At 49.2% G+C, this 71,856-nt stretch overlaps 2 protein-coding genes across 4 annotated transcripts; both read left to right on the top strand.

Moving 5' to 3' along the window:
- The first annotated feature begins 29,846 nt into the window (after positions 1-29,846).
- Positions 29,847-44,679, top strand: LOC109761836 (uncharacterized). 3 transcript variants are annotated; one of them, XR_012203159.1, is made up of 8 exons: positions 29,848-30,659; positions 30,752-30,844; positions 32,762-32,956; positions 33,678-33,761; positions 33,854-34,015; positions 42,407-42,696; positions 43,619-43,701; positions 44,253-44,679. XR_012203159.1 is itself a non-coding variant. In XM_045233209.2 (8 exons), exons 1-8 carry the CDS (start codon positions 29,889-29,891, stop codon positions 44,331-44,333), a joined length of 1,701 nt encoding a protein of 566 aa, XP_045089144.1. In that variant the 5' UTR covers positions 29,861-29,888; the 3' UTR covers positions 44,334-44,679. The 3 variants fall into 3 exon arrangements, 2 of the variants coding, with proteins under 2 accessions (XP_073364999.1, XP_045089144.1); XM_045233209.2 differs by having other exon boundaries at positions 29,861-30,659; positions 42,465-42,696; XM_073508898.1 differs by lacking the exons at positions 42,407-42,696; positions 43,619-43,701; positions 44,253-44,679 and adding an exon at positions 34,968-35,319 and having other exon boundaries at positions 29,847-30,659.
- A 2,176-nt stretch (positions 44,680-46,855) lies between these two features.
- On the top strand, positions 46,856-49,817 carry LOC141041159 (uncharacterized). The gene is made up of 4 exons (XM_073507274.1): positions 46,856-46,945; positions 47,036-47,986; positions 48,028-49,296; positions 49,458-49,817. Exons 1-4 carry the CDS (start codon positions 46,856-46,858, stop codon positions 49,815-49,817), a joined length of 2,670 nt encoding a protein of 889 aa, XP_073363375.1.
- The last annotated feature ends 22,039 nt before the right edge of the window (positions 49,818-71,856 follow it).

The following is a 71,856-nucleotide window of genomic DNA, read 5'->3' on the forward strand; positions in this document are numbered from 1 at the left end:
TTGGATTATAGAAACAACTAAGTAACTTAGAGCTCAATTGCAAAGGAATTATGATTTACAAAGCGAAGGATCAGAAACAGACACTCTGATCAAGGATGGATAAGTTCAATAGACATAGGGGCACAATCGACGACAATTTAATTGGCGAGAACCAGCTCACGTTTCAAATGACGTCTAAGCCGGAAGGATGAATTCTAGGATCTGATAGAGGATTGCGAGCATTCGCAACAAATTGAATCTACGGACTCAAAATGATAATGACAAGAGATGCCAATAAGATTACGAGACTTAAGATTAATCATAATGCAAGTAAGCAAGAATTTCAAGAGCAAAAAGGCTCCTGAGGATTTTCGAAAGATCGAATGGTATTTTGAACACTTTGTGAAATACTTGAATCAACTGGGGATGAGCGGATACTCGGTAAGTGGGAGAATTATCCGTAGGGGTATTCAGGTGACAAAGAACAGCAAGGCAGTAAGCTCAAGGATTCTCGGAACAACAGAGATAATTTCGGGGTATCTTGTAATAACAAGATCAACTGGGAAACATTGTATGAATGGCGAGTATACGCGGTTATCCATAGGAGTTTATCGATGAAAGGGAATTGCAAAAGCGATGAACACAAGTTCTCGGGTTATCAGCGGAGAGTATCTTCAGGGTCTTCACGTGCAGCAGACGATCATCAGTAATAAGGGGCTCTCCGGGTGAAAGTGATAACGAGATCCTAATGTTAGATTTAGCAAAATTCACTTAACCCGAATAGAAGAGAGATCAGAGTCCCAGAGTATAGACAAGGAGTAAAAGATCCTAATACCACCCAATGGCGACGTGGGCCCGTAAGACACACAGCCATGTTAGTAAAAGTTTTTGCAATGTCTAGACTCGACTTCGGCCAAGGAGTTGGAAAGGGGGATTCCTACAGGCAGTCGGCTCTGATACCAACTTGTGACGCCCCCGATTTGACCGTACACTAATCATGCACGCAAATGTGTACGATCAAGATCAGGGACTCACGGGAAGATATCACAACACAACTCTAAAACATAAATAAGTCATACAAGCATCATAATACAAGCCAGGGGCCTCGAGGGCTCGAATACAAGTGCTCGATCATAGACGAGTCAGCGGAAGCAACAATATCTGAGTACAGACATAAATTAAACAAGTTTGCCTTAAGAAGTCTAGCACAAAAGTAGCAACGATCGAAGAGGCCAGGCCACCTGCCTGGGACCTCCTAACTACTCCTCGAAGCCGAACTCCATGTAGAATCATCCTCGGGATCTCTAGCTCCTGGACTCCAGCATCTGGTTGCGACAACCAGGTATAGAAAGGGGAAAAGAGGGAGAAAAGCAACCGTGAGTACTCATCCAAAGTACTCGCAAGCAAGGAGCTACACTACATATGCATGGGTATATGTGTAAAGGACCATATCGGTGGACTGAACTGCAGAATGCCAGAATAAGGGGGGATAGCTAGTCCTGTCGAAGACTACGCTTCTGGCCACCTCCATCTTGCAGCATGTAGAAGAGAGTAAATGGTAAGTTCACCGAGTAGCATCGCATAGCATAATCCTACCCGGCGATCCCCTCCTCGTCGCCCTGTTAGAGAGCGATCACCGGGTTGTATCTGGCACTTGGAAGGGTGTGTTTTATCAAGTATCCAGTTCTAGTTGTCATAAGGTCAAGGTACAACTCCGGGTCGTCCTTTTACCGAGGAACACGGCTATTCGAATAGATAAACTTCCCTGCAGGGGTGCACCACATAACCCAACACGCTTGATCCCATTTGGCCGGACACACTTTTCTGAGTCATGCCCGGCCGCGGAAGATCAACACGTCGCAGCCCCACCTAGGCTCAACAGAGAGGTCAGCACGCCGATCTAAACCCTATGCCCGCAGGGGTCTGGGCCCATCGCCCATTGCACACCTGCACGTTGCGTACGCGGCCGAAAGCAGACCTAGCCCCCTTAATACAAGCGCGAGCTTACGGTCCAATGCGGCGCGCGCCACTCAGTCGCTGACGTTAAGAAGAGCTTCGGCTGATACCACGACGTCGAGTGCCCATAACTGTTCCCGCGTAGTTGGTTAGTGCGTATAGACCAAATGGCCAGACTCAAATCAAATACCAAGATCTCGTTAAGCGTGTTAAGTATCCGCGAACGCCGACCAAGGCCAGGCCCACCTCTCTCCTAGGTGGTCTCAACCTGCCTTGTCGCTCCGCCACAAAGTAACAGTCGGGGGCCGTCAGGAACCCAGGCCCACCTCTACCGGGATGGAGCCACCTGTCCTTTCAGCCCCCTCATCAGAATCACTTGCGGGTACTCAACGAGCCGACCCGACTTTAGTCACCACATGTGTCATGTATATAAAGTATATAGTATATACCCGTGATCACCTCCCGAAGTGATCACGGCCCAGTAGTATAGCATGGCAGACGGACAAGAGTGTAGGGCCACTGATGGAACACTAGCATCCTATAATAAGCAGTAGGATGGCAGGTAAGGGTAACAACTGTAGCAACAATGACAGACTATGCAGCAGAATAGGATTAACGAAAGCAGTAACATGCTACACTACTCTCATGCAAGCAGTAGAGAGAAGAATAGGCGATATCTGGTGATCAAGGGGGGGCTTGCCTGGTTGCTCTGGCAAGTAGGAGGGGTCGTCAACTCCGTAGTCGAACTGGGGGTCGTCGGTAGTCTCGGGGTCTACCGGAAAGAAGTAACGGAGGGGGAACACAATAAATAACAGAGCAATCAAAGCAACACAAAGCGTGACATGACAATACGTGGTGCTAGGTGTGCCCTAACGCGGTAGTAGGTGATACCGACGAAGGGGGGGGACAACCGGGAAAGTATTCCCGATGTTTCGCATTTTCGGACAGATGAAACGGAGGGGGAAAGTTGTGAGTTAGATATGTTAGGGATGTGTGGCGGACGAACGGGCTACGTATCCGGATTCGTCTCGTCGTTCTGAGCAACTTTCATGTAGAAAGTATTTTCATCCGAGATACGGATTATTTTATATGATTTTCTAAAGATTTAAACATTTTAGGATTTATTTAATCATTTTAAATCAACATTATCCAGAATAGTAAAAGATGACGTCAGCATGACATCATGCTGACGTCAGCAGTCAACTGTGCAGTTGACTGGGTCAACTACGTGTGGGTCCCGCATGTCATACACTGCTTAGTTTAATTAGGGTTTAGCTAATTAATTACTGTTTAATTAAATTAACTAATTAATTAGATTAATTTAAATAGGATTAATTAACTTAATTAATTGATTGATTATTTAAATTTATTTTTATTTTTTTTCTTTTTTTTCGTTCTGGGGTGGGGCCCCCTAGTCATTGGCGCCATAGCGAGCATGCGGGTGCGGGCGAAGCCGCAGCCCGCCTGGTAGCAAGGCGAGGCCGGAGCGGGGCATGCTCGGCGCCGGCCGGCGCGGGCGCGGCCGAGCCGTGGTCAGTGGCAGGAGGCAGGGGGAGGCCAGTGTGGGGGGGCGAGGCAACGGCGGGTCGGCGGCGCGAGGCGCGCTGCGGCGCCGGCAAATGGCGAGCGGCACGGCCGCTGCTCGAGGAGCCAGCGGGGCGGGGGCTGCGACGCGGCAGGGCTAGGCGGGGCAGCGCGGTGGAGCACACGCGCGGGACGAGCGGGCGGCAGAGGAGCAGCATCAGGGGGGCCGGGGCGCGACGGCGGGCGCGGGCGAGCGCGGCCTCGCGGGAAGGAGGCCGCGGCCGTGTGCGCGAGCGGGGGGGAGGAGGAGAGGGAGGCCGTGGCCTCACCGTGCGGAGCAGGGGCCGGGGCAATGGGCTTGGCGGAGGTCGGGGACGACGGCGACATTGGGGAGGAACTCCGGCGAGGCGGCGTTCCGGGCCGCGAGGGCGCGGTCGGTGGCGAAGCTGTGGCCAGCACGAGGCCATTGGAGGCAGCGGCGCGGGGCACGGATGGGGCGCCGAGGCCCAGGATGACGACGTCGAGGTGGCGGGGCGCCGGTTCGGTGTCGGGGGGGCGTCGGTCGTCGGCGAGCGTCGGGGCGGCGGCGGGATTTGCTGCCCCGATCCAGAAGGGGATCAGGGGAAGAGGAGGGGCGAGAGAGAGACGTGGGGAGTGGGGGGAGTGTGCGGTCGTGGGGGGGTTAGGGTTTCGGTCGCCCAGGGGTTATGGGGAGTGGGGGGCCGGCCTAGTGGCCTGGATGGCCAGTTGGGCCATTCGGCCCAGGGAGAGGGGGGGTCTTTTCTTCTTTCTTTTAATTTTGTTTTATTTTCTGTTTTGCCTTTATCCTTTTATTTATATTACCTTTTCTTGTTTTAGTTTTGTTTCCTACTAATTTTAGTTTTAGTAAAATATACTCGTAGCATCTAAATTAGTATTTCAACTTAGTCCATAGCCACAAATAGTCTAGTCCTCAAATAATTTAGTTTGACATTTTATTAATTACAAAAGGTATTTAATTAATTGTTTTTACTGCTATTTTATTCATCTTGTAGTATTTAAGAATTTTATAAAGGTGTGGTTTCTCCACCATAATTACCTATGCAATATTTGGTTCACTCCGAACATTTTAGTTTTAATATTTGAAAACTTTTATTGTTTGCTTTTATTTAAATTTTGAATTTGTTTCAGTTTTGAACTATCGAGAGTTTATCACAGTAACCATGGTGACATGGCATCATTAGCGGGGGATCACTGTAGCTTAATTATCCGGGCGTCACAATCGGCCAGGCAATTCTGGACCCGGTTCCTAACTAAGAAAAACCAAATTGTCGACTGTCGGGATGCAGAGGCCTTAGCGGCATTTAAGCATAACATCCGTGATGAGTGGCTCGCCCGACACCTCGGCCAGGAGAAGCCGAAGTATTTGGCAGCCCTCACGACATTCATGACCCGCTTTTGCGCGGGCGAAGACAGCTGGCTGGCTCGCAGCAACAACACATCAAGAATTCATGGCACTTGAGATACAAAGGATACTAACGGCAGACCGCGTCGTAACAGACACAAGCGCCGCAACAACGGCGACAACGCCGAGGACACGGCAGTCAATGTCGGATTCAGCGGCTCTAAATCCGGTCAGCGGAAGAAACCGTTCAAAAGAAGCAATCCGGGCATGTCTAGTTTGGACCGCATACTCGATCGCTCGTGTCAAATTCACGGCACCCCCGATAAGCCAGCCAATCACACCAACAAAGAATGCTGGGTGTTCAAGCAGGCCGGCAAGTTGAACGCCGAAAACAGGGACAAGGGGCTGCATAGCGACGCTAAGGAGGAGCCCCGGCCGCCGAACACGGGAGGACAGAAGAGGTTCCCTCCACAAGTGAAAACCGTGAACATGATATACACAACCCACATTCCCAAGAGGGAACGGAAACGTGCACTAAGGGACGTCTATGCGATGGAGCCAGTCGCCCCAAAGTTCAACCCATGGTCCTCTTGTCCGATCACCTTCGATCGCAGGGACCACCCCACTAGTATCCGTCATGGCGGATCTGCCGCATTGGTCCTTGACCCCATCAACGACGGATTTCACCTCACTCGAGTCCTTATGGATGGCGGCAGCAGCCTGAACCTGCTCTATCAGGATATAGTGCGCAAAATGGGCATAGACCCCTCGAGGATCAAACCCACTAAAACCACCTGTAAAGGTGTCATCCCAGGTGTAGAGGCCCATTGCACGGGCTCAATCACACTAGAAGTGGTCTTCGGATCTCCGGACAACTTCCGAAGCGAGGAGTTAATCTTCGATATCGTCCCGTTCCGCAGTGGCTATCACGCACTGCTCGGGCGAACCGCATTTGCCAGATTCAATGCGGTACCGCACTATGCACACCTCAAGCTCAAAATGCCAGGACCTCGTGGGGTTATAACAGTCAATGGAAACACAGAACGCTCGCTCCGAACGGAGGAGCACACTGCGGCCCTCGCAGCTGAGGCACAAAGCAGCCTTTTAAGGCAAACCGCCAATTCGGCAATAAAGCCCCCGGACACCTTCAAGCGAGTCCGGAGTAACCTGCAGCAGGATCGCCTAGCCCGTTCAGAGCTCGCCTAGCAATTCGGCCTCCGTCCTAGTCCCAGTCAAGCAACGAAACCCGTGTCGCACGTACATAATTACGCACTAAAAATACCATGGGCATCCCACAATGCGGTTCAACCGCCCTAGGGGCTGTATACCTTTATCATTTTCTCTCTTTCAGGACCTTACTCTCTGGAAGCCCTTTCCGGTAGTCTCACTGCTGGACGCATTACGGGAAGGAAACGCCAAGGAGGCAAGAAGCTAAGACGTACAAGGGAATCCCCGGGTGGTCTCTAATAACGATCGAAGTACCCGTTTTAAATACCCATACGCAACTTTCCCTTGGATAGGATATGTCAAATAGTCCTATTTTTTGCTTATTGCACTACTTGTATCAGTACGCTTTGACGTATTATTTCAATAACAATGCATAGCATTAGTCTATTATTGCATTACCCTTCTTTTTTCTTGTCTGTTTATTTACGACAACTTGCACCCGTACATTCTGGTACGACCAGTACGCCAGGGGCTTCAGTATACCCCATAATACGGCGTGAGAAGTCCGAACACTTTCGACAGTGCGGCACCTCGAACTTATAGCATTATATGCATCAGCTCCGAATCATGTCTTGGGTCAATAGTTGGGTTTGCCCGGCTCCCATGTTTTGGTACCTTACGTTCCGCAATATCGGCTAAGGTAGAGCTGGGAGAACTACTGCGATTGTGTCCCGGTTCTTCCGGATGAGCACCTCAGTAGAGAAAGCCGAAAACTGACTGTCATGATAAGGCGAGAGCTGGTCGCTGTTCGAGAGGTCTCAAGTCCTTAAAGACTTTTTCCGCTTCGGGCGAGGAGTCGGCCTTGCCCGACTTAGGCGTATATAGCGCCCCAAATTCGGCCTTCCGAATACTAGGGGATTCGCCAAAATTTAAAATTGTAGAATTCTATGGCTAAGTGAGAGTGATAAAGCCTTATAGTCCGATTGCCTGGTTCGTTGTGCTGAACACCTCCCTCGAAGGACCCAAAATTGGGATAAAGAGTGCTCAGGTCTATCCCGAACACCTCAGTACTAGTTACATGGGGATAGAAGCCGACGACTGGCCAACTCTCAGATTTTATAAACGGCCGCACAGAAGGTAATATTTTAAATTCACAAGCGTTGCATAGCACAAATGAACTCGTTTCATATTACAGGATCGCATGAGTACATTCATTCGAATATTACATCCTTAGTACATTCCTCCGCCACAAGGCGAGAACAGTTCAGGACACTGTTATAATACATCTCGGGGTGGCGATGCTCCTTGCATTCTGGCGGCCCCTCCTTCACCAGCTTCTCGGCGTCCAGTTTCGCCCAGTGCACCTTTACTCGGGCAAAAGCCCTGCGCGCGCCCTCGATGCAGACGGACCGCTTTATGACTTCAAGCCGTGGGCAGGCATTCACAAGCCGCCTCACCAGGCCGAAGTAGCTATCGGGCAGGGGATCGTGTAACACCCCGGATGTAACTTTCCATATTTGTAACTCCGACTCTTGCCATTTTCGGCTATGTGCTATGATTTTCCCTCCGTGGTCGGATTTTTGTTTTCGTTTTTCATTTTGTTCATGTCATGCATTTCATATCATGTCATCATGTGCATTGCATTTGCATACGTGTTCGTCTCATGCATCCGAGCATTTTCCCCGTTGTCCGTTTTGCAATCCGGCGCTCCTATCTCCTCCGGTGCACCCCTCTTGTTTTCTTTCGTGAGCGGGTGTCAAACGTTCTCGGAATGGACCGAGGCTTGTCAAGTGGCCTTGGTATACCACCCGGAGACCACCGGTCAAGTTTCGTTCCATTTGGAGGTCGTTTGGTACTCCAACGGTTAACCGGGCATCCGTAAAGTCCATCTGTGTGTTCCAGCAAAAAAACCCCCTCAAAACCAGCCCAAAACCCACCATACTCTCTTCCATGCTGTAGGTCATTCGATCACGATCGTGTGGGCGAAAACCGCACCTCATTTGGACTCTCCTAGCTCCCTCTACCTATTTATATGTGACCCTCCCGAAAACGAACGCAGATGAAACCCTAACCTCGTCCCCTCCGCGCCGCCGAACAAAATCGCCACCGACGGACACGTCCGACTTCCACCGCCGCCGCCACGTGTCACCGCCGCCTTCGCCGTCGCCGCCGGCCCGCCCGAGCCCGCAGTAGGCCCTCCCGGGCCCGAGCGCGCCCGCCACCCGTCCTCTCTCCTCCGCTGCGGCCCCGCCGCCGCGCCCGCGCCGGCCGGCCCCGCCGCCCGCGGCCGCCGCCTCCGCCTCCCGTCGCCGGCGCCGCCCCTCTTCCCCGCGCCGCCGTCCTCCTTCCTCCGGGCCCGCCGCCGTCGCCCTTCCTCTCCCAGCTCCGGCTGAGCCCGAGCCCGAGCAGCCCTCGATCCCGATCTGGTCAAGGCGCAGGTTGACTTTCCCGAGACCCCGATTTTCTCTGTCTTTGCAATTCTACAGCATGTGCACTTGTTCTTCATTGCATAACTCACTGTGCATAGCTCCGTTTCGCGCGTGTAATATGTCAAATTGTTCGCCTCGTGATGCTCTACATTTTGTTCAATTGCACCATGTTCATTAGAGGCCATATTGATGCCCAAATCTCTATTGCAAGAGTGCTAGTTGTTGTTATCTGCTGGTTCTTGTCAGAACTTGGAGATTTGTCATTTTTGTATCATTAAATCTGTGCATCTTATGGGCATGAGCTCTACATGTGTTTTGTTGTATGCCATGACATATTTCCATTGGTGTATGCCATGTATTTTTGTGATCTCTGTGGTGACTAGCATAAGCATGCAAACTAGGCCCCGTAATGTTTCTGATTTCAAGGACTCGGTGAATTCTCTAAGTCTGTCTGCTGTTATTTTGTTGCCATATAAACTTGATGCTACAGAGAGATCCATGCATATTTTGAAGATGTTCAGTAAGAATGTTTTGTAGATATTGTTGTAATTGATCCATTCCTGCCCTTGTTTGAAATTATGGAGTGCCATAGCATGACTCAATCATGCTGTATTTTTGCTATAAAATATTTCTGGCAGATTCTTAACATGATATTCATTTTTGCCAAGCTTGTTGTAGTTGATCAATACATGCTATGTATTTGTTCTTGCCATGGATAGCTTCATAAACGTGCCATCTTGCTGTAGGTATGCTTTTTTTTGTCATGCATTGCTTTGTGATGAGTGCATCAAGCTCACCAAGATGCCTTCATATTATTGTTTCTGCCATGCTCTGTTTTCTGCTGTCTGAAACCTGATAACAAAACTTGCTATGTTTACATGATTTCCATCATATCTTCTGATCCTTTTTGGCTTATGGTCAGTAAGGGACTTTTGTCATATGCATTTAGTAGAATACTGCCATGCCTTGTTTTGCCATGTTAAGTTCCTGTAGCATGTTGATTTCGCGCTCTGAACATTGCTACCTGATGCTGTTTATGCCATGTCCAGTAATTTCACTAAGTCTGTGATCCTGTTATCTTTTTCACTTTTGCCATGCTTGTTTGAGCTTGCTATGTTGTGAACTAGCCGTATCTCAGTGTTCATCTTTTGTCAAGCATCTCCTGTAGATTCTTTCATATGCTTTGTTTCTATATTGGAGTGCTGTAGCATTGTTACTTGTTGCATTCTAAGTGCTATCATGCTGTTTATCGCAAATTCGTGTCATTCTTGTTTTGCTTGCCATTTGCAAACCGTGCATCCGTTTCCGGTGATCTTTATATCGATTTTGACCGAAATCATCTCATCTTTCCAGTGGCATGCTTGGTTTGCCAAGTTACTGCCTTGTTCATCATTTTCCTCCCGGAGCACGCATATGCATCGCATATCATATCTTGCATATCATACATGTTTCGCATCATGTTGCTTATGCAATTCTCGTGTTTGATTGTGGTTCCGTTTGTTTGTGTTCTTGTCTTGGGTAGAACCGGGAGACGAGTTCGTGAATGAGGAACCTGTTGAGTACGCTTACGAGGATCAAGCTTTCGACAACTCTGAGAACCTTGCAGGCAAGATGACCACCCCTCGAAATCACTTCTATCTTTGCTTTGCTAGTTGTTCGCTCTATTGCCATGCTGCGCTACCTACCATTTGCTTTATCATGCCTCCCATATTGCCATGTCAGCCTCTAACCATCCTTTCCTAGCAACCGTTGTTTGGCTAAATTACCGCTTTTGCTCAGCCCTTCTTATAGCGTTGCTAGTTGCAGGTGAAGTTGAAGTTGGTTCCATGTTGGAACATGGATATGTTGGAATATCACAATATCTCTTATTTATATTAATGCACCTATATATATTTGGTAAAGGGTGGAAGGCTCGGCCTTATGCCTGGTGTTTTGTTCCACTCTTGCCGCCCTAGTTTCTGTCATACCGGTATTATGTTCCTTGAGTTTGCGTTCCTTACGCGGTTGGGTGATTTATGGGACCCCCTTGACAGTTCGCCTTGAATAAAACTCCTCCAGCAAGGCCCAACCTTGGTTTTACCATTTGCCGCCTAAGCCTTTTCCCCGGGGTTTTCGCGAGCCCAAGGGTCATCTTTATTTAAACCCCCGGGCCAGTGTTCCTCTGAGTGTTGGTCCAAACTAGAGCCACTTGCAGCGCCACCTTGGGGAAACTCGAGGATTGGTTTTAGCTGTACGTAGTGTTCATCCGGTGTGCCCTGAGAACGAGATATGTGCAGCTCCTATCGGGATTTGTCGGCACATTCGGGCGGCTTTGCTGGTCTTGTTTTACCATTGTCGAAATGTCTTGTAAACCGGGATTCCGAGACTGATCGGGTCTTTCCGGGAGAAGGTTTATCCTTCGTTGACCATGAGAGCTTATGATGGGCTAAGTTGGGACACCCCTGCAGGGTATTATCTTTCGAAAGCCGTGCCCACGGTTATGAGGCAGATGGGAATTTGTTAATGTCCGGTTGTAGAGAACTTGTCACTTGACCCAATTAAAATACATCAACTGTGTGTGTAGCCGTGATGGTCTCTTCTCGGCGGAGTCCGGGAAGTGAACATGGTTTGAGTTATGGATGACGTAAGTAGGAGTTCAGGATCACTTCTTGGTCATTACTAGATGACGACCGTTCCGTTGCTTCTCTTCTCGCTCTCATTCGCGCAAGTTAGCCACCATATATGCTTATTGCCTGCTGCAGCTCCACCTCATTACACCATCCTTTCCTATTAGCTTAAATAGTCTTGATCTCGCGGGTGTGAGATTGCTGAGTCCTCATGACTCACAATTCTACCGAACAGTTGCAGGTGCCGACGATGCCAGTGCAGATGATGGGATCGATCTCAAGTGGGAGTTCGATGAGGAACGTGGTCGTTACTATGTGTCTTTTCCTGATGATCAGTAGTGGAGCCCAGTTGGGACGATCGGGGATCTAGCATTTGGGGTTGTCTTATTTTTATTTGGATCTTGACCGTAGTCGGTCTATGTGTGTATTCTGGATGATGTATGAATTATATTTATGTATTGTGTGAAGTGGCGATTGTAAGCCAACTCTTTATCCCATTCTTGTTCATTACATGGGATTGTGTGAAGATGACCCCTCTTGCGACAAAACCACAATGCGGTTATGCATCTAAGTCGTGCCTCGACACGTGGGAGATATAGCCGCATCGTGGGCGTTACAGATCGCCAGGCCACATCCGGACTATAAGACCCTTCATGGCATGTTCGGCTGCCTTGTGGAGCTCGACCAGTTGCTTCCGCTGGTCGCTCAATGGCACGGGGTGTTCGGTCCCAGTATACTGAGACCAGAACAACTTCTCCGTCGAGCTCCCCTCCTCGGCCCGGTAGAACTCCGCGGCATCTGACACACTGTGGGGCAGATCTGCGAACGCTCCTGGAGAGCTCCGAACTCGGGTAAGTAAAAGGAAATTTTCTTTCACATGCTTGCTTTGCATAATGAATGCCTTACCCGCCGCTATCTTCTTAACTGCCTCAATTTTCCGGAAGGCCTTTTGGGCTTCGGCCTTGGCGTGTTGTGCGCTTTCGAGGGCCTTCGCAAGCTCGGACTCTCGCGTCTTAGAGTCAAGCTCCAAGGACTCGTGTTTTTTGACGAGAGCCTGGAGCTCTTGCTGCACCTCATCCACCCGGGCCTCTTGTTTTTCTCGCTCAATGTGCTCCTTGGCCGCCTTGTCCTCGGCCTCGGACAGCGCCTTCTTCAGGGTCGCCACTTCGGTCGTGGCCCCTAGCAAAATTCATGACGATCCTATGATCTAAGCAACCACCCTTGTTTTTTCTTATCAATGTACAGACGGGGTATAACTTACCTTTGTTCTCTTCAAGCTGCCTTTTGGCAAGGCCGAGCTCGTTCTTGGACCGCTCAAGGTCCCGCTTCAGTGCGGCGATCTCCGCAGTACGTGCGGCAGCGGCTAGCAGTGAAGCCTGCATATACACATAGACATATTTCGATTAGACTCCTGCGGTTATTATTTGATCCTCTATTCGGCCTTTCTCCGCAAATGCCAAACAGAGCATCAGGGGCTAGTGTCTATGCGGTAACATTCTCTTATAATCTGGTTACGTACCTCAAAGCCTGTTAGGAGGCTGGCACAGGCTTCAGTCAGTCCGCTCTTGGCGGATTGAACTTTCTTGACCACCGCACTCATGATAGTGCGGTGTTCTTCGTCGATGGAAGCGTTGCGAAGCGCTTCCAGCAAGTTGTCCGATGCCTCTGGATGGACAGAGGCCATCGGCACAGGCGGCTTGCCCCTCTTAGCGAGGGGTTGCCTAACAGAGTCCGGAACCACTGGAGGTTCCGGCGCAGTATTCGGCTGGGGGCCGAATTTGCTGCCCCCATCATTAGAGCCCATGGGAGTCTTGCTCCCCTTGCGCCCAGCATCCGGAAGGTCGCCGTGAGGCGCCTCCAGGACTACCTCCCCTCGGCTCGGTGCCCTTTGAGACAACACTTCGACGTTGTCCGTAGGGCGAGGGGAGGAGGCGGTCAGAAGTGAATCACTTTTCAGATCCGACGGGTCCAAAGAACCATCCGATGAAGATACGTCGATATGGGCTTGGGACGGACTGCATAATCACGTTCGGCATGATGAGAAGCAGTTCAATAAAACATACCAAGAATTATTATGATATCCGGATACTTACGACTTCGCCAGGGGCTTGTCCCTAGGCAACCACTCCTCTTCGCTGAAGGCGGCGGTGGTGGAGTTGTCCGGAAGAAGGTTCCTTCCCTTCTTGGACCATTCGGCCGCCCCGGACGGGGCGGCCTTCCTTTTCTTGCCTCCCCCGGCTGGGGGGAGGGGGACTTTCCTCTTCCTCCTCCTCGTTTTCGTGGGAGGAGTGCGCCTCGGTGCTCTCGGACGATGAGTCCGATATCACCCTGCGCCGGAGACCCTTCCTGGTCCCCGTGGCCTTCTTCTTAGCCTTCTTCTCCGGCACCTCATAAGGTGCCGAAACCAGCATCTCCGTTAGGAGAGCGTCTGCTGGATCTTCGGGCAGGGGGGCTGGACAATCGATCTCCTCCGCTGTCTCGACCCAGTCCTGGAAAATGGCGTGGGGGCTTAGATCCCGCGCATGGTCAAACTGGGGAAAATGAACATCTTATAAGATATAAAAGACTTATCGGATTCGCAGGGCGCTTTGCGCTGAGTCCGCGGTCCTCGGTAAGGGGAGGTGGTACCTCGGCGCCCTTGAACAGCACCTTCCAGACGTCCTTGTGCGTCGTGTCGAAGAGCTCTCGCAGCGTTTGGTGCTCGGCCGGGTCGAACTCCCACAAGGTGAACGCCCGTCTTTGACATGGGAGAATCCGGCGGAAGAGCATGACTTGGACCACATTGACGAGCTTGATTTTCTTGCTCATCATGTTTCTGATGCATGTATGGAGTCCGGTCAGCTCTACCGGGGAACCCCAGGACAGGCCCTTCTCTTTCCAGGAGGTGAGCCGCATGGGGATTCCGGATCGAAATTTGGGGGCCGCCACCCAGTTGGTGTCGCGCGGCTCGGTGATGTAGAACCACCCCAATTGCCACCCCTTTATGGTCTCCACATAGGAGCCTTCGAGCCAGGTGACGTTGGGCATTTTTCCCACCATGGCGCCTCCGCACTCCGCTTGCTGGCCGACCACCACCTTCGGTTTAACATTGAAGGTCTTCAGCCACAGGCCAAAATGTGGTTGGATGCGGAGGAAGGCCTCGCACACGACGATAAACGCCGAGATGTTGAGGATGAAATTTGGGGCCAGATCGTGAAAGTCCAGCCCGTAGTAGAACATGAGCCCGCGGACAAACGGGTGGAGGGGAAATCCCAGTCCGCGGACGAAGTGGGTAAGGAAAACCACCCTCTCATGGGGTTCTGGAGTAGGGATGATTTGCCCCGCATCTGGCAGCCGGTGCGCGATATCCGCGGCCAGGTATCCGGCTCCCCGCAACTTTGTGATGTTCACCTCCGTAACGGGGGAGACCATCTACTTGCCTCCCGCTCCGGACATGCTTGGAGTGGTTTGAGGAGAAGAACGCGAACTTGGGCGCTGGAGCTCGAGTGCGCAAGAACGGACGAGCTAGGAGGAAGAAGGCGTAGGTGAAAAGGGTGAATCCTTGTCCCTTTATAAGGGTGGAAGAGGCGATGCGCCTCCCCACTCACCTGGTAAAATCGCTTATTCCCCAAGCGACGTAATTGATGGCGCGGTTGGGTTACCCATACCCGTATTGATGAGAATCTCGTGATGAGGGGACACGGTCTCTGCTTCGACAAGACGTGCCAAGGAAAGCGCCTCGCGATATGTGCAGTGGCTAGTTGCGAAAAATGGTTCGAATAATGACCGGGCCATGGTGTGATGTCATGCTGCAAAATGCGTCAGCAGATTAGATTTGTGGAAATATTATTCTCTCTACGGTGGTATGTGGAATTTGTTTTGCAGAGCCGGACACTGTCCTTGTGTTCAAAATCTTCTATGGAGTATTCGGAGGAGGAACCTGCCTTGCAATGCCGAAGACAATCTGCGCGCCAGACTCATCGTCATTGAAGCCTGGTTCAGGGGCTACTGAGGGAGTCCTGGATTAGGGGGTGCTCGGACAGCCGGACTATATCCTTTGGCCGGACTGTTGAACTATGAAGATAAAAAATTGAAGACTCCGTCCCGTGTCCGGATGGGACTTTCCTTAGCGTGGAAGGCAAGCTTGGCAATACGGATATGTAGATCTCCTCCCTTGTAACCGACTCTGTGTAACCCTAGCCCCCTCCGGTGTCTATATAAACCGGAGGGTTTAGTCCGTAGGACAACAACAATCATACCATAGGCTAGCTTCTAGGGTTTAGCCTCTACGATCTCGTGGTAGATCAACTCTTGTAATACTCATATCATCAAGATCAATCAGCAGGAAGTAGGGTATTACCTCCATCGAGAGGGCCCGAACCTGGGTAAACATTGTGTCCCCCGGCTCCTGTTACCATCCTCCTTAGACGCACAGTTCGGGACCCCCTACCCGAGATCCGCCGGTTTTGACACCGACAGAGTCCATGAAGCCGTTGCCATTCTCATCCTTGCTAGGGGAGCCTTACCGGGGTAACTCCATCGGTGCCCTTCGACCGTCGCGATGGCCCGTGGTGGCGACACTACATGCCGTCTGGAGCGGTCCCGATCCCACCATCGGGCGCGGTGTGGGGCACCGGAGCCCCTGCGCTCACCGGCCGACTCCCTCATCTCGCCGAGCACCGGCTGCACCAGGGGAAGAGGCCCTCCCCCACCATTTGTCGTGAGGAAGGAGATGACGGCCAGGAAGAGAGAGGGAAGGCGCAGCAGGCCGCACCTGTAAGCCTCTAGGGGCTGACCAAGCGAGCCCGTTGACTTGTTAAGTGGAAACGTTTTTCCCTTTCTAGAGGCGTAATCTGCTGTAGTTTCGGCCAGGAACGCGCTTTCTCTTGCCAAAAGCGTATTTCCATGAAATGCACTTTCTGTTTACCCTGCCAGCCGAATCTGTTAAATAGCGGGCATTCATCTGTTACTAGCAATGTGCCCGTGTGTTGCAACGGATCCAAAGCAGAATAGTATTTGTTCACAAACTTGAAAGAAAACACTCTTGTTTTGATATACATATACCACTAAAAATATATTACGTTTCACTCAAAATATATTTCTCGGGCTGTTTTCATGAGGTGAGGGAGGGATGTGGTTGCTTTCAAGATAATAAGGGGTTTTCTGCAAATTGGAGCAGAGAAGTGGGCTATTGTTGCAAAAATGCCACAACTTACCTCACAGTCGTTAGATGCATATCTAATGGTCAGAAATGACGGATGGCGGAATGGGAGCACGAGGCCATGAATTCCGTGGTGTGGGTACAGTGTACTAACCTCTGTAGAGTGTATAATCTATCGATACCCGCGCCCTTGGATATGGGCCCAGTTCGTAGTAGGTCACACTATGGGTCAACAGCAATAATAATATGACTAATAAACAACCCCAATTCGATGAGGAAAGAAGTTGGTTGATCTTTATGTGGTCACGAGATGATCATGATGGTATTCCTGATGATGATGAGGTGATCTTGTGATGATCACTCTGGTATTCTTGATGATGGTTGATCATGAGGTGATCGCATGATGATCACGGCGGTAAGAAAGATTGGCATATATGGTGGTTACAAGATAACCTCCGAGAAGAGTAAGTTTGTCCAAGAGACCTTAAACATTGACCCCCTCTCATGCATCATCATCATGTTCATATCATAAGTAACATGTTCATGCCTTGCTCATCTCGTATTGTTCTAGTGGTATCATGCTCATATGTAATTAACATGTAAATGCCACGCTGTTGTTTGTCTTGATTGCTTTTGGTTGTTGTGAGCTTGCGAGTACATTCAAAGTACTCACCGGACGTGTCATGCCAGATTGTAGGTGATGCCGTGTTTGATTGCTTGTCGAGCATCCCGAGTTTGTGAGCTAGGATGCGTCCCAGCCAGAGTCCCTGCAGAGTGGAGTTCACCGTCGTTGTTGTTGTTCCACTACTAGAAGCTATTCCGCTGCTACGAGTTGTTCTGCTGCTAGCATAGAGCTACCTTGGCAGGCGTAGTGTCACCGTGCCGATGTAATCCTTCGAAACACCCGACCCTTGTACCCATATTATTTGTAGTAAGAGCTGATTTGTTCTATGCCAAGCAGTACCGTATTTCAGAAGACTTGATCTCTGGGCTAGAATACGGGGTGTTTCGGTTCCTCTAAGCCAGGGTGCCACACCATCTACCTCCAGTATGCCTGCAAAGCAATTACTCACACGTGATTGTGAGCATCATGAAATTGTTGATGGAGAAGGGTTGGTGACGACGACGACGATGATTCCCTCTCTCCATAGTCACAAACGGACTATTTATCAAAAACAACACCAAGGTAGTTCTGTTGAAAACATCGTTAGTCCGGGTTAGTTTCACTCAAATCATGCAAATTAGGGGCAAAACAAAAGCAAAAGTGTTTCGGAAATTAGATAGGATGGAGACATATCTTGGTGTTGGGGATGCTCTACTTCTTCTCTGTTGGTGTCATCTCATGGTGTGGTATGAATGTGCCTGAGTTTCCCTTATGCATTCACGGTGGTGGATGTGCTCAGCGAAGCGATCAAAGTGTGGACTCAGCTCCTTATGCGCTTCGACCGACAATGTCGTTGTTGTGTTGTAGCCTTTGTTGCGCGTGGCCCTTTAGCTGGGTCCGGACTTGGTGCTCGTTGCCCTTCGGCTGCATCGATAGCTTGGGTTTGGTCTCGACTGACTGGAGCTCTCCGTCTACTACGGTGACATTTCTCTTGCAGCCCCCCACAATGGAGGGAATGGAGAATGATGGTCCTTCATTTTATATTTCTTTTCGGCGCTAGCCCTATTGTTGCCTCAGCGCTATTTTCTCTTTTCTCTTTCATTTTGTTCTTCTCTACCTTGTACTCCCTTGTAATTTCCCGGCTTTGCTAGGTCCTCCTATTAATGAATGAAACGCATTAGGTTTCATAAAAAACATATTAGACATGGGCCTTTTGGATGGTCAAGCATGTTGAGAACAAGTTCTTTTTTGGCGATTCGCTTGCCCCCACCATTCTAATCAAACTACAAGCTGTTGGAAATATGAGCAAATTACCATATGATTTTATTAACGGAAATACTAGATAAAGCATGACTAAAATAGCGGAGATAAAGCAAGTCATGCAATCTGACAGAGAGAAGGTAAATAACATCTGCAAATATGAACTAGAACCGAACATATCTAGAGCAGACAGTAGAGCAAGTTGCATATATGAAGCAGAACTTAACATATCTAGGGCAAACACTAGAGGAAGGAACTGTGGCAGGACCTCTAACAGAAAGAGCAAGAACACGTACGGGACAGCAGCAGCAACAGTAGCACTGGACTTGGAGTCGGTGTCCTCGCCAGCCATGTCGTCGAGGAGGTGGTCGACGTCGGGGAAGTAGTCGTCGGAGTCCGGGGCGTCCGTGACGAAGAAGTCAGTACTCGCGTGAAGCGCTCCCCAAAAACCTTATCACCCTTCTCCCGTACAGGACTCAAAGAGGTGCGGTTTCGGAGGCCTACTGTCCCGACTTACGGTGCACGCCACAAGCCGGGATGAGGAAGACAACAGTAGCTCAGAGATTGGAACTGGTGGCGAGAGGAAGAAGAAGTTCTGGTGTGCATCTCTGGAGAGGAGCGACCTCCCTTTTATAGGCACATGAGAGAGAGGAGAGAGGGCAGCGTCGGAAGGTGAAACGAAAGGATGAAGATGAAGCAAACAGCCAGCAGCCGAAAAGTTGCACCGTTCGCATTCAGTCTCCACTATCGAAAAATCTTTTCAGCTTCCGTGTGACCTTTCGTATACCCGTCGTGCGTGGCAAAAATTTAGACATCGGCTCGGCTCATTCCCACAACCCCGCGGTGCGCCGTGACGAGGCATGGCATGGCGAGGCGGTCGGCGAAGGAGGAGCGCGCGTGAATGTCCCTCTTGTTCTCATGCTCATACATGTGGGAAAACATCCTCCCATATAAGGAGGTCCAACTCCCACCAAACTAGCAATATGGGACTAAACTTTAGTTCCACCTCTTGCCTTGCATGAATGGTCTACGTGGGCCTCTAGGATTTATTAGGAATTTCTAGAACTGCTATTGGGCTGGCCCAAAATAGACAAAATTCCAGCAATCCCCCACCAGATCCTAGAGACACACAAAATTTGGCTTTGGAGACTGTTTTATACACCAGTATTGCAGTGGAGACTGTTAAGTTGAACTTCCACCTAGAACTCTATGCTACACTAGTAAGCAACTTGAATAGTGGACTGGGTCTTGAACTTCAAGTTTTCTGCGAATCTAGCTTCACACAAAGCCTTGACCGATACTAGGCTACCATGGGTCTTCCCCGCGGTTGGAGCTTATGCGTCATACTCCGAGACCTTTCATGAGTTTACTAGAGAGCACCCTACTCTCATAGATTGCGACGTTTAACAATCAGACTGATATAGGTGTGTTCTTCAAAAGATGTTCTGCAGGGCAATATCTCTTCTTCAGTGAGCCACTTAGAACACATTAAGATATACATCAACCTGCCATGCAGATTAGGAGAGTATTGCATCTTCATGCAGTGGTATTGTTAATAGCAAGGATACTCTCCTCTCAGTTAACCAACAACTTGTCTCCACATCTAATTCACGGGATCTCCGATCACATAGACAAGGTTACCACTGTGAACAACTCATATTGTGGGTCTCATACCCATCTCCTTTGATGCATTATCTATCACATTACGTGATAGACCCTTAGTAAAAGGATCTGCCAGATTTTTAGACGTTTGGATATAATCCAATGCAATAACTCCAGAGTTTTTCATTTTTCTGATAGACTTCAACCTTCTCTGAACGTGTCTTGATGACTTCATGTTATCCTTTGAGCTGCTCACTTTCGTGATTACAGTTTGATTGTCGCAGTTCATAAGGATACCCGATATAGGTTTCTCAACTACCGGAAAGTCATTCAAGAGCCGACGAAGCCAATCTGCTTCGACCGTAGCTATATCTAGTGCTATGAGTTCTGCTTCCATTGTTGACCTTATTAAGATGGTCAGCTTGCAAGACTTCCAAGAAACAGCGCCACCTCCATGAGCGAATACATATCCGCTCGTGGCCTTTATCTCATCAGCATCTGAGATCTTGTTTTTGTTACTATACCCTTCCAGTACCTTTGGGTACCCAGTGTAGTGAATTCCATAACTCGCAGTGCCTTTCAAGTAACGCATAACTCTCTCTAGAGCTTTCCAATGCACATCTCCAGGTTTTGAAACAAACCGGCTCAGTTTGCTAACAGCAAAAGAGATGTCAGGTATTGTACCACTGTCTAAATACATAAGCGAGCCAATAATCTGAGAATACTTCAATTGATCTCTAGCAATTCTTCGATTCTTTCGAAGTAGCACGCTAGCATCGTATGGTGTTGGAGAGGGCTTGTAGTCACTGTAGCCAAAGCGACTCAAGATCTTTTCCACATAGTGAGATTGAAGCAATGTAATCCCGCCATCATCATCTCTCAATAACTTGATGTTTAGAATGACATCAGCCACTCCTAAATCCTTCATCTCAAAACAACGAGATAGGAAATCCTTGACCTCCTTAATAACATTCAGATTTGTTCCAAAAACCAGTATGTCATCAACGTACAAGCAAGGGATAACTCCCTCGCCCCACCATGGCGATAGTACACACATTTATCAGCTTCGTTTATAACAAAGCCTGCAGTTGTTAAAGTTCTTTCAAACTTCTCATGCCACTGTTTGGGTGCTTGCTTGAGTCCATACAAAGACTTCAGCAATTTGCACACTTTTCCTTCCTGACCATCTACTACAAACCCATCTGGTTGTTCCATATAAATTTCCTCTTCCAACTCTCCATTTAGAAAAGTAGTCTTAACATCCATTTGATGAACGAGAAGACCATGTGAGGCAGCTAATGAAAGTAGTACGCGGATAGTGGTCAGTCGAGCCACAGGTGAGTAAGTATCAAAGAAGTCTTGACCTTCCTTTTGGGTATAACCCTTGGCCACGAGCCGTGCCTTGTACTTCTCGATAGTACCATCAGGCCTAAGCTTCTTCTCGAATACCCATTTGCACCCTATAGGTTTGCACCCATAAGGACGATCTGTTATCTCCCAAGTTTCATTTGCCAAGATGGAATCCATCTCACTATGGACCGCTTTCTTCCAGTAGTCAGCATCTTCAGATGCATAGGCCTCTGAAATAGAACTGCGAGTGTCATCTATTAGATAGACAAGAAAATCATCACCAAAGGACTTTGTAGTCCTCTGTCTCTTGCTCCTAGTAGGAACTTCATTGCTCCTCTCCACGGGATTTTCAAAGTGTTCCATCAAAATGGCAGGTTCAGTAATTGTAACTGGTTCCTGATTTGATGAACTAGGCATCTCCTGATTAGATGAGGTAGCCATATCCTTCATGGGAAAGATATCTTCAAAGAAATTCGCATCATTCAGCTCCATGATTGTACCGACATGCATGTCAGGTACCTCAGATTTTACAACCAAGAATTTATAGCCAATGCTATGAAAGGCATATCGTAGGAAAACACAATCCACAGTTTTTGGTCCAAGTTTACGCTTCTTTGGAATTGGCACATTGACTTTTGCCAAACAACCCCAAGTTCGTAGGTAAGAGAGTTTTAACCTTTTCTTCTCCCATTCCTCGAATGGAGTCATCTCTTTGTTCTTTGTGGGAACTCGGTTTAGGACATATACAATAGGAACCCCCCTATAGCAACACATCGATGCGTTGTCGTATGTCCGTATATGCGTTGCTATGGTCTACACCAACGAATTATTATGTGTTGTCATAGGTGGCGTTGCTAAGGTCTACAACAACATATGTACATGCGTTGGTAAACGACACGTAGAAGTGTTGTAAGATAGCAACATAGAGTTAGAGACTAACAACACATCATATGCATTGCTGGCCACCCAACACAATGATAACATATCATGGCAACGACTAGAGGCTTGCCTACATAGCATGAATAATTGATGATATTTATATATTGCCTTCCAAAATTATTAGATCAATACATACAGTATAGGAGTCACAATATAATAAACAAGGTCCCATATATTAAAACAACCATGTTGCATTACAAAGAACATGATCCAAAGATTACAAGATGTGAAACTATCTAGTAGTAGCCAAATTCTCAACCTTGCAATAAACTTTGATGTATCAAACATTGTCCTGAAAAGACATTCTAATTATCTAGTAGCAGCCCCATTCTCATCATTGCAATCAGCGTCCGAGCCATGCATCATCCATTTTATCTTGGCAATCTAAAAAAATGAGACCAACCCAAGGGCTAACCCTCGTTGGCTATTCTTTATAGGAGAAACTCCGTGAGCACCGCGCGTCCGTGCCAGGACTCGAACTCGGGTGGGCTGGCAGCAACCTCAGCTGCCCAGCCAACGGGTCGATGCCCCGTCCTCATCTTGGCAATCTACAAAAACAAAGAAATAAGAAGAGTAACTTAGTGTAGAAAAAATCAGGTTAATGGAGCAGCAAAATGTAAAGGAGGAGCAACATACAAATGTTGAAGGTCATGATATTAGTAGCTTTGTATGCAGAAAAGTATAGTAATAGCCTACATCTGACAAACACTTTTGACCCTTGTTTTCTTACAAAAAATCTACTATATGCCAATTGAGTTAACGTAAACCTTTATAGATAACATACTATTTAAGAAATGGGGTACTTCCTTTAAAAAAACATGTGCTAACATACAACACATCCTTTGGTTTCAAAGAAAGAACTGCAGTTCTCCAGAAAATACAAATGGGCGCAAGGTTTCAACAATACAAAAATATTTTATGTTCAAAGAAAATGATTCACACCAGGCTAAATTTGGATGTTCCTAAATTAGGTATCGTCATACATGCTCACAAATGTGATTTAACAAGAGATATATTTATATACTAGGAAATTACCCTTGTGCTGCAATGGGGGCATAATTATTCTAGTGGGTCAACATTAAGTATGTCAAAAAAAATCTTTTTGGGGATTGACATGTACATCGGATGACATATTTTAATGAAACACAATCAACATTTTTGCACCACAAAATCATTCTGATTCACCACTATATTCGCCTCCTAAATCCAAGCAACTACTATGAAAACAAATGACTGGATTTTGATAAAGTGCCCTTTATCCAATAAAGGTACATAACTAAATTTCATCATATATAATTCAAACCATGCCAATTCTGTGAACAAGTTAAACATGTACACTCTACTACATACAGTTAGTACAACTGGATGTCATGTGTCTAGTGCAATTCTATAGTGAATCATGTACTGGTTATGATTTGTGAGTTATGTGAAGGTCACATCTTAAGTGGATTTTGAGTTGACTTCTCGTGAGCTCTCCTATCTCATTATTTTTGCTCCCTTGAATTCTACCTACCTACTCAATGGTTAAACTGTAGTACAGCAGTAGCAAGGCAAATTTTAGTGCAACAATGCAAAATTTAGTGACAAGATAATTTAGTAAAACAAGGTACATTTTCGTACAAAATTGATACAGTAAACTTTACCACAAGAAGTCTAACTATCTTGGCAAAATAGGATATTAGCCTCTAGGCTACAGGACCCTTAGCAACTCCATATTCAATTGTACAGATTAATTAATACAATATTTTGATCAACATAAAAGCTACAGGGATTCTAGAAGATATGCATTGCATCAAAATAGGATTAGTAGTAACGTAGAATGGGAAATTACAAACTTCTTTGCTCAGATATCATCAACACATGATCTTTTAGTACTCCCTCCATTTTTATATACAAGGCCACAAACTCATATTACAGGCACCAATGTAAAATTTAATGCCTGTTTTACAAGTCGGCTTTTCTTTTCGTTTACCGGGATTATTAATACATTGCATGCATGCAAGGAAACTGAGTGGAGGAAGAAGCTGACTGTCATTATGACTGCATGCATACAAGTATTAACTAGGTTGCTAGTACGAGAAAACATCATTAATTTTGTCTCGATTACTGTTGGTGGCCTTGTATAGATGCAAATTGTATATCCCATAGTGGCCTTGTATAAGTAAATGGAGGGAGTAGATATCTGACACATTTGTTGTTTCTACATAAGTGCGCGCGTACGAAGAAGTTAATATTTGTCTATTTGAGAGCGAGCTAGAAGAACTTACACATAGTTTTCAGCATCCCAGCTCCAAACATCTCACGACTATTCAGCTTTGCATCCACCTTTTCTTTTACAGATTGGGGAATCTCTTTGTAATCTGTAAACACCAAAGCAGGGTTGTGACATGTAGAACCACGAGTTCTCTGATTGATTAATTGGAGCAAGGTAAAATCTTACAGGGTTCTGACACAAGCACTGAAGTTCTCATTGAAACATGTCAACAGTCATAGTATACCATAGGTCCTACATCTAGTAACTTCACCATCATAGCTCGAGCATGCCGGCGTCTCCATAGCGTGTGGGCACGACAAAAAGAGCTGTGATGTTGTTCACCATCATTAATTAATTATGCGGTACTGTCACGACATCATTATGCAAGCACCGCAATGAAAACGTCAAACCAAAACTTCATGCTGAACTCAGCGGGCGGGTCAACAATTGAAACTGAGTCAGCGATTAGTTAATTAAGGGAGATAAAGCTTTGGTAACTCATGACCATTTTGCAGCCTCCTGTGGATTTTCATCGACACAGCAGATCGAACTACTACTAGGATGAGAATGCAATCCAACAAACACACACATGTTCACGGATGCACAGTCAGTTTCAGAACCTGTAAGTAAAGATGAAATTAAGGATTATATATACAATAAAGAGGAATATTATGACAGATGGACGCATGTGAGACCTGTTCCTACAGTATTACACAACATATGACAATGAAACCGGAAAGGATTCATCCACACACACAGCAACATGGACGAACTATTGAGATAAATAAAAAGGACGCAAGCATTCTTTCAGAAATAACACATATGGACTTAACCATACATGCAAACAGAAACAAACTAGAAACAACTGGCTTGCATGTCCAGAACTAGATAGCAGTCTGCAGTGCACATTGGAAGATGCAAGCACGAAACTAAAAATACCTAGCTAGAATGGTGAAGTGAATTTTGATCCTCAAGCAAGGTCACTGACCTTGATGGGGTGTCATCCAGCCGTGATTTACGACACCACGACAGCTGACACTAGGTAGTGTAGATCACATTTGCGATTTCTGGCAAAGAATCAACCATGGAACAAAGTTATGTCACCACAAAGAAATAGAGAGGGTACGAGCAGAGGAGAGAAGTGCCTTACTAAATCGTCGGTGTTGGAGGCAAGGTAGCCGATGCGAGCAGCATCGTCGAGCCCGATCTAGCACCGGCGCATACGGAGATGAGGGGTAGAGGGCCAACGCGGGAGTCTCACCGGCGGCCCGTGGCCGCTAGGGTTGCTGCAGGGGCATCTGGATCAGTGCGGAGGAAGTCACGGCAGTGGAGGATCAGAGGAGAGGAGTGCGGGGCAGCCCGGCTGGTGAGCGACGTCGTGGGAGAGCGCGTGAGCTAGCAGAAATTGGTGGCGGCGGGCAGCATCGTGGCCATGGAGCTCCGGTGAGAGGGGAATCGTGGGGGAGGGGAGATGGCGGATAGGAAAAAATGGCTGGGTGTGGGTACGACCGTATATGGAGGTTAGACTTTTCTAAGGAGAGGAGGTTAGCGCTAAGTAGGGGTGGGTGGGATAAGTTGGGGAGGTGGGAGCTTAAAACAAACAACACATGTTATCATTTCGTTGGTAGATATGTGTTGGAATAGGTGGGGTTTTGTTGTAGTGACATGCAGTCAATATCGCCTCCCCCCACCATGTCTTGGAGAGACCCAATGTGTCTAACATGGCGTTAACCAAATCAGTTAGAGTACGGTTCTTTCCTTCGGCCACCCCATTTGACTGAGGTGAATAGGGAGGCGTCCTCTCATGGATTATACCATGTTCCGCACAAAAGGAATCAAATTCATTTGAGAAATACTCTCCACCACGATCGGACCTAAGCCTCTTGATCTTTCGATCAAGTTGGTTTTCCGCTTCAGCTTTATAGATCTTAAAATAGCTCAAAGCCTCATCCTTAGATTTCAGAAGATACACATGGAAGTATCTAGTGGAGTCATCAATTAACGTCATAAAATACTTCTTTCCACCTTTTGTCAACACACCATTCTTTCACAAAAATCTGAATGTATGAGCTCTAGTGGTGCAAGATTTCTTGTTTCCGCAGTCATATGAGACTTATGAGGTTGCTTAGCTTGCACACACACTTGACACTTAGATCCCTTTACAGTGGTGAAACTAGGGATTAAGTTCAACTTCGCTAGTCGCGCTATGCAACCAAAGTTAACATGACAGAGACGTGAATGCCACACATTTGATTCACTATTGTTGCAAACATGATTACCAACTTTATTGCAAATGTCTGACAAGGATAAATGAAACATGCCTCCTGACTCGCAGCCTTTACCAACAAAGGTTCCATACTTGGATATTACAAATTTATTAGACTCAAAAGACAAGCATGTAGCCATTCCTATACAGAAGAGATCCGCTAACAAGATTTTTATTGACGGAGGGACATAATGCATGTTCTTCAGCCGCACGATCTTCCCCGAAGTAAACTTCAGATCGACTATGCCAACACCACGAACAGAAGCACTTGAACCATTGCCCATCAGCACGGTGGAAGTCCTTGCGGTCTGATAAGACGAAAACATGGAAATATCACCGCATACATGCACATTAGCACCGGTGTTAATCAACCAATCAGGAGAATGACATACTGAAAGAATAGTGGGAAACATACCATACCCAACATCCTTCATGTCAGTCTCTCCAATGACAACATTAGCGGTCTTGCCGCCTTTCCAAGATGACACTTGTCATAGCGATTAGGGCAACTAGGAGCCAGTGATCAGGATCTCCGCACACATGACAAACACCTTTCTTCTTATCATTCTTCTTCTTGAAGTTGGTGTGCTGTACAGCCTTGTTCTTCCCATCAAACTTTGCTTTACCATCAAACTTGCCCTTGTTCTTGAACTTGTGGGGCTGGAAGTTTTTCTTCTGTACCAGATTGGCACTAGATCCTCCCTCAATACCTCGAGCACGTGTGTCCTTTCTCTCTCCTTTTCTTCCATATCAAGAGTACCAATGAAATCCGGAACTGAAAACTCCTACCTCTTATGCTTCAGTAAGGTAGCAAAGTTCCTCCACGAAGGAGGAAGCTTGGTGATGATGCCTCCGGCAACAAACTTGTCTGGTAGCATACAATTGAAGTGTTCAAGTTCTCTAGCAAATGACTGTATCTCGTGAGCTTACTCAACCATGGAGCGCTCTTCAGTCATCCTGCAGTCATAGAATTGTTCCATGATGTACAGCTCAGTGCCGGCATCCGAGACCCCAAACTTGGCCTCGAGTGCGTCCCACATATCTTTTTCATTGTCAATTGATGCATAAGCATCAACTATGTTCTCACCAAGAACACTCAAGAGAGCAGCCTTAAATAGAGTATCCATTTTCTGAAAAGCTTGTTCCTGTTGGGCATCATACTCCCCTTCAAGTTTGCCAAGAGTGGCGTCATAGCAACTCATGGTCTGAAACCATAAGACTGCTCTCACGCGCCACCTCTTATAGTGGATACCCTCAAACATAGGAGGTCTCATGGAAGAAGCAAAACCACTTGATGTAAATTGCCTATAATAAGGTTTTTGAATTGTTGGAAATATGAGCAATTTACCATATGATTTTATTAACGGAAATACTAGATAAAGCATGACTAAAATAGCAGAGGTAATGCAAGTCATGCAATCTGACAGAGAGAAGGTAAATAACATCTGCAAATATGAGCTAGAACCGAACATATCTAGAGCAGACAGTAGAGAAAGTTGCATATATGAAGTAGAACTTAACATATCTAGGCAAACACTAGAAGAAGGAACTATGGCAGGACCTCTAACAGAAAGAGTAAGAACACGTACGGGATAGTAGCAGCAGCAGCACTGGAATTGGGGTCAGTGTCCTCGCCAACCATTTCATCGAGGAGGTTGTCGACGTCGGGGAAGAAGTCGTCGTCGGGGAAGTAGTCATCGGAGTCCGGGGCGTCCGTGACGAAGAAGTCAGTAGTCGCGTGAAGCGCTCCCCAAAAACCTTATCACCATTCTCCCGTACAGGACTCAAAGAGGTGCGGTTTCGGAGGCCTACTGTCCCGACTCGCGGTGCACGCCGCAAGCCGGGATGAGGAAGACAACAGTAGCTCAAAGATTGGAACCGGTGGCGAGAGGAGGAAGAAGTTCTGGCGTGCATCTCTAGAGAGGAGCGACCTCCCTTTTATAGGCACAGGAGAGAGAGGCGAGAGGCCAGCGTCGGAAGGTGAAACGAAAGACGAAGATGAAGCAAACAGCCGAAAAGTTGCACCGTTCGCATTCAGTCTTCCCTATCGAAAAATCTTTTTAGCTTTCGTGTGACCTTTCGTATACCAGTCGTGCGTGGCAAAAATTTAGACATCGGCTCGGCTCATTCCCGCAACCCGCAGCGTGGCGAGGCGGGCGGCGAAGGAGGAGCGTGCGTGAATGTCCCTCTTGTTCTCATGCTCATACATGTGGGAAAACATCCTCCCTTATAAGGAGGTCCAACTCCCACCAAACTAGCAATATGGGACTAAACTTTAGTTCACCTCTTGCCTTGAACGAATAGGTTGCGTGGGCCTTTAGGATTTATTAGGAATTTCTGAAACTGCTATTGGGCTGGCCTAAAATAGACAAAATTTCAGCACAAACATGATTTGTTGTCGCTTCACACGGTTTCATTCCATACTCTGTGGCCTTTTCTTTCTATTTTTGATTCAAAGTTTTGTCGTCCTACACAATCATGTATACTTGTTTAATGGGTCTAGATCTTGACCCTTTTGACTCATTCAAAATAACTTTCTCAAGGTCAAAACCTGTGTATTTTTCTAGGACATTTTCAAACAGTAAATTTTAGGAATCCATTTTAGCAAGAGTTCATGAGAATCTTAAGCGTCTTTTCTTGCACTATTATGTTCGGAACAATCTTTTTTTTCTTTGCAGGACATTTTGAACAAATCTAAAGGAAATGGTTGTGGGGTTGATGGAAATACTATGATTTCTAGCTAAAGATGGGCTGGCACCGGAAGATCTCCAGCTAAGAATTCTAAGTTATTTGGTTTACGCTAGTAGATTAGCACACCTGTGATTTACAGCTAAAATGGGCTGACAGCGGATGTTTTCTAGCTAAGAATTCTACCTTTTTTGTTTTTGTTTTTGTAGCATATATTTGTTTTTATTCAATGCATTTATTTCGAAATAACTAAGGCACCTATAATTTCCAGCTAAAAATGGGCTAGCATTGAATGCATTTCCAGCTAAGAATCCTAAGTTATTTGGGTTTACACCAGTAGATTACTAATTTTTATTTGCTGCATTTATTTCAAAATGATTCCACAGTTATATCACGAGTCTTTTACTGGATACACTGCCAGTGTTAGCCTTCCATCAAAACCAATTGTAATTTAAGAATTAAAAGTGCTAAATATGTGCAAATAAATTGGGTGGGGCCCCTTCATTAAATCTAGTACTTTTCCATTGCTAAAACCACATCGTCACCAAGCGATCAGGCGCCGTTGGATAGTTTCCCGAAGTGGAACCTTTCCATCCTGACCGTCCACTCAAGCACCCCTTCTGGCGTCTCGCAGAATACTCGGCAGTCAAAAGTGAGGCGTTCAACAGAAAACTCCTGATCTAGACGAGGCGCCTCTTCGTTCGTTTCCATTCGCTACCAACCCACACAAAGCCCCAACCATGCCACCACGGCCACGCGCTCCAAGCTCCGGCGCCAACTCCATCGCCGCTGAGATGGGCGCCCAGGGAATCCCTGCCCGGGGCGGCTCCCCTTCCCCTCCCGTCACCACCAAGCACGATGCGTCTGGCGCCGGCGAAGCCCAAAGCTGCCCCGTCCGCTCCCCGGCCCCGGAAGGAAGCGACCGCCCGGTGGAGGAGAAGAACTCCCCCGAGGAAATCCCTTGGTACGATAAATTGGAGGACATAGATGAGGAGTACCGCAAGTACTTGAGTTGCGTGCGCTTTGTGAATGGCCACCAGATAGTGGTCGTGCCGGAAGGCGGGCTGGATGCGGTGCCGGCTCGAGTTCGTAACAAGTCTAATGGGTCAGGGAAGAAGGATGGGGAGGAAGCGGCTGCTCATGCTGCTTCGGGGGAGAAGGGCAGCAGTGTTGGGAGCAAGGGCAAGCGGAAGGGGAAGGGGAAGTTGGCGTCGATCACCACGGGTGGGAAGTCTCGTGTGCGCGATCCCGACCCTGCGCATCGGCAAAAGGTGTTGGTGATGAACCGCAAGGTTACACAATACGGGGAGGACGAGGTGCCGGTTCCAGTTGGTGACAAGTCTGATGGGGCAGGGAAGACGGATGGGGTGGAAGCGGCTTCCCGTGCTACTTCAAAGAAGGACGGCTGCGGCGTTGGGAAGAAGAAGGGAAAGGGGAAGGTGGCGGCTATCACCACGGGTGGGCCTGCGCTGAAGTCTCGTGTGGGCGATTCCATTGTGCATCCGCAAAAGGTAAAATCGTTTCTGTTTCCCCTGTCTAGTTAAATATGTTGCTGCGTGCCTAAAGCAGAGTAAACACATGTTATATATGCATGTCTGAACAGGGTCAGAAAGAGAAGAATAATGAACGGAAAAATGGTGCTAAGAAGATGAAGGTGGCGGCGGAACTGCATCTGGAAACACTCAACAATGCTTCGGTAAGGATTTCCTATGCCTTTTAAATTTTTTTCCGGACTGCACCGTGTCTTAGTACTACTAGAGCTGTGGTTTGTGGTTTATCTTTGTGGTTATGGGTAGATATGCCATATAAGAGTATGGAAGAAGGGATATGGCTCATTCTGACAAATAAATGGCTAGATCGGTAGGTGACGAGGGCATTAAATGCAGCCAGCGCGAGCTCCCAATATTCCAGTATTCCCCCATCATGGTGCCTGTACCATCGTACTCAACGGCCGCGTGGGACATTGATGGACCGGCGGTACAGTACAAAGATGTGCATCGAACTTGGACCATGGTCCAGAATATTTTTTTCCTGAATGACCCCATACCGCCGTGCGCACGCGGGATCCCTGCATCTGCGAGAGCGCTGTGCCGCTGGGTTTGGGTGGGTCGAGTGTGACAGAGAGGCCAAAATGGAGGTGGAAACCGAGAGGGCGACGGCGGCAATGCCGATTTTCCTGTCGTTCCGGTGTTCAGGTGAGGCCTTGGATCCCCCTATCTTTCTTTACCGCGACCGGTCTGCGGTCACCGTGTGTGCTAGCCAGCGGCGTGTTCTCTTTCTCGTCTGATCCCGTGATTTCTTGGCGCGGGTTGCCAATATTCCCGGAGGAGGTAGGGGCGGCGGCCTGTGATGTAAACGAGAGAAGCGAGATTGGAAGCAGGGGAGCGACGGGCCTGCGACGCCGCCAGTAGGGACAGCGGCCGGGCGGAGTCCGGGGGATCTGCAGTGAAACCAGATTCGCGAGTGCCCGGCTGGATTAAGAAGCACTGGTTGTGTTTTAGCTGACACTAGGCTTCAATTTGACAAGTGGTAGAAAACTGAAAAGGTGTTATTGCTAGATTTGCCTACTGATGCTGCTGCGCAAGGTGTCATCACATGGCTGCCACTGGCATTTTTGGGTGCCAAAAAAAAATCCTAGAGTGCATTGCAAGTGAAGGGGTACTTTTTTCTTTGGAAAATTCACCCTTACAAATTCTGAACTGAATCACTGTGATGGCGCCAGAAAAGAATTCTGAACTTAAGGTAAATGATGTTACCCTGAAAATTCTGAACTGAATCCATGTTGTGGTTGTGGTTTTAGCTGTTTTCGGTGTGCTGTCAAAAGTCTGCTGCTAGAATGTGAGGTCAAGGGGAATTTGCACCTACTAGAACTCTCTGCGGGAACAGAGATAAATAATGAGCATCCATTTTTGTAGAAAACAATCTCAGTCTGCACAACATAAATATCATAGTCTGCTAGGTAGTATCAAGAGCTGGCTAAGCAAGGGCTGCCGCAAAGCCAACGGACAACCACAACATTTCTTCTGACTGTAAAAAACCGGCACCAATTCCCCCTTGACCTCACAGTTCTAGCAGCAGACGGAAAACAGGCAAAAAGCATAGGATCAGTTGAGCGTGGACTCCGGTCCAGGAAAAATGCAGGGCAACAAGACCGTACAAGACCATTCCCGGTCCCTGCATTCATGGACACCGGACAAGCAACAGTGCCAGTGTTCAATATTGTTGCCACCAAAAGCAATACAACGGTCAATACGGCTGCGGGCATATACCCCCAGGGGCACCAATGGCTCAGATAATGATACCGTATGATAGTACGACCCACATTGAATTTTTGGTAATATAGTATGTCTTGTACCAATGTGCCTAACTGATGTTGATGCTTTGTACAACATGTCTGAAACTACAAGTATTTAGGAGCATGGCATGTATTCATCAGCAATTCATCTGGTGGTTACTGGTATCAATATTTATAAGTACAAACACCTATGGAGTACTTAACATACCTTGTCTCAGTAAGTAGCCGAGTCAGGATTTAAGACTACTAAAGAAAACATGCATTTCAAACTAAAACAAAAAGATTTTTTTGGCTAAAAAGAATTATTTTTTGGAGAAGGGGAAGGGGAAGGTGGCGGCGATCACCATAGGTAGACCTGCGCTGATGCCTGGTGTGCGCGATTCCACTATGCATCACTCAGTGGTGGAGGAAGAAGGGAAGCCGTCGAAGGAGCTGCCTGTGGAAACACTGAATACTGTGAAGAGGAAAAGGCAATCAACTTATGTCCAAAATGCCGAGTCTCGCACTACTTCGGTGAGAATTTCCTATGCCTTTATGTTTTCCCCGGCCTGCACTATTTTTTAGTAGAGTTCTGCTTTTTAACTTTATATATGTGTTTGTCGGTAGATGTATCTTGTACCACATAAGAGTCTATCAATATGCTAGAACAGTAGTGTATATCTTGTACCAATGTGTCTAGCTTATATTGATGCTTCCTGCAACATGTCCAAAGACTACAATATCGCATTTTAAATCACGTTAGTTCTGAATAAATGAAAGTTGCTGTATATTTGTTAAATATAGAGGGGCATTCATGTCAAAGTTGAATTTTGGATCGCGGGCGGACCTTGTTCATTGGAACAAAGAAAGTACTAAAGAAGAGAGATGCATTTCAAACTAAAACTAAAGCACATTTTTGGCTAAATAGAGCTATTTTTTTTCTACGTTGTATTTTTTTCTCTTACATAATATCTTCATATTACAACCCTTTCCTATATTTTGAAACTGTAAAGAAATGTTAGCATCAAGGATGTGAAAACTAAAAGTATTTAGGAGCATGGCGTATATTTATCAGCAATTAATCTGGGGGTCACTGGTATCAATATTTAAAAGTACAGACACTTATGGAGTATTTAACATACCTTGTCTCAGTAAGTAGCCCATTTAGGATTTAAGAATGTACAAAAGAGGAGATGCATTTCAAACTAAAACAAAAAGATTTTTTGCTAAATATAATATATTTTTTTTGGAGAAGGGGAAGGAGAAGGTGGTGGCGATCACCACGTGTGAGCCTGCGCTGAAATCTCGTGTGCGCGATTCCACTACGCATCCGCAAAAGGTAAAATCATTTCGGTTTCCCCTCTCTAGTTAAATATGATGTTGTGTGCCTAAAGCAGAGTAAGCACATGTTACATACACATGTGCAAACAGGTTCAGAAGGAGAAGAATGGACGCAAAAATGGTTCTAAGAAGATGAAGTTGGTGGAGGAAGAAGGGAAGCCGTCGAAGGAGCTGCCTGTGGAAACACTGAATATTGTGAAGAGGAAAAGGAAATCAAGTAATGTACAAAATGCCGAGTCTCGTACTGCTTCGGTAAGAATTTCCTATGCATTTTTTTTTCAGCCTGCACTATTTGTTAGTAGATGTAGATATGTGGTTTATAAATTTATATATGTGGTTGTCGGTAGATGTATCTTGTACCACATAAGAGTCGATCAATATGTATATCTTGTACCAATGTGCTAGCTGATATTGATGCTTCCTACAACATGTCTGAAAACTACAATACTGCATTTTAAATCACGTAAATATGGAGCATCATTCATGGTCAAAGTTGCATTTTGGATTGCGTGTGGGCCTTATTCATTGGAACGAAGAGAGATGCATTTCAAACTAAAACTAAAAGACAAAATTATTTGGCTAAATATAATTCATTTGACTATTTTTTTTCTACTTTGTATTTTTCTCCTCTTATACATAATATCAACACATGACAACTCTTTAAAGCAATAAAGAAATGTTAGCATCAAGGATCTGTTTAATGATGTTTTCACTTGCTGCCTTTGGTGCAAGCGTGGATCGTTGTTATATATACCTCAAGAAAGTGATCTATGGAGGGAGGCCTGGCATGAGCCATGTCATGCTTTGAGCTGCCTCAAATAAATATCATGCAACTATATTTGTGCTGATCTGGATGGAGCAAAATAGCGTCCAGCCAGGCGCAACGAAGCCTGCACGCTCACTTTCATCACAGTTTGTTGTTTAGTGATCCAACAGATGATCTCTCTAGTATCCTAGTAAACATATTAAACTCATGGTGCTTTGCATCTTTCGGCACACTTTGACTAGGCAAGTAGGGCAAGTAGAATTTTTTTAGACGAATCAAAAACTAGAGTTGTGTTTCTGATGGAATTCTAAAACATATTACATGTCTGCTTCTAACCAATCTGCATTTTTATGACATAGTCGTGTGGTTTCCTTTTTCTTCTCTCAAAGTTTCAAGTAATGAATTAATATGTGATCCTGATTTTTGTCGCACTTCCAGACTGACAACAGAAAGCCACAACTTCGGAGATCTGCTCGACTTATGCTCAGTCCACCTGAAAATGATCATAAGTAGACTTTAGAGTAACGTCTATTTTGGGAGAATCAAAATAGATTGCTTTATTCAAAATACTTTCCTTTATCTCGTTGTTTGGAATTCTTTGGATACATTCCATGGATATGTTGGTTCTTGAATTTTACAAGCGCCTAGTCAAACTATCTAGTAGTCTATTGGATATGGTAGTTTTTTCGAGTAATTGGCAATAGCGTCGCCTTTCAATTACAAGAACATGGTTGTTTTACAACTGCTTTTACAAGCGACTATTTTGGGAAGTATAGTTGAGGCATGTGGACTACTTGTGAAGGAGGTAACTACAAGAATTTTGCATGGATATCTGCTAGGGTTAGGTGCGCCACCACCTGATAAATCATTCTCTGTCCATTGAAAACCTGGCGATTCCTCTTTTTCCAGGCATTCCATAGTGTGTAGATCAAATTCCTGTTTTGCACCTTCAAACTTTGCTCCCAAGGGATAGCCAGGTATTCCTCCCACAAATTGTTGACAGATTGATTAGGGTTTTTCATCATCATTTGGGACACATGGCAGTCCTGGCATTCACCACCTTCCATACCTCCTTTGAGAAGGGACAATAGTCGCTAAGCATAAGTGAAACCGGGCTATGGGGCAAATCCTATTTGCCAGATTCGCCGTCATCAGGATTCTACAATGCAGCACGAGCCAAGCAGTAAGCTTGCATTTGGGAGTGGTTGTTTCCTTCCAAACCTTCCCCGTACGAAAAGGCTGTACATGGCCAAGGGTATCTTATACACATATTTGGTTAAGAATTCATCTAAGGCCATGCACACGCAGTTGCATCAGGGTGTTAAGGCCTACGACTGTTGTTATCCACTTATCCCCCTGGAGACCTGGTTCGTCGTCCTTATCTTCCTAGTTGCAATCTTGAAAAGCTCTGGGGCACGATGCAAAGTGCGGAATACCCAACACAGTAATCTTTTCAGAAACTTGTCTACACGCCATCGCCAACGGTGATTGTGGTAGAGGCACTAAAGGGATCCATGTCCGAGTCACTGCGAGGCAGGTCCAAACCCACCCAAGGGCGCTCCGGGTTGTTCCATTGGAACCAAGGCTAGCGCAGGCGCAAGGCTTCGCCGAAGCGGTCAAGGTCGGCATAACATGGGTTGTTGGCATGCATACATGGATGTGTCTGTTGGTGATAATCATGCTTACATAATTGTACGAAACTACATACAATGCAGTGAAAATGAACCTTCATGTCCTAGTGATAAACCCTAGCTTTACTATTTGATTTGTTAGAGTTATAATATAAGTCATGTATACCCCTTTGTATTTATCCCGTAGTATAAGGGGTTTCCTGCATATGTACCACACCTGTACATGTATATATATCGGCCTATGGCCTCATGGGAATACAAGTTGCTTATTCCTAACATGGTATTAGAGCTAGGTCAACTTTTTTTGCACGTAGCAACTCGTGCTGTTGATCCACCTCGCGCCGTTCCCCTCGTCCGTGGTCGCCGCTGGCTCTCCGTGCCTGCTCATCTCCCTCTGCAGGTCAACGCCACGACGGCGTGATCCCTCGCCCCGCCCGATCGAGCTGGTTCTCGTCCCGCCTGTTCCCCGTCCCGCCCGTTCCCCGTCCGATCGAGCTGGTTCTCGTCCTGCTGGATCCAAGTCGCCGCCCTCCCGAGCGTTCCCTGCTGGATCGACAGGACCAGGCTGTCCCAGTTGCCGCCCTCGCCCGATCGAGCTGCGGCCGCACTCGCGTCCTCCCGGATCCAAGTCGCCGCCCTCGCCGGTTCTAGTCCGCCGCCCGCTCGATCTGTTCTCCAGCCGGATCAAGCTCTTTCGTCCGACTCTGTAAAAAAAAATGTCTGCTGCATCGGGCTATGTTGCTGTCCCTCGCTGTCCGGTGATCTTCGATGGTACTAACTACACCGAGTTCGCTGGCTTCATGCGCATTCACATGCGTGGCATCCGTCTCTGGGGTGTTCTTTCTGGCGAGGTCTGCTGTTCGCCACGTCCGGTTCCTCCGGTGGCCCCTACTCCGCCGACTCCACTGGTTCTTCCTCCGGATGCTAATCAGGCCGCCAAGGATGCGGCTAAGGTTGCTGATGAGGCTGCTGATCGTGCCTATGATGAGAGGGCTTTGGCTTATGAGGAGGCTCTTCAGACGTATCATGGTGCTTTGTCTGTTTACACCCAGTGGCTTGATGATGATGCTCGTGCTGCAGCTGTTCTCACTGCTAGTGTTCTGCCTCAGTTTGCTTCTGAGTTTCTGGGTCTTCCTACTGTCTTCCAGATGTGGACCTGTCTTCGTCAGCGCTATGAGCCCTCTGGTGATGCCTTATACCTTTCTTTGGTTCGTCAGGAGCATGCTCTTCAGCAGGGTGACTCTACTGTTGATGACTTTTATGCACAGAGTTCTGCTATCTGGCGCCAGCTTGGTTCTCTCCGCGGTGCTGGTTGTCGTACTTGCCCCTGCTGCCAGGCTGTCCAGGCCGATTTGGAGTTTCATCGCGTCTACGAGTTCCTGTCTCGGCTCCGTAAGGAGTTTGAGCCCCGGCGTGCTCAGTTGCTTGCTCGTGGCCGTATTTCTCTCATGGAGGCGCTTTCAGAGATTCGTGCTGAGGAGACTCGCCTACGTGGTGCTGGTTTGCTGGAGGTTCCCTCTGTGCTCGCTACTCGGGTTTCTTCCACTCCACCTGCTGCACCGCCCCATTCTCGCTCGGGTGCTCCGCCGCTCTTGCCCACTCCTTCTGGAGGCTCAGGTCGGCCCCGTTCACATTGTGACTACTGCAACAATGATGGTCATATTGAGTCCCAGTGCTACACAAAGCGGAAACACCTGCGCAAGGCGCGATCATCCTCCTCAGGGACTTCGTCATCTCCCTCGCCAGCTTCAGCCATTGCTTTGACCGAGCAGGATATTCTGAGACTTAAGCGTCTGCTCGCGGCTTCAGGTTCTTCCTCGACGGGTACTGCTGGTTCTGTGACTGATGCTTCCCGCACTGAGCACCCGCCCTCTACACAGTCAGGTACATCCCCATGGGTTCTGGATTCTGGAGCTTCATGTCTTCTCATTCTTCCGCTTTGTCTTCTCTTCGCTCGCTGGATTCTCCTGTTCATGTCTTCACTGCTGATGGTACTCCACTGTCCGTTGCTAGTAGAGGCCATCTTTCTACTCCTTATTCTGTTCCTGATGTTGCTCATGTTCCTCGCCTTACCATGAATCTGTTTTCTGCCGGTCAACTTACTGATTCTGGTCTATGTTGATGATATGGTCATCACTGGGGATGACCCCGAGTATATTGCCTTTGTAAAGGCCCGTCTTAGTGAGCAGTTTCTTATGTCTGATCTTGGACCTCTTCGCTATTTTCTTGGGATTGAAGTCTCTTCTACCTCTGATGGCTTTTTTATATCCCAGGAAAAGTATATCCAGGATCTTCTTGCTCGTGCTGCTCTTTCTGACGAGCGCACTGTTGAGACTCCTATGGAGCTCAATGTTCACCTTCGTGCTACTGATGGTGATCCTCTCCCTGACCCGACGCGTTATCGTCATCTCGTTGGCAGTCTTGTCTATCTAGCTGTCACTCGTCCGGACATCTCTTATCCGGTTCATATTCTGAGTCAGTTTGTTTCTGCTCCCACATCGGTTCATTATAGTCATCTCCTTCGTGTTCTCCGATATCTTCGGGGCACGATCTCTCACCGTCTCTTCTTTCCTAGCTCCAGTTCTTTACAGCTTCAGGCCTATGCGGATGCTACGTGGGCTAGTGATCCTTCTGATCGCCGTTCGCTTTCTGCTTACTGTGTTTTTCTTGGCGGTTCTCTCATTGCCTGGAAGACGAAGAAACAGATCGCAGTTTCCCGTTCGAGTGCTGAGGCTGAGTTGCGAGCTATGGCTCTTTTGACGGCAGAGGTGACTTGGTTACGGTGGTTACTTCAGGACTTTGGTGTTTCTGTCACTACACCGACTATGCTCTTATCTGACAGTACAGGTGCTATTAGCATTGCGCGCGATCCTGTGAAGCATGAGCTCACCAAGCATATTGGTGTTGATGCTTTCTATGTGCGCGCTGCTGTGCAGGATCAGGTCGTTGCTCTTCAGTATGTGCCTTCCGAGTTACAGTTGGCGGATTTCCTGACGAAGGCCCAGACTAGAGCACAACATGGCTTTTATCTCTCCAAACTCAGTGTTGTTCCTCCACCATGAGTTTGAGGGGGGGGGGGTGTTAGAGTTATAATATAAGTCATGTATACCCCTTTGTATTTATCCCGTAGTATAATGGGTTTCCTGCATATGTACCACACCTGTACATGTATATATATCGGCCTATGGCCTCATGGGAATACAAGTTGCTTATTCCTAACATGATTAACCTATCAACACACATACATGAACTTATCATAGTCGCTTGCTTCTTATGCAAGCTAAAGCCGTCATGGATACAAAGGATGGCTTATACTCGTGCTTATGTGCTCATTAACTCCAACGTGGGTAGGATATGATACGTAAACATTGTCATGGGGCCATCATGAGCGGAGGTTATGTGCGGTCCTCTAGGTAGGGCTAAGTTAAGTAGTTCAAAAGCTCCTTGGTCTATTCTTTCGAGGGGACCCTTCTCCAAATAAAGGTGTTGTTTAGTTTGAAGCCAAAGATTGTTTAGTTATGGCCTCATTTAGCAGAACTAGCTAGTATTTTACATATACCATGTTTTTGTATGATTGTGCTAGCGATCTCATACACTTCATTGTTCATACCTTTTTTGGGGTAAAATGATGCTTCGCAACTCTCACGTCCATATTATGATTGTACCAATGTTGGCATTAATATGCATCGCCAAATCGGAACAACTTGAGAGTGGCTCCTTGACTATTGCTACTTCCACAGATTAGGGGGCTAAAGCTACAATGTTGATAGAAACACACCCTAAGTCCATACCATAATGCACCATAGACAAAGGAACATATTAATTTTAAGCATATGAAATAAGTAATCTCCCAATCCTCCATGTACTTTGATATAATTCCAGTACACTCTATGCTCGCTCTCGAATTCCCTCCGAAAACTTTGGTGGCACTGAACAGCATTTGTTGAAGCTTCTTCTGGTGTGGGAAGAAGGATGCGAGTGGTGGTAGTTGTGCATTGTCCTGGGAGACAGTCTGCGCCCTGAGGTGTGTTAGTGGTCTGGGCATGCCCAACTGAGATGGCTTAGCATTGCCATGCAATCTCGATGGCCTTGGCCACCATGTGGATCAAGGCAGACCTTGGGAAGATTTTAAAATCGCCATACCGGATGAATCCCTAGCAATACTCAGAGCAACCACTCTGGCCACTACCAGTGATGGGAGCACCACCTTTTCTAGGAAGAACAATGGCTCGACGGGATGAGAATGAAAGATATGGCACCCCGCCTATACGCCAAGGTTCCTCAGAGGTTAAAATCTACTCGAATGGTCAGGGCTGCCTTATTGGACGCAACATGGGCATGAGATGTGGGCCCCAACCTGGACTTGGCCATGTTGTTGGAGTACTTGGCAGTATGGCCAAGAGTAGCAGCGGTGTAGTTAGTTCCTGACACTCTGGACACCATCTCTTAGTCCTGGGAGAAGAATGGAGACTTTGAGATAAGCTTATGCCACTAAGTTTGCAGGGGGACGTCGTACTCATAGCGGAATTCACTTGGAAATCCAATGCGCCTTTGCAACGTCGCCTCTTCACGTGGATAGCCCTGAGGACCAGAAGTTAGACATCCAATAGACTTGCCAGGAGAGGACTACCGCATCAAGATACATGCCTGTTTTGTGCTCAACAAGATGGACAATCATGGACTGTGTTTTCGCGAGAACTGTCTAGTGGGAAATCTGTAGAGCCCTAGGCATGCCAAGGTGGGCACCGTCGACAAACAACATACTTGACAAATGGTGCGTCAGCGTGGTCGGTGTTGGGCACAAATCAAGAGACATATGAGCCATTCTCACCTTGACCATGTGGGAAATATGGAAGCACATAAATGCAATTGTGTTTGATGGAGCAACACTCTCGATACAACATGTGATAAGTAGGATGATTACTGAGGGTCAAGTGTGGAGGCAGGCCGGTATATTAAACGGAGAACTATACCCCTTCTTTGGGGCGTTGACTAGGTGGGTTCAGAGCGAGTAGTCCACTTTCATGCTAAGGGTAGATGTGGAGTGCAAAGCATTGTAAGCATAATATAGCGATACCGTGGACATGGATGGGCCATCTTGCCTTTCTTCTTTAATATGTGATACACATGCTTGTGCATATTCGAGAAAAAAATCCCGTTAAATCTACCCATACAATTGCACTAACGTAAGATGTCACTCTAAGGTACAAGAAAGTTACTGCACAACCCAAGTGTCGTAAACCCTAGCCCCGGAGATACATAGTCACTATTCATCTTGTGCCGCTCAAATTATGCCAATATGTGTAATGCTCACTAAAAGTAATCCTAAACATGTACTATATGACTTTAAAACCTTCATCATTCCTTCCTAAATCCCTTGTCTAGAAGGCCTAACTAGTAGTCAACTATCCGGCAGGGTGGAGATTTGACTCGACTTCGAAACAATTGCAGTCACCCAAGTTTGAGTCTTTGGAGTTTGGACCTCGCTGGGTACGCATCTTCTTAATTACCGAGTACTAGAGCTCTGACCCAATTGTCAACATATAAAGTTATAATGTCACTCTTGGAAATTCCTCATGGTAGATTAGCTTTTGATCCATTCCCTATTTGGTCTCATAGGGTTCCTACCATGGCCTCTGCTGCCAAGTTATCACTTGCCTATACCGTTATATGTTTGCTTAGTTATTTCCCATGCTCCATGGAGAATTTAAGGCCACGACACCAATCATTTGGGGTGTGACAACAAATAGGTAGTTTTTGATGGAATTGAGACGACTTTGGATAAATTATGACAAATGTTTGACGATGCACTATTTATGAGTAAATATACACATAAATGGTAAGAGAGTTGTCCGTTGAATACGGAAATCTGGACATATACTCCCACCAGATACCTGCAACATTACACTCACGTTAGGACTCAGCGCGGGTTTGCGAAGCCTAGCCCTTAGCCTATGTGAATTCAGGAATGGCAAAAAGGAAACAAGTTTCTCCAATGGTAAAGACGAGCACTAACATTAACATTGACAAAATAATGGAAAATTATCCATACATAGTACATACCATATTATGCATAGCATATTTGCTGAAAAGGTGTATATGATTCAGTTAACAATATTTGGGTTTAAATGATCCTTCAAATATTTCATTATATTGCTGGTTTTAGTTATTATTATGAGAGATTTTTAAATAATAATTCTCATATTCAACATACTCATGAATCGTGGTAAATTCATTGTTTCACAGGAATTACATGGTGTGTTTTTCTTGGAATAGTTTGAATTGCTTACCACATGTGTCACAGGAATTACATGGTGTTGTATGGCCAACCCATATCATGGAGAGGCCAGATTCTGAATTCAAGGAAAAGTTGATGCGTCTTCTCCGCAAACCATTTAGCCAGGGAGAATGTGATACGCTGCTTGACAAGGCTACGACTCGCCCTCCGGCAACAATGAAAAGGCAAACACGCGGTGGCGTGAAGTACTACAACTCTGAACATGAAAGGCAACCATCATATTTTGATGGTCACCCAGGTATGCTTGCTTTCATACTATGTACATACTTTTTTTGTTCATTGGACTTCTGTTATGTACTATTCCCCTTATTATTTTTATGTTGAAACATCTTTGGAATTATTGCGACCTCATGGCTAAAGTAACATTTATGCATAATGATTATAGGATCAGAATCATTTTCCATGGCTAATGAACACTCTGCCTTGTTATTTAAGAAACAATTTGTGGTTGTCTTTGCTCGCAATTGTCATTTCCTTTTGAACCTTGAAACTTGCAAGCCAACATTGTGTTTTTTCGGTGATATATTGGTTTACAAGCTTGTTAAATCTATGTCCAAAATATCTTGCTGACGGATTGCTTGAATCTATGGTGAACACGCTGTACGCTTAGGTAATTAGCAGGACTTCGGAACAACAAGTATTGTGGCATTTTCATAATTGTGTTGCGCAAATTTTCATGTGATTCTTATTTTCTTCTTTGATAAAATACAAAGCTTGCATCTCAATAAATTGATAGAAGAAAAGTGGTTGTGGAGCAATTACACAACACAACATGTTGGCGCAGAAGTCCAGCTTTCCTGTGAGAGGATTTTGGAGCAATTTTGCCAAATACCTGAAATAGAAATAGTTTGTTGTGGAGAACTATACTGATGACGAATGCGCTGTGTTGAATTAAAACTGAGTAACTTAGCTTTCAGCGCATGTCCAAAGGTCATCAACATGATGGGAGTGCAAAATCAAATTCCTGGCAGGTTTATTTTATTTGCCATAATAAATGACTATGTTTTGCTTGAGAAGTTATCTTTCCAAATAAGACGAGAAAGTAGCAGCAAATCATATTGGTATCTGGTTTGAAGTAATCTGTTATGCGGTTGTTCAAGAAACACTGATTCTTACATGTCGTACTATTTATCAACACGTTTTATTGTATTTAACTCCAGATCTTGCGAAACAAGTACGTGTAGAAAGCGCCAGCAAACCCAACCAGTTAGCTCTGTTGCGTGGATTTTTCTTCTGGATGGAGGTAACCTCATTCATAGCATTTCTTTGTTTTTTCGTTAATAACCAATAATGGCTCCACCTGTTGTTAAAGAACGGAGGAATACATTTTTTTATCTGTTCCCAGTTAGAGCAAATCTATTTCTTTTTGTTTAGATTATTTTTTGTTAATGGAGGCAGCCCGATATTGACCTGTTAAAGATCACGCTGGTACGGTACCAATCATAGTTAATGAATTTATTTGCAGCAAAGTACTAACAGCTACGGTGCATCAGTGTGAGTTTTTCTTGTTGCTAATTTTGAAAAATCATGGCATAAACCTAGTTCGCTTTTCGCAAAGGATAAAACTAGTTCACAACGGAGTAACTACCATGTGATTTCTTCATATTGCTTGATTGTTAATAGCATGTGCCAGCTTCTTATATAGATGGATTTCCCTCCCCGCAAAATAAAAGAGATGGATTTCCCTAACAAATGGCCAATTCTGTAGCAATATTACATTTTCCCTTATTTGGTTAGTTAGGTCAACTGAATTTACTGACCTGTGTGCCTAACAATCTACTCCCTTGCTTGTAGAATATTGCGCATCACGACCAATTCAGGCCATGGAGAGATGATTTCAAACAGTACAAAGTTACTATGGTAGAAATAGAATGAGATCACAAACAGAATTACAGAAGAGTTTTGTGCTTTCTCGATTGAGGTGGCAAAGCCCCAGTTTCTCCTTGTTTTACTAGTTTGGTCTCCAGTGTGCATCTTACACTGGTTGCTATTGTTATTTTGTCTCCAAAAACGTAGAGCTGATGCTACCAGAAACTAGTAGTATATCACTCCCCAAAATCAATTATCTTCAGACAGGGGTATACCATAGTTTGCTCAGCTTTTTCTTTCAAACAGAAGGTTTATGCGGTCATAACGTTGGAGAGCAAGTGTGTACAAATCAGCCTTTGGATGGGAAAACAACTCTCTAGCGGAGTTATATACATCATTTTCTTTGAGTGAAGTATACGTCTGTTTACATCTGGGATCTAGCTGCTGTTGAATTTGATGTGGGGTTTGCCCATGCTGAAATTGAGCACTCTAGATCTCATGATGTACCTTTTCTTTTTTGACGGAACCTCGGCGTGCTCCTGAAGAAGAATATATATATAGTTGGCTCGATTTATACAGAAAACTAGCACGAAAAAGCATACAAGGGATGATTGATTAAGGGCCAAGCATGCAAAAACCCTGATAACGAAAAGAAACAAGAAAGATGAGTCAAATACATCACAGGTACCTTAACTTGTCTGTTGCGGTCAGTTTAGTGCCCAAACTTGTAAAGTACATAAAAGTGGTGTTATAACTTGCCCAAACTTGTAAAGTACATAAAAGTGGTGTTATAACTTGTCACACGGTGCATATACGGTGCCCCGCTCGTATGCAGCCGTATGCGCTGTCCACGTGGCATGACAGCTGGCTGCTGGCCCAAATGTGGGTGAATGTTCTTTTTGGATAAAACCCCTAAGGTTTAATGAAATGTCATGAATAAGCCCTTGCTCTGTATGCCAATAACAGGAAAAAAACTGCTCCAGTGAATGTGTTTCGACCTTGGGACCTCCAACTTTAATGGCACGCACGCTAACAATCTAGACTAACAGTACTTTGCATAAAACTGTAAGCTGGAAACCTATATAGTCTACCTCTCGCTCTGCAATTTCTTGTAATTTTTTTCAAGTTACTGTTTGGTTTTTATGATATGTAAATTTTCCTATATAAAAATGATAATTATTAATATGCAATTATGGTCTATTTAAATCTTTATTCTATTTCTATTATTGTGTAGTTTGAAGAGGTGAACATGAACTTTTTCTAAATATTTCAACGATTTAAACAGTTCAATGTATATTTTAAAATATTGTGTAATTTTTTTTGTATTTTCATTCAGGACCATAAGAATGCATAATTTTGAGTTTCTTCATTGTATTTTTAGATACATAATTATTAAAAATCAACAATGTTGTGTTTGCAAAGCTGTTCAATGTATATTAAAAATCATTGTGTAAACACAATAAATTCTTTAAATGTGTGTAAACATGCTTGTAGAAAAGTAAGAATAATTTTACACAATATTTTTTTAAACATGTTGAACATTTTATGAATTTTTTTATATAATTTTTTGAATGCATGGCGAACATTCTTCAAAACACGTTTAAATTTTCTTAATAAACGTTGGAATTTTCAAAAAACATGTTGATTTTTTTTCAAATGCACCAACACTTTCTTAAGTTTATTATGCTAGGTAATATGTTGAACAGTTCTCTTTTTTCGCGAGAATTTCTTAATATATTTTTCAATTTCCCGCGAGTCAACTTTTCCTTTTTTAAAAATTTATCTTTATTATTCTGCCCGGTATTCTTATTATAAATAGATGTTTATCTCGGTACTAAATAGACAACCATTGGTGGCGTGTTTGGCACATGAGCGCATGTTGTGCGCCCAGTAATTGCGTTCGGATCCCGCCAACTCGCCCTATTATTCTTATTACTACTATTTCATCCCACATCCTGGCATCCAGGACCCAGATCTGATAATTGGAATGAATGCAGTTCGGGGTATTTAAATAAAATGTGAGGGGTTTTGCGAAATTTATTTAAACTACAGAGAGTTTCTGTAAAACAACCATCACACTTCTCTCACAGCCATTGACATGTGGGCCACTGCCATGTTGGCATGCCATGCGGACAGTGCATACTCCCTAATACGGGTGGAGGCACCGTATTTGAACGCTCAGACAAGTTACGGCACTAGTTTCATGTATTTTACAAGTTTAGGCACCAAAGTGTCCGTGCCGGACAAGTTGAGGCACCCGTGGTATATTTAACTCAAGAAAGATCACAGGGCAAACTTGACCTCCACCGCAAACATGGATTTATTCAGGGCATCGACCACCATCACCATCGGCAGTGGAGCGAAGTTGCTACTCTGGCATGACAACCGGAGCAGTAAGGACCCCCTCAAGGCCTACGCTCCCGAGCAGCATGACAACCGGAGTAGATCTCTGTCCTTGTCTGTCTTCTGTTAGCTAAACCCTGACCCATCTCGTAGCTGGACCGGCTTCCCCGGCCCGGGTTTTTTTTTCCTGCATGCATAAGACGCCGAGCGCGCGATCCGTGCGCGCCGAGCGTGACTAGGTGTAGATGGTGGCCGCGGTGAGCACGCCCACTCCGCGAACATGGGATGGCACGTTCAACACGAACGGGGCAGCGGCGTGCGCATCGGCCGGGCTGGTTAGGACGAACTGAATAAGAGGAGAAGAAAAACAGAAAAGCAACATCAGTTGTGCGCTGCGCAAAAACCACTGTCTCTTGCGAGTTCAGAGAGAGAGAATGAATGAGCGTGGCGGCCGCCTGGCAATTGGCATCAGAGCCACCGTTGACGAGGGACCATGGTGGGCAGCAGAGAGGCCGGCGCTGACGAGGCACCAGCCGCGCCTGCCCAGGGACACGGCGGGGAAGCAACGCCTCAGGAGCGCACGGAGACGCGGGCGCAGCCGCATCAGGAGGAACGCGGGCGAGGTGGTCGTCCCCGAGCGCGTGATCCGGGAGGCCGCCAGGCACGGCGGCACGATCGTCTACCCCACCCTGACCTCCACAAACTACATCGAGTGGGCGTTGGTCATGCAGATCAATCTGCGTGCGCAGGGCCTCTGGGAGGCCATGCTTGGCGAGGGCATGGTCACCGACTGCAAGGACATGGCGGCGCTCGCCGCGCTGATCCGGGCTGTGCCCCCGGAGATGCACGACGTCCTCGGCGTCAAGAACTCCGCGTACGAGGCCTGGGAGGCCGTGCGCACGATGCGGATGGTCGTGACCCGCATCCGGGAGGCCACGGCGCAGCGTCTCCGGTCTGATTTTGAGCAGATCACGTTCAGGGACGGAGAAGCCCTAGACGGCTTCGCCATGCGCATCACCACCCTCGTCAACAACCTGCGGTCGTTGGGCGACAACGTGGAGGAGGTGCGCGTGGTGCAGAAGTTCCTGCGCGTCGTGCCGGCCCGGTACACGCAGATCGCCTGCGCCATCGAGACCCTCCTCGATCTCAGGAACCTGACGGTGGAGGAGCTCGTCGGCCGCCTCCGCTCCGCCGAGGAACGCTACGGCGTCGACGCGAAAGGCCACGACGGGCAGCTCCTGCTCACTGAACAGGAGTGGTACGCACGCAAGGGCCAGCAGGGGCAAGGCTCAGGCTCATCTGGCGGTGGCGGTCAGCGTCAAGGCAAGCCGCAGGGCGGCGGCGGCGGACAGCGCCGGGGGCGCGACATGACAAAGGTGAAGTGCTAAAATTGTAACAAGCTCAGGCATTTCTCCAGGGACTGCAAGGAACCACGACGAGAGCGAAAGGGCCAGGGCCAGCCGGCGCCGGCACAACCACCGGCGGCCCAACCGTAGCTCCAACCGAGGGCGAACCTTGCCAGGATCGACGACGACAACGCGAGCCTTCTGCTGGCGAGGGCCTGCACCCTTCACGAACGGGGACCTGCACTACTGATGTCCACGGTGCAGCCGCCGGACGCGGTTCAGGCGGCGCACGGCGATGCCCCGGCGAACGGGCGAGCTACGGGTGCGCCCACGAGCGTGACGCTGGTCGAGGATCAGGTCTTCCTCTCCAGGAGGCCCACGCCGACGACGTCTGGTTCCTCGACACAGGAGCCAGCAACCACATGACTGGCATCAAGAGCGTGTTCTCCGAGCTCGACACCGGCATCGCAGGCACGGTCAAGTTCGGGGACGGATCCATCGTGGAGATCCAAGGACGCGGCACGATCATCTTCGGATGCCGCAATGGTGAGCATCGAGCCCTGACTGATGTGTATTACATTCCCCGCCTGCGCAGCAACATCATCAGTCTCGGCCAGCTCGGCGAAAACGGCTCCCAGGTCCTCATCGAGCATGGCGTTCTGCGCCTGCGCGACCAGCAGCAGCGGATCCTCATCCGGGTAGAGCGCATGCGGAACCGTCTGTACGTGGTCACCCTCGACGCCACTCAGCCGGTCTGCCTCGCCGTGCGCGCCGGGGAGCAAGCCTGGAGGTGGCACGAACGCTACGGGCACCTCAACTTTGACGCGCTCTGCAGGCTCTCGCGGCACGACATGGTGCGGGGCCTGCAGGTGATCGAGCACGCTCAGCAGCTCTGCGACAGCTTTTTGGCGGGGAAGCAAAGGAGGGCTTCGTTCCCGCAGGCGGCGAAGGGGCGAGCAAATGGCCTGCTGGACCTCGTCCACGGCGACCTGTGCGGCCCGATAGCGCCGGCCACAGCCGGGGGCAAACGCTACTTCCTCCTCCTCGTCGACGACCTGAGCCGCTACATGTGGCTCACGCTCCTCACCACAAAGGACGAAGCCGCGACGGCGATCAAGCACTTCAAGGCCGAAGTGGAGGTGGAAACTGGGCGGAAACTGCGCCTGCTCCGCACGGACCGAGGAGGAGAGTTCACGTCCGCCACGTTCACCACGTTCTGCGCTGAGGAGGGCATGGGGCGCCAGCTGACGGCGCCCTACTCACCACAGCAGAGCAGGGTGGTGGAGCGGCGCAATCAGATGATCGTCGCCGCCGCGAGGAGCCTGATGAAGGCGAAGGGGGTACCGGCACGCTTCTGGGGGAGGCGGTCACCACCGCCGTTTATATCCTCAACAGATCGCCGACGAAGAGCGTCGACGGCAGAACGCCCTACGAGGTATGGCATGGTCACAAGCCTGATGTGAGCCACTTACGCGTGTTCGGCTGTGTCGCTCATGTCAAGGTGGTGAAACCACATGCGGCGAAGTTGGACGACCGGAGCACTCTGATGATCTTCCTCGGGTATGAGCCGGGGACGGCGGCGTACCGCGTCTACAACCCAGCCCGCAACCGTGTGCACGTCTCTCGCGACGTGGTCTTCGACGAGAGCGCACGGTGGGACTGGGAGGCGAACGAGGCGGCGCTAGCGGGCGTGGAGTTCACCGTTGACACCTTCTCCTACACGGTGACACGAACGACGACGTGTCCACCGGCGAGCACAGATCCGGACGCAACGGCAACGCCACTAAAGGAGAATGCCGCGACAGGATCTCCGGCGCCACAGGAGGGGAGCACACGCAGCGCGGGCTCTCCCAGCCCGTAGCGCGCCACCCCAACAAATCCAACTGCCGCGGCCGAGCTTGCCGGCGACGCTGAAGAGCGCTACGACGAGCCACAGCACCAGCAGCACCGCATGACGACCCGCGCCCACGACGGGATTGTGCAGCCGAACCGGCAGTACGAGGACTACGTCATGCTGGCTCACGAGGACGAGCTCTACCTTTGCGAGATCGACGAACCCAAGACCTTTGCGGAAGCAGAGGAGGAGGGAGCGTGGCGCCGCGCCATGGACGAGGAGATGGCATCGATCATCGCCAACAAGACCTGCCGGCTCACAGAGCTGCCTGCGGGTCACAAGGCCATCGGGCTCAAGTGGGTGTACAAGCTCAAGCGCAATGCCAGCGGCAATGTTCAGAAGCACAAGGCGCGCTTGGTGGCCAAGGGGTTCGTCCAGAAGCAGGGCGTCGGCTTTGAGGAGGTGTTCGCTCCCGTGGCGCGCCTCGAGTCCGTTCGCCTGCTGGTCGCTCTCGCCGCGCACGAGGGCTGGCGTGTCCACCACATGGACGTGAAGAGCACCTTCCTCAACAGCGATCTGAAGGAGGAGGTATACGTGACAGCCACCGGGCTACGCCATCGACGGGGAAGAACACAAGGTGCTCCATCTGGACAAAGCTCTGTATGGACTGCGACAAGCTCCACGGGCGTGGAACGCCAAGCTGGACCGCTGCCTCCTTGGACTTGGCTTCACCAGGAGCCCGTCGGAGCACGCAGTCTATGGACGCGGAAACGGGACTGCACGCCTGCTCATCGGCGTGTACGTGGACGACCTCATCATCACGGGGAAGAATGACGGCGAGATCAACAGGTTCAAGGAGGTGCAGAAGCAATTTCGCATGAGCGATTTGGGCTTGTTAAGCTTCTACCTTGGCATCGATGTGAAGCAGACGGCGAACGGCATCTCCCTCAACCAGGCGGCGTACGCCGGCAAGATCATCGAGAAGGCCGGCCTGGTGGGGTGCAATCCAACCCATACCCCCATGGAACCACGCTTCAAGCTCAGCAGGGTGAGCTCTGCACCAGCCACGGACGAAACGGTGTACCGAAGCGTCGTTGGTGCACTGCGCTATCTGGTGCACACGCGCCCAGACATAGCATATTCTTTCGGCTACGTGAGCCGGTTCATGGAGGCCCCGATGACGGAACACCTCGCCGCCGTCAAACAAATCATCAGGTACGTTGCTGGGACGCAGCACTACGGCTGCTTCTATGCCAGGGGGGCCGCCGAGGCAACTCTGGTGGGCTTCAGCGACAGCGACATGGCGGGTGACGTCGACACCCGCAAGAGCACGACCGGCGTCCTCTTCTTCCTTGGCCGGAGTCTGATCAGCTGGCAATCACACAAGCAGCGAGTGGTGGCCTTGTCCACCTGCGAAGCAGAGTACATCGCCGCCGCAACGGCGGCCTGCCAGGGCGTGTGGCTCGCGCGGCTACTTGGCGACATGAAGAACGCAGAGGTCGAGCAAGTCAGACTGAAGATCAACAACAAAGCAGCGATCTCCCTTAGCAAGAACCCCGTCTTCCACGACCGCAGCAAACACATTGACACAAGGTTCCATTTCTTGCGCGAGTGCGTCGAAGATGAGCGTGTTGAGGTCGAGTTCATCAGCACCAATGGGCAGCTCGCTGATATTCTGACAAAGGCGCTAGGCCGCGCCAAGTTCCAGGAGCTTCGAGAAGAAATTGGTGTCATTTTAATTCAGTAGGGGTTTAGGGTTTAGGGAGGCATTTGTTAGTTAAACCCTGACCCATCTCGTAGCTGGACCGGCTTCCCCGGCCCGGGTTTTGTTTCCTGCATGCATAAGACGCCGAGCGCGCGATCTGTGCACGCCGAGTGTGACTAGGTGTAGATGGTGGCCGCGGTGAGCATGCCCACTCCGCGAACGTGGGATGGCACGTTCAACATGAACGGGGCAGCGGTGTGCGCATCGGCTGGGCTGGTTAGGACGAACTGAATAAGATGAGAAGAAAAACATAAAAGTAGCATCAATTGTGTGCTGCGCAAAAACCACTATCTCTTGCGAGTTCATCGAGAAAGAGAGAGCGAACGAGCACGGCGGCCGCTTGACATCTTCATTCCCCGGCTCAGCTCTGTGACTTGTACACCTTTGGACGATGCTATCGCATACCGCCCTTGCTCCAGGCCAGGAGGACCGAATATCTTGGAACTGTACATCCGACGACAATTACTCCTTCGCTGCGGCCTACATGGCTCAAACCCATGGATCCCGCCCAAAATTCTCGTCGACGAAGATCTGGTCAGCATACTGTTGGTCGCATGATCCGAGATGCCACTTGAGCCTGGAGGAGCCGGAAACCACTAAGCACATTATGGACATGCATTGTTGGTGTCTAGCCCTAGCTCTCCTCCTCACCTGAGCTCTCTCTCTCTCTCTCGCTCGCACAGACATAGAAGAAAGAAGGAGGAAGAACGAGGAGAAACACATCAAGATTTTGCCCGGCGCACGTACGCCGCCGGCCGCACGAACGGCCACTTATATTTCCTGAGCTCGAACTCAACAACACACCGGATACATGACCAGATATATAGCCTAGCTAGCTAGCCCACACAACGCATTAGCCAACTACCCACGTGCACACGCGCTCACCCGGCGACCCGGCCGCTCTCATGCATGGGGTCATGCAGCTCTTTGAAAGTGCAACTATCCCTGGGTGGTTTTGGTAATTCCTAACAACATATAGCTCATTGAGCTAATGCTATTCCAAGATAAATATTTCAGGAAAGCTCAATGTTTGGTATGGCATGGATTAGAAAGTGGACCCTTCAAAATGCTAAGGACAAAATATTGGCTCAAGCTCAAAGCACAAGACTCTACACTTTCTATTTTAGTGATCCAAGATCACATTGAATCTATAGGAAAAGCCAATACTATTAAGAAGGGATGAGGTGTTGCTTAATGAGGATCTTGCTCAAAATGCTTAGTGATATGCTCCAAAACCCTCCACTACTTTCTCATATCCACATATGTCCTAAACCAAAAAGTCCAACTCGGCCCCACCGATTCTTTCTATCCGGAGCCACCGAGTTCAGTTGACATAGCCACTGCCAGAAACCCTAATCAATTCGGTCTCACCGATAGGGATCTCGGTCCCACCGAGATGGGATTGCAAACTCTCCGTTTCCCTTCGTAACGTTTCGGTCAAACCGAGATGAGCGATCGGTCCCACCGAGATTGCAATGCAAACTCTCTGTTTCCTTTTCGTAATGTTTCGGTCCAACCGAGATGAGCGAATCAGTCCCACCGAGTTTGCCTGACCAACTCTCTGTTTGGCTATTACCAAAATCGGTCTCACCGAGTTTGTGTAATCGGTCTCACTGAGATTACGTTATGCCCTAACCCTAATGACATCGGTCCCACCGAGTTGACATGTCGGTCCCACCGAGAATCCTAACGTTCACATTTTGAACTAAATCGGTCCGACCGAGTTTAATGATTCGGTCCCACCGAGTTTGGTGATTTGTGTGTAACGGTTAGATTTTGCGGAGGCTATATATACCCCTCCACCCACTCTTCATTCGTGGAGAGAGCCATCAGAACATGCCAACACTTCCAATACATTGTGTTGAGGTCAAGATATTCCATTCCAACCACATAAATCTTGATCTCTAGCCTTCCCCAAGTTGCTTTCCACTCAAATCTTCTTTCTACCAAATCCAATCCTATGAGAGAGAGTTGAGTGTTGGGGAGACTATCATTTGAAGCACAAGAGCAAGGAGTTCATCATCAACACACCATTTGTTACTTCTTGGAGAGTGGTGTCTCCTAGATTGGCTAGGTCTCACTTGGAAGCCTCTGACAAGATTGTGGAGTTGAACCAAGGAGTTTGTAAGGGCAAGGAGATCGCCTACTTCGTGAAGATCTACCCTAGTGAGGCAAGTCCTTCGTGGGCGACGACCATGGTGGGATAGACAAGGTTGCTTCTTCGTGGACCCTTCGTGGGTGGAGCCCTCCGTGGACTCGCGCAACCGTTACCCTTTGTGGGTTGAAGTCTCCATCAACGTGGATGTACGATAGCACCATCTATCGGAACCACGGATAAAAAATCTCCGTGTCAACATTGCGTTTGCTCCCTCAAACTCATCCCTTTACCTTCATATGCAATTGTTTTACATTCCGTTGCTATACTCTTAGAATTGCATGTGTAGGTTGATTGCTTGACTTGTGCTAAGTTGCTAAAATCTGCCAAAAACTAAAATTGGGAAAGGCTGTTTTTATTTGGTCAAGTAGTCTAATCACCCCCCCTCTGGACATACTTCCGATCCTACACTCTTCCACGAGGCCCATGCTGATCCGCACGCCTCGCCACGCCCACGACGCCATCGTACGCGCGCGGCGCGGCCGGGCTCCAACGAACAGCAACGACCGCAACTGCATGCAGCTCGTCCATGCTACGTACGCGGCAAGCTACAGACCGACTCCAATGCACGCACGCTCCACAACTCGGGTCAGCACACACGACACACGCATTCCCCCGCCTCCCGCGCTCCCAGCCCGCGCACCCGACGCGCACGCACGCAGTCGCTGCAGGCCGAGTCCAGCGCCCTGACGCGGTCACTCCTCTGCGTATCTCGCCTACACGCAACGGCCGACGCGCTCGAACACGTGGACACACACATACACACGCGACCAAACCTGCCACGGGCCGAGCCCGACGCGTCCACCGCGCGTCCACCGCGCGCACACACCCGCTCCGCGTCGCCGCTCGCCGTGGCTTATTGCCCTACAGTTCACCCCCTAAGCGACGACCTAGAGCAGCCGCCATCCTCGATGCCGACGTCCGCCAGCATCGCGCGCTCCGCTGCCGGCTCCCTCCGCAGCTGCGGGCAGTCGCACTTGAAGTGGCCGTGCTCGCCGCACTTGTAGCAGCGCCTGCGTCGGTTGCCGCCCTTGCCCGACGCCACGCTCCGCCCGTCGTCCTCGTCGCGCGCTCCTCCCTGCTGCCGCTCCCGTGCCCGCGACTGCGCCATGGTGAGCATTAGCTGATCGCCGCCACGCTCGCCCCTGTCTTGTCCACGGCGCCAAACCCGCTCATCAAACGCGCGCAGCCGCCCGAGCGCTTCATCGAACGCCATCGTCTTCACATCGTGGAACTGCTCGATGCCGGCGATGACGGGGAAAAGCCGATCCGGCACCGTATCCAGCAGCTTCTTGACGAGCATCGCGTTGCCCATCGTCTCCCCGAGGTTGGCATACCTCGCCGCCGTCGCCGCGAGCCTCCCGCCGTACACGTCGAGCTCCTTGCCGACCGCCATCTTCAGGCGGTCGAATTCACCGCGCAGCGTCGCTAGCCTCGCCGCGCGCACCCGATCGGCGCCGACGAACCTCACCTTCAAGGAGTCCCATACCTCCCTGGCGGTGAGCTTCGTCGACACCTGCAGCAACACGTCCTCCGGCAGCGCTCCGAGCAGCACCGCGTGCGCCGTCTTGTCCTTCCGCGCGTTCACCGCCGCATCGCCCGGCGCCACCGCCTCCCACATAGTGTGGACGTCGAGGATCGCCTGCGCCTTGATCGCCCACACCGTGTAGTTGTCCAGCGTGAGCATCGGCATCGCCATCGACGCCGATCCGCCCGTGCCGCCGCCGTGTGGGACGAGCGCCATGGTCGCCGGTGATCGCCCGAACCGAAGCTCTGATACCAATTGTTGGTGTCTAGCCCTAGCTCTCCTCCTCACCTGAGCTCTCTCTCTCGCTCGCGCAGATGTAGAAGAAAGAAGGAGGAAGAACGAGGAGAAACACAACAAGATTTTGCCGGCGCACGTACGCCGCCGGCCGCATGAACGGCCACTTATATTTCCTGAGCTCGAACTCAACAACACACCGGATACATGACCAGATATATAGCCTAGCTAGCTAGCCCACACAACGCATTAGCCAACTACCCACACGCACACACGCTCACCTGGCGACCCGGCCGCTCTCATGCATGGGGTCATGCAGCTCTTCCACGAGGCCCATGCTGATCCGCATGCCTCGCCACGCCCACGACGCGCTCGTACGCGCGCGGCGCGGCCGGGCTCCAACGAACAGCAACGACCGCAACTGCATGCAGCTCGTCCACGCTACGTACGCGGCAAGCTGCAGACCAACTCCAATGCACGCACGCTCCACAACTCGGGTCAGCACACACGACACACGCATCCCCCCCGCGACCCGCGCTCCCAGCCCGCGCACCCGACGCGCACGCACGCAGTCGCCGCAGGCCGAGTCCAGTGCCCTGACGCGGTCACTCCTCTACGTATCTCGCCTACACGCAACGGCCCACGCGCTCGAACACGTGGACACACACACACACGCGACCAAACCTGCCACGGGCCGAGCCCGACGCGTCCACCGCGCGCACACACGCGCTCCGCGTCGCTGCTCGCCGTGGCTTATTGCCCTACATGCATAATTCTCTCTTGCGATAGATCCCGTGTTGTCCCATCAATGGGACTACCAGAGTCTCAAAGTGGTGGACATGATGGTTTCATCAACATCTAAGATTCAAAGTGTCGACACAATGCAAGAATCTTCTACACGATTTGAACATCTGGAAGGAGCCAAACCACCGCATTTTTTATGGCACCCTTTAAGAAAAAGGGTTTCCCCCTGCTTTGTATTACATATCAAACATCCGATACAACCAACGATAGGTGCTGGGGCGGAAGCAGCACAACCACGCCCAAAAGAAAAGAAAGAGAAAAAAGAAAAGAAACAAATGCCGATAACGGCGGATCGACAAAGACGACGGAGCCTCGCGACCGCTGCTTCCACCGGAGATTGTCCCCCAAGCTCCGAGACCCCGAAGCGCCGGTACCAATCAACACCTCCAAGAAGGGACGCGACGATGACGACGCTGCTGCCAAGGGTTTCCACCGGTACACGGCGAGGAAAGAGGAAGGGTAGCCCCGACGCCCTCCAGGAAGGTCCGATGGCACCCTCAGGCGCCACCGCGTCGGTGTCGGCCAAGTTAACAGGGATTTCTCCCGATCCCATCCTCCACCTCAGGCACTCCGGTGCTCGCCACCAAACTGACCACCACCCTGTGCACACGGACACGAAGCATCCCACGCTGTGTCACCACGGCACCGCGAAGATGACCTGCACAACGAAGAAGGGGAGCCGGGACTAGGGCAGCAGCACCATCAGCATACTGGAGGGCCCCACCTCCACCGTCCACGACGGTAGCCGACCCGACGCCAAAGCGGGAGCTTGCCGGGCCCGCGACCCCACAGGCCCGGCCGGGCCCTCAGAGGCCCGGACAACTCCCGCCTCCGCGCCGCAGCAGGCATGCCGTCGGCGACGCTGCCCCCCGTCCGAGCTGCTCCACCACCTCACCACACAGACGACGACGAAGCCACGCCGGGGGCCGGCCCGCTAGGACCCAAATGGGGCCGCTGGCCCCGATCTGGGCCGGGGGCGCGCCAACGGCCAACCAGCGCCACCACGCCGTCTCGCCGCCAAGGGGCCGCGCCACCACCGAGCGAGCCGCCGGCCACCGCGCCGGGACGCCGGGCCGTCATCAGGCCGAGGGGCACCGCCGCCGCCTCCATGCCCCGGGCAGGGAGCCGCGTGCGCGGGGACAGGCAGGCCCCGCCGCCGCCAACACCACCCGGCCCGCGCCGGGGGCGCCCGTCAGCGGCGGCAGGGAGGGAAGGCGTGACGAGGGCGGCCGAAGGGGAAGGAGGGCTCACGCCGCCCCGGCCACCTCCCGGGAGGCGGCGCGGAGCGGATCCGGGGGAAGGGGGAGGGGGAGGGGAAGGGGGCGGGGGCGGCCGACGACCGGCGGCGGCGGCGGGGGCTAGGATGGCTGGCGGCGGCGGTGGGAGGAAGGGAGGAACCCTAGGTCGGGGAAGCGGGGGAGCGGGGGACCTTTTCCTTTGATCTTTCTCCTCCCAAGTTTTTCTTATGGCACCCTTTCGAGGACATCAAGCAGTCTGGCTTATGGCCATGCCCAAGCCAAGGAGGGCATTAGCGCTTTTGATCGATTTTTACTTGCCATATAGGGTTTCCACAAGTTCCCTTAAACGATTTGTCATCGTTGTACATAAGCCCTCGAGAGGCAGTCAACCGCCCCGACTCCTCCCGTGTCGCCCCTGCGCGGCGACCGGGGGGAACCCTAGCGCCGCCGTGTCCTGGTCCCTCCCCCGACCTCTCCTCCTCGCCACCGCCGAGGCGCGCCGCCGAGCAAAGACCAGTCGGCGTCGGCGGCGGCGGGATCTCTTCTCCCACGACTCGCTGGATCTGGCATGGGCGGATCGCGGCGGCTATTGGCGGCGAGGGCTTGGGGGCGACGGCAGGGCTCAGTCTCGCGGTTTCCCCTGGTGTGCGTGGGAGTCCGCTCGAGGCGCGCGGCGGCGGCCCTCGGCAAGCGGTGGCGGGCGCTGGGCTCTCGGCAGCGCTCCGGCGTGTGCAGGCGGCGGTGGTCCATGTGCGCGGTCGGCGGCTCCGTCTCTGACCCGGACGGTGCGGGGGATGGCGGCGGCCCGGCGTGGCCGGCGATCTGGATGCACCACCGCCGGCGGCTCGCTGATCTGCCGATGCTCCAGGGTTCTGCCTGGTGGTGCTGGTGGTGACGGCCGCCCGTGCACGAGAGTTGGATCCCTTCGAACTGATCTGGGTGAAAACTTGCCTTCGGCGTCTGCTAAGGCCGGCGGTGGGGACGCTATCTGCGTCGTTCCCTTCTTGAAGGCATCACCGTGGAGAAGTTCAAGGCCACTCTCTGCTACCTCCTGGGGAAACCCTAGATCGGATGATCGGATGACGGCGGTGCTATGGTGTCGTTCCTCCCTTGGGGGCGTCATTCTTGGATGTACACACGTGATCAAGGGACCAGAGGACAGATTCTTTGGTGGAGCGGTGATTCATCCTACACACTGATGGCGACGGATCTTGACGGCGTGGCGCAGTGCAGATTTGGAGTTCGCTGTGGGAGGATGGACTCGCGTAGGAGGACGACGCTGTCGGGCGTCGTGGTGGCGTCGATGGCAGAGATACCTAGCACGGTACATGCAACAGTACAACACTGAAGATGGATTGGTGGCAGGTGGCTGCGGCGGCCTCATACCCGGTAGGCGTCCTGGTTGAGGAGTGCGACGGACTGGTAGGTGCCCCATACCCGGCAGGCCTCCTAGTTGGGACCTCAGGTCTTAGATGTTTAGATTTGGCTGCGATGTCTGTTTGGTATTAGGCCCAGACTATCTGCGCCCCTTCATCAATTGGATAGGTGTAGCGACAGTTGTTGCTTAGACGGTGGCTTTAGTCTTGCTGTTGTATGGCTTTGTAAGGTCTTGTGAGAATAATTAATAAAGTGACCGTATGCATCGCCCAGATGCAGAGGCCGGGGGTCATCCTCCTTTTCTTAAAAAAAGTACATAAGCCCTTATTTGTGTTTAAATGAGAAGTTCCTCCGAAAAAAGAAGTTTGGGCTAAACTCTAGCTCCAAACTACAAAGAAGACTAAGAGCAACTCCAACGGGCCGACCCAAACGGACGGCGATTTGGCCGCTTTTTGTCTGTTTGGGTCGGCCAGACGGACACGGATGCCCGCTTCCGCATTTGGGTCGGCGCGTGCGCCCAATGCTGGCCTGAACCCATTTTGACGGTGCTAGAAAAAAATGAACGCATGCATAGTAAAAAAGAGAAACATCATTAATTAAACATTAAAGCCGGTCACGAAGGCCGGCAAGAGTCCACGCGTCCACATTTGCATTTAAACAAATAAAAACAGCCTAAACTACGAGGCGACGCGCTTGTTGGAGATCGTTGCAGAAATTAAAAAATTTCTACGCATCACCAAGAACAATCTATGGACTCTTCTAGCAACGAGAGGGAAAAGAGTGCATCTACATACCCTTGTAGATCACGAGCGGAAGCGTTCAAGTGAACGGGGTTGATGGAGTCGTACTCGTCGTGATCCAAATCACCGATGATCCTAGCGCCGAACGGACGGCACCTCCGCGTTCAACACACGTACGGAGCGGGGATGTCTCCTCCTTCTTGATCCAGCAAGGGGGGAGGAGAAGTTGATGGAGATCCGGCAGCACGACGGCGTGGTGGTGGAAGTAGCGGGATCCCGGCACGGCTTCGCCAAGCGCAAGCGGGGAGGAAGAGGTGTCACAGGAGGGAGGGAGGCGCCAGGGCTTGGGTACTGCTCCCATGCGCCTCCCCACTATATATAAGGGTGGAGGGGCTGGTTTCTTGCCCTCCAAGTCCATTGGGGCGTTGGCAAAGGTGGGGGAAAGAAATCCCATCATTTCCCTTCCCCACCGATTGTTATCCCCCCTTTTTAGGGATCTTGATCTTATCCCTTCGGGATATGATCTTATTCCTTCTAAGGTGGGATCTTGGTGCGCCTTGACCAGGGGTGTGGGGCCTTGCCCCCACTACCCACGTTCATGTGGGTCCCCCCATGCAGGTGGGCCCCACTTCGGAACCTTCTAGAACCTTCCCGGTACAATACCGAAAAATCCCGAACATTTTCCGGTGGCCAAAATAGGACTTCCCATATATAAATCTTTACCTCCGGACCATTCCGGAACTCCTCGTGACGTCCGGAATCTCATCCGGGACTCTGAACAACTTTCGGTTAACCACATACTAATATCTCTACAACTCTAGCATAACCGAACCTTAAGTGTGTAGACCCTACGGGTTCGGGAGACATGCAGACATGACCGAGACGACTCTCCGGTCAATAACCAACAACAGGATCTGGATACCCATGTTGGCTCCCACATGTTCCACGATGATCTCATCGGATGAACCACGATGTCGAGGATTCAATCAATCCCGTATACAATTCCCTTTGTCAATCGGTACGTTACTTGCCCGAGATTCGATCGTCGGTATCCCAATACCTTGTTCAATCTCGTTACCGGCAAGTCACTTTACTCGTACCGTAATGCATGATCCCGTGACCAAACACTTGGTCACATTGAGCTCATTATGATGATGCATTACCGAGTGGGCCCAGAGATACCTCTCCGTCATACGGAGTGACAAATCCCAGTCTCGATTCGTGCCAACCCAACAGACACTTTCGGAGATACCCATAGTGCACCTTTATAGCCACCCAGTTACGTTGTGACGTTTGGCACACCCAAAGCACTCCTATGGTATCGGTAGTTGCACAATCTCATGGTCTAAGGAAATGATACTTGACATTTGGAAATGCTCTAGCAAACGAACTACATGATCTTGTGCTATGCTTAGGATTGGGTCTTGTCCATCACATCATTCTCCTAATGATGTGATCCCGTTATCAATGACATCCAATGTCCATAGTCAGGAAACCATGACTATCTGTTGATCAACGAGCTAGTCAACTAGAGGCTCACTAGGGACATGTTGTGGTCTATGTATTCACACATGTATTACGATTTCCGGATAACACAATTATAGCATGAACAATAGACAATTATCATGAACAAGGAAATATAATAATAACCATTTTATTATTGCCCCTAGGGCATATTTCCAACAGTCTCCCACTTGCACTAGAGTCAATAATCTAGTTACATTGTGATGAATCGAACACCCATAGAGTTCTGGTGTTGATCATGTTTTGCTCTAGGGAGAGGTTTAGTCAACGGATCTTCTACATTCAGTTCCGTATGTACTTTACAAATATCTATGTCTCCATTTTGAACATTTTCACGAATGGAGTTGAAGCGACGCTTGATATGCCTGGTCTTCCTGTGAAACCTGGGCTCCTTAGCAAGGGCAATAGCTCCAGTGTTGTCACAGAAGAGAGTCATCGGGCCCGACGCATTGGGAATAACTCCTAGGTCGGTAATGAACTCCTTCACCCAGATTGCTTCTTGTGCTGCCTCTGAGGCCGCTATGTATTCCGCTTCACATGTAGATCCCGCCACAACGCTTTGCTTGCAACTGCACCAGCTTACTGCCCCACCATTCAAAATATACACGTATCCGGTTTGTGACTTAGATTCATCCAGATCTGTGTCGAAACTAGCATCGACGTAACCCTTTACGACGAGCTCTTCGTCACCTCCATAAACGAGAAACATATCCTTAGTCCTCTTCAGGTACTTCAGGATATTCTTGACCGCTGTCCAGTGTTCCATGCCGGGATTACTTTGGTACCTTCCTACCAAACTTATGGCAAGGTTTACATCAGGTCTAGTACACAGCATGGCATACATAATAGACCCTATGGCCGAGGCATAGGGGACGACACTCATCTTTTCTCTATCTTCTGCCGTGGTCGGGCATTGAGCCGTGCTCAATTGCACACCTTGCAATACAGGCAAGAACCCCTTCTTGGACTGATCCATATTGAACTTCTTCAATATCTTGTCAAGGTACGTACTTTGTGAAAGACCAATGAGCCATCTTGATCTATCTCTATAGATCTTGATGCCTAATATATAAGCAGCTTCTCCAAGGTCCTTCATTAAAAACACTTGTTCAAGTAGGCCTTTATGCTTCCCAAGAATTTTATATCATTTTCCATCAACAATATGTCATCCACATATAATATGAGAAATGCTACAGAGCTCCCACTCACTTTCTTGTAAACACAGGCTTCTCCATAAGTCTGTGTAAACCCAATCGCTTTGATCATCTCATCAAATCGAATGTTCCAACTCCGAGATGCTTGCACCAGCCCATGGATGGAGCGCTGGAGCTTGCATACCTTGTTAGCATTCTTAGGATCGACAAAACCTTCCGGCTGCATCATATACAATTCTTCCTTAAGAAAGCCGTTAAGGAATGCCGTTTTGACGTCCATTTGCCATATCTCATAATCATAGTATGCGGCAATTGCTAACATGATTCGGACGGACTTCAGCTTCGCTACGGGTGAGAAAGTCTCATCGTAGTCAACCCCTTGAACTTGTCGATAACCCTTAGCGACAAGTCGAGCTTTATAGATGGTAACATTACCATCCGCGTCTGTCTTCTTCTTAAAGATCCATTTGTTTTCTATCGCTCGCCGATCGTCGGGCAAGTCTGTCAAAGTCCACACTTTGTTTTCATACATGGATCCTATCTCGGATTGCATGGCTTCAAGCCATTTGTCGGAATCTGGGCCCGCCATTGCTTCTTCATAGTTCGAAGGTTCACCATTGTCTAACAACATGATTTCCAAGACAGGGTTGCCGTACCACTCTAGCGCGGAACGTGTCCTTGTGGACCTACAAAGTTCAGTAGGAGCTTGATCCGAAGTACCTTGATCATCATCATCATTAACTTCCTCTCTAGTCGGTGCAGGCACCACAGGAACATCTTCCTGAGCTGCGCTACTTTCCGGTTCAAGAGGTAGTACTTCATCAAGTTCCACTTTCCTCCCACTTACTTCTTTCGAGAGAAACTCTTTCTCCAGAAAGGACCCGTTCTTGGCAACAAAGATCTTGCCTTCGGATCTGAGGTAGAAGGTATACCCAATGGTTTCCTTAGGGTATCCTATGAAGACGCATTTTTCCGACTTGGGTTCGAGCTTTTCAGGTTGAAGTTTCTTGACATAAGCATCGCATCCCCAAACTTTTAGAAACGACAGCTTAGGTTTCTTCCCAAACCATAATTCATACGGTGTCGTCTCAACGGATTTCGACGGAGCCCTATTTAAAGTGAATGCGGCAGTCTCTAAAGCATAGCCCCAAAATGAGAGCGGTAGATCGGTAAGAGACATCATAGATCGCACCATATCCAATAGAGTGCGATAACGACGTTCGGACACCCCATTTCGCTGAGGTGTTCCAGGCGGCGTGAGTTGTGAAACTATTCCACATTTCCTTAAGTGTGTGCCAAATTCGTGACTCAAATATTCCCCTCCACGATCTGATCGTAAGAACTTTATTTTTCTGTCACGTTGATTCTCAACCTCACTCTGAAATTCCTTGAACTTTTCAAAGGTCTCAGACTTGTGTTTCATTAGGTAGACATACCCATATCTACTCAAGTCATCAGTGAGAGTGAGAACATAACGATAGCCACCGCGAGCCTCAACACTCATTGGACCGCACACATCAGTATGTATGATTTCCAATAAGTTGGTTGCTCGCTCCATTGTTCCGGAGAACGGAGTCTTGGTCATCTTACCCATGAGGCATGGTTCGCACGTGTCAAGTGATTCGTAATCAAGAGACTCCAAAAGTCCATCTGCATGGAGCTTCTTCATGCGTTTGACACCAATGTGACCAAGACGGCAGTGCCACAAGTATGTGGGACTATCATTATCAACCTTACATCTTTTGGTATTCACACTATGAATATGTGTAACACTACGTTCGAGATTCATTAAGAATAAACCATTAACCAGCGGGGCATGACCATAAAACATATCTCTCATATAAATAGAACAACCATTATTCTCGGATTTAAATGAGTAGCCATCTCGAATTAAACGAGATCCTGATACAATGTTCATGCTCAAAGCTGGCACTAAATAACAATTATTGAGGTTTAAAACTAATCCCGTAGGTAAATGTAGAGGTAGCGTGCCGACGGCGATCACATCGACCTTGGAACCATTCCCGACGCGCATTGTCACCTCGTCCTTTGCCAGTCTCCGTTTATTCCGCAGCTCTTGCTTTGAGTTACAAATATGAGCAACCGCACCGGTATCAAATACCCAGGAGCTACTACGAGTGCTGGTAAGGTACACATCAATAACATGTATATCACATATACCTTTGGTGTTGCCGGCCTTCTTGTCCGCCAAGTACTTGGGGCAGTTCCGCTTCCAGTGACCACTTCCCTTGCAATAAAAGCACTCAGTCTCAGGCTTGGGTCCATTCTTTGGCTTCTTCCCGGCAACTGGCTTACCGGGCGCGGCAACTCCCTTGCCGTCCTTCTTGAAGTTCTTCTTACCCTTGCCTTTCTTGAACTTAGTGGTTTTATTCACCATCAACACTTGATGTTCCTTTTTGATCTCCACCTCCGCTGATTTCAGCATTGAATATACCTCAGGAATGGTCTTTTCCATCCCCTGCATATTGAAGTTCATCACAAAGCTCTTGTAGCTCGGTGGAAGCGACTAATGGATTCTGTCAATGACCGCGTCATCTGGGAGATTAACTCCCAGCTGAGTCAAGCGGTTGTGTAACCCAGACATTTTGAGTATGTGCTCACTGACAGAACTATTTTCCTCCATCTTACAACTGAAGAACTTGTCGGAGACTTCATATCTCTCGACCCGGGCATGAGCTTGGAAAACCATTTTCAGCTCTTCGAACATCTCATATGCTCCGTGTTGCTAAAAACGCTTTTGGAGCCCCGGTTCTAAGCTGTAAAGCATGCCGCACTGAACGAGGGAGTAATCATCAGCACGCTGATGCCAAGCGTTCATAACGTCTTGGTTCTCTGGGATGGGTGCGTCACCTAGCGGTGCTTCTAGGACATAATCTTTCTTGGCAGCTATGAGGATGATCCTCAGGTTCCGGACCCAGTCTGTATAGTTGCTGCCATCATCTTTCAGTTTGGTTTTCTCTAGGAACGCGTTGAAGTTGAGGGCAACATTAGCGTGGGCCATTTGATCTACAAGACATATTGTAAAGATTTTAGACTAAGTTCATGATAATTAATTTCATCTAATCAAATTATTCAATGAACTCCCACTCAGATAGACATCCCTCTAGTCATCTAAGTGAAACATGATCCGAGTCAACTAGGCCGTGTCCGATCATCACGTGAGACGGACTAGTGAACATCGGTGAACATCTTCATGTTGATCGTATCTTCTATACGACTCATGCTCGACCTTTCGGTCTTCCGTGTTCCGAGGCCATGTCTGTACATGCTAGGCTCGTCAAGTCAACCTAAGTGTATTGCGTGTGTAAACCTGGCTTACACCCGTTGTATTCGAACGTTAGAATCTATCACACCCGATCATCACGTGGTGCTTCTAAACAACGAACCTTCGCAACGGTGCATAGTTAGGGGGAACACTTTCTTGAAATTATTGCGAGGGATCATCTTATTTAAGCTACCATCGTTCTAAGCAAATAAGATGTAAAACATGATAAACATCACATGCAATCAAATAGTGACATGATATGGCCAGTATCATATTGCTCCTTTGATCTCCATCTTCGGGGCGCCATGATCATCTTCGTCACCGGCATGACATCATGATCTCCATCATCATGATCTCCATCATCGTGTCTTCATGAAGTTGTCACGCCAACGATTACATCTATTTCTATGGCTAACGTGTTTAGCAATAAAGTAAAGTAAGTTACATGGCATTATTCAATGACACGCAGGTCATACAAAAAATAAAGACAACTCCTATGGCTCCTGCAGGTTGTCATACTCACGACATGCAAGTCGTGATTCCTATTACAAGAACATGATCAATCTCATACATCACATATATTTCATTCATCACATCCTTTTGGCCATATCACATCACAAGGCATATGCTGCAAAAACAAGTTAGACGTCCTCTAATTGTTGTTGCATGTTTTTACGTGGCTTCTATAGGTTTCTAGCAAGAACGTTTCTTACCTACGTAAAACCACAACGTGATATGCCAACTTCTATTTACCCTTCATAAGGACCCTTTTCATCGAATTCGATCCGACTAAAGTGGGAGAGACAGACACCCGCTAGCCACCTTATGCAACTAGTGCATGTCAGTCGGTGGAACCTGTCTCACGTAAGCGTACGTGTAAGGTCGGTCCAGGCCGCTTCATCCCACGATGCCGCTGAAACAAGATAAGACTAGTAGTGGCAAGAAAATTGACAACATCTACGCTCACAACCAGTTTGTGTTCTACTCATGCATAGAAACTACGCATAGACCTAGCTCATGATGCCACTGTTGGAGATCGTTGCAGAAATTAAAAAATTTCTACGCATCACCAAGAACAATCTATGGAGTCTTCTAGCAACGAGAGGGAAAAGAGTGCATCTACATACCCTTGTAGATCACGAGCGGAAGCGTTCAAGTGAACGGGGTTGATGGAGTCGTACTCGTCGTGATCCAAATCACCGATGATCCTAGCGCCGAACGGACGGCACCTCCGCGTTCAACACACGTACGGAGCGGGGACGTCTCCTACTTCTTGATCCAGCAAGGGGGAGGAGAAGTTGATGGAGATCCAGCAGCACGACGGCATGGTGGTGAAAGTAGCGGGATCCCGGCAGGGCTTCGCCAAGCGCAAGCGGGGAGGAAGAGGTGTCACGAGAGGGAGGGAGGCGCCAGGGCTTGGGTACTGCTCCCATGCGCCTCCCCACTATATATAGGGGTGGAGGGGGCTGGTTTCTTGCCCTCCAAGTCCATTGGGGCGTTGGCAAAGGTGGGGAAAGAAATCCCATCATTTCCCTTCCCCACCGATTGTTATCCCCCCTTTTTAGGGATCTTGATCTTATCCCTTCGGGATATGATCTTATTCCTTCTAAGGTGGGATCTTGGTGCGCCTTGACCAGGGGTGTGGGGCCTTGCCCCCACTACCCACGTTCATGTGGGTCCCCCCATGTAGGTGGGCCCCACTTCGGAACCTTCTAGAACCTTCCCGGTACAATACCGAAAAATCCCGAACATTTTCCGGTGGCCAAAATAGGACTTCCCATATATAAATCTTTACCTCCGGACCATTCCGGAACTCCTCGTGACGTCCGGGATCTCATCTGGGACTCCAAACAACTTTCGGTTAACCGCATACTAATATCTCTACAACTCTAGCGTCATCGAACCTTAAGTGTGTAGACCCTACGGGTTCGGGAGACATGCAGACATGACCGAGACGACTCTCCGGTCAATAACCAACAATGGGATCTGGATACCCATGTTGGCTCCCACATGTTCCACGATGATCTCATCTGATGAACCACGATGTCGAGGATTCAATCAATCCCGTATACAATTCCCTTTGTCAATCGGTACGTTACTTGCCCGAGATTCGATCGTCGGTATCCCAATACCTTGTTCAATCTCGTTACCGGCAAGTCACTTTACTCGTACCGTAATGCATGATCCCGTGACCAAACACTTGGTCACATTGAGCTCATTATGATGATGCATTACCGAGTGGGCCCAGAGATACCTCTCTGTCATACGGAGTGACAAATCCCAGTCTCGATTCGTGCCAACCCAACAGACACTTTCGGAGATACCCGTAGTGCACCTTTATAGCCACCCAGTTACGTTGTGACGTTTGGCACACCCAAAGCACTCCTATGGTATCCGGGAGTTGCACAATCTCATGGTCTAAGGAAATGATACTTGACATTTGGAAATGCTCTAGCAAACGAACTACACGATCTTGTGCTATGCTTAGGGTTGGGTCTTGTCCATCACATCATTCTCCTAATGACGTGATCCTGTTATCAATGACATCCATTGTCCATAGTCAGGAAACCATGACTATCTGTTGATCAACGAGCTAGTCAACTAGAGGCTCACTAGGGACATGTTGTGGTCTATGTATTCACACATGTATTACGATTTCCGGATAACACAATTATAGCATGAACAATAGACAATTATCATGAACAAGGAAACATAATAATAACCATTTTATTATTGCCTCTAGGGCATATTTCCAACAGCGCTTCCCTAGGCGTCGTCGTCGTCGTCCTCGGGGTCCGTGAGGTCGATGAGCGTCGGCGCCGGCCCGGCCCAGGCGAACGCCGTGTTCCAGAGCGCCGTCATGTCGGGCAGTGCCGGCACGGGGGGCGGGGGGGGGGGGGGGGGGGGTGTGCGGCCGCCTGTGCAGCCGCGGCCTGGCGCGCCTCCTCCTCGGCCTCGCGCTGCTCCTCCTCGAGGTCGCGCTCGAGCATCTCGAGGTACTCGCCGTCGCGGCGCTCCTCGGCCACCCTGATCTGGCGCCAGTGCTCGAGGTACGCCGCCTCCTGCGCCGGCGTCGCTCCCATCCAGACCGGCGGCGCGCGTACCCACTCGCGCACTACTCCCGTCCAGGAGTAGCGCTCGATGGGGGACGGCTCCCGCTCCGGCTTCGGCTTGATAGGGGACGGCGGGGCCACCGGCGGCACCACGCTGTGCCCGCCGCGAAGAGGACAAGTGCCTGCGACATTGCCGCCTCGTACCGAGCCTCCTCTTCCGCCTCCGCCGCCTCCGCTATGCGCCGCTCGTCCTCCTCGCTCTCCCGGTAGACGGCCGCAAGGGCCGCCTGGTAGGCGTCCTCCGCCGCCTGGTCCTCCTCGCGGACGACGAGCGCCGGTGGCGGCGACCTCCGGTCGACCTCGCGCACGCCCCGTCGCCTCGCCTCCTCGTGCTCGAAGGCGAACCACCTCGCCCAGTTGGGCGAGTCGGTTGCGTAGGCAGGGTCGCGGCGCTGCCCCGGCGTCAGCAGCGCCCGCCGGCGCCGCACCTCCTTCGCGTGAGCCCGAGCCCTCCGCGGCGCCGCCGGCACTGGGATCCTATCTGGATCCAGATGCCAGTCGTGCGGCAGCGTCACGTCGGGATACGGCAGAGGCTGGCGGTGCTGCCAGTGCCACTCCGCCTGGTGCACTGGCACGTTCACGCGTTGCCTCTGCTGGCGAGGCGCCGGCGGAGGCGGGAGGAACTCTGAGGGGAAAGGGGTGGCGTGGGCCTTGCCCGTGGCCTTGCTGCTGCTGACGCCGGAGAAGAGGCCCATCTCGCTGTGGTTGTGGTGGCTAGGGTTTGCCGGCGATGAGGAAGCAAAGGTTGGCAGATGTGGACGGCGAGTTTGGATGAGGACGGCCCCGCTGCACAGTCGGCTTAAAAAAGGACGAGCGCCTTCGCTGACGCATGGGCCCATTGTCATAAATTAAGCTGACCGCGTGGGTAGCAGGTAGTTGGACGGCCGCCATGTGGGAACGCGGCGGATAGCGAGATGGCGGGCGAAGCGGACGTTCGGCGTCCGCGCCGACGCATTTGAGGCGCAAATTTGGGTCGCAAATGCGTCGGCGCGGACGCGACGCGGACATGATTTGGGTTTGGGTCGGCGCGTTGGGCCGCCACTTTTATCCGCGCCGACCCAAACGGACGCAGGCGGACGAAATGGGCCGGCCCTTTGGAGTTGCTCTAACAATTCTCATCAGTTTCTACTTCTGCTTCTGGATGAAACAAAAGCTGACAGTGGTCCATCCGCTTGCCTCTGAAAATCCGGATCTTCATGTGGCAGTGGATTCGCGGGCGGATCCCGTCGGGCGTTGAGGTCCGCAAGCGTAATGGCCCGGGCTCTGGCCTTTGCCAGCTTTGCGCCACACCCGAAGACTCGAACCACATCTTCTTTTCCTGTGTGTCCGCGCAATTCGTGTGGAGCTGCTTCCGCGAGGTGGTGGGTGGAAATTGGTGCCACGCCAACTTCCCCGACCTGTATACGGAGCTCCAGTCCTCCCCCTTGGCCTCTCGCCACATTAGGTGGCTTGAGATTGGGGTCATCGCTTGGACCCTCTGGACGATCCGTAATAAGCTTGTGATCCAGTGTGCTCCTCTTCGACGGGCTACTGACGCTATCTTCAAACTGTCTGGTTTCTTGCAGCTTTGGCGGCCGCTTAGCCGCCCTGATGACCGTGACGCCATCTCTGCCTTCATCGCCGACCTTCGCTCGATGGCCGTCCGTCTGTCTCCTCCGCCCCCGCCGCCACCGCCGGAACCCGACTAGCTGCTTGTTGGGTTGTTGGGCTCCCCGGCTCTTTTTTTAGTTGTTTTGGGCTTGTTGAGCTGTGCCCTCAGCAGAACCTTCGTAGTTGTGTGTGAGACTTGGGTGCGTGTGTTTGAACTAGTCCATGTATGTGTGCTCTGTGGCGGTTTGCTTTATTTATAAAGCGGGGCGAAAGCCTTTTTGGGTTTAAAATTGCAAGGGTGCAGGACGGCTAGACCGAATATATTTGTACTAGTGGTTGGGGCGGTGTGGGTACGTGCCCTTTCCATTTTCCTTTTTACTGTCCGAGTGGCACATGGACATGCAAGCGCAATAATATATCAGAAACAAATTAAGAGGCATCACATGTTGCATAGCTCGGCTGCATCCATTAACAAATAAATAAGCAGAAGCAAGCCTGAAGAAGGCTATGCTTACTTAGAGCACGACCTACACGACTCCAGACGCCACCGACTCCGATGGCCATGACGAGGATGCTTGCGCGACAAGGCTGGAGGAGGAAAACCTGACCCTGCGCTCCCGGGAGAGCGACATGGCCGACCTCCACAGCCACCTCGTCGGCGTCGAGTCCCTCTGCCGCCGCTCTTTTGCGCTGTCTTCTACCATTGCCTTATCCCTCAGCCACAACGTCCTTGTGACTACAGAGCCTCAAGCACCGACACGTCGCCTGCAGCCCGAATACAATTATAGCCAAAGCTAGTGCAAGATCAAAGACAGCAAAATGAGAAGGTACATTTGTTGCTTCCAGTGTATAGACGGGGAATGAATACGCACTGATCCAGATCAGTTCAACAGATAGTAGGTTGTACCTCCTGTTTGACATCCAAGCACTTCTTGATGTGCCCACGCCAGCCTGAGGACTGCATTACATGTGTACTCATAAATTTAAAAATAGCTTGGCTAAAAGCTCATATCACTTTCAGAATAAAACTTTGTAAAGCAGAGTTCGATAACAAAACCATGAGGTGAACCAGGATTTTTGATAAATATAAAATCAAGAGGCCATGTTATACTCCAACAACCTATATTACAAAATCGTCAGTTTTATCATCATAATGTGAACATAGAATCAATATCATTGATTACATAATAGATGCATTGTTTTTGACAGTGCAATCGCAGACCTGCCGCTATATATCCATTTAGGCTGGGAGCTCTCCTATTGCCTGCATTATCTGCGCTAGAAGGCTGCTTTAAAACTGAAGCAAGAAGCGTTAAAATAAAAACGCAATACACAAACAATTCATTACTAAAAAACGGAATGAATACGACTGCCATCGTCCCTGATAATGAGAAGGTACCAAATAGAAGAGCGCTACATCTTTATGGCAACACTGAAAAATAGGGACAGAAGCAATGTTAATAAGTGAGAGGCTGTCCCAACTAAATTCACTATATTTCGTATTCTCCTCTACAGTAGCATGATCAGGTAGTATGATCAGTGTGAAGAAAGAAAAATG

The sequence above is a fragment of the Aegilops tauschii genome, chromosome 2, assembly GCF_002575655.3.
Source record: "Aegilops tauschii subsp. strangulata cultivar AL8/78 chromosome 2, Aet v6.0, whole genome shotgun sequence".
Classification (NCBI taxonomy): Eukaryota; Viridiplantae; Streptophyta; class Magnoliopsida; order Poales; family Poaceae; genus Aegilops; species Aegilops tauschii.

Excerpts from the sequence above, each read along its gene's own strand:
- LOC109761836 (XM_045233209.2), top strand. The coding sequence starts at position 29,889 with ATGCCACCACGGCCACGCGCTCCAAGCTCCGGCGCCAACTCCATCGCC. Across the intron at positions 30,660-30,751 it reads CCATTGTGCATCCGCAAAAG|GGTCAGAAAGAGAAGAATAA; the intron begins GTAAAATCGTTT and ends ATGTCTGAACAG. Across the intron at positions 43,702-44,252 it reads GATTTTTCTTCTGGATGGAG|AATATTGCGCATCACGACCA; the intron begins GTAACCTCATTC and ends CCTTGCTTGTAG.
- LOC141041159 (XM_073507274.1), top strand. The coding sequence starts at position 46,856 with ATGGTGGCCGCGGTGAGCACGCCCACTCCGCGAACATGGGATGGCACG. Across the intron at positions 46,946-47,035 it reads CGTGCGCATCGGCCGGGCTG|AGAGAGAGAATGAATGAGCG; the intron begins GTTAGGACGAAC and ends TTGCGAGTTCAG. Across the intron at positions 49,297-49,457 it reads GCCTGATGAAGGCGAAGGGG|GTGGTGAAACCACATGCGGC; the intron begins GTACCGGCACGC and ends GCTCATGTCAAG.